The sequence below is a fragment of the Ceratotherium simum genome, chromosome 9 (assembly GCF_057802395.1).
Source record: "Ceratotherium simum simum isolate JZ-2026a chromosome 9, ASM5780239v1, whole genome shotgun sequence".
Classification (NCBI taxonomy): domain Eukaryota; kingdom Metazoa; phylum Chordata; class Mammalia; order Perissodactyla; family Rhinocerotidae; genus Ceratotherium; species Ceratotherium simum.
Window position 1 is genome coordinate 29,532,737 of NC_141908.1, and position 72,089 is coordinate 29,604,825.

The 72,089-nt window shown below is 35.3% G+C and overlaps 1 pseudogene; it reads right to left on the reverse strand.

Moving 5' to 3' along the window:
- Nucleotides 1–1,824: 1,824 nt before the first annotated feature.
- Nucleotides 1,825–47,579, reverse strand: LOC147916255 (protein NipSnap homolog 2-like; annotated as a pseudogene).
- Between the last annotated feature and the right edge of the window lie 24,510 nt (nucleotides 47,580–72,089).

Genomic DNA, 72,089 nt, shown 5'->3' on the forward strand with positions numbered 1-72,089 from the left:
GAGAAAAAAGCAAAAGTACATCCTCACAGTGTCTCTTAAGGTCTTTGCTTGAAAGTAACATATACCACTTCCATGGCCAGTCACTTAGCCAAGCCTGATGGCAACAGAACAGAGATGGAGAACCCAGCAAGAGGGAAAATACCGGATAATATTCGAACCTATCACAGATCATCACACCAAATAGATAACCTGGTATCAAGAGTGACCAGCTCAGGCTTTCTTTCATTATGACAATGCGAAGAACAGCAGTTGAGAATTTGGGTCTTAAGTATCCTCCCTACTGAGAAAAACATTCACCTTCATCAGGTGCAGAGGTACAAATACACCCTAGCAGGAGTGGGTCAGCTCCCTTTGGCTTATTATCTTGGCATCTATTCTAATTACCAGACTATGAAGTACTCTGAAAGTAATTACTATGACATTACTATGAAAGTAATATGTGATCATGAAAAAAATTCTAAAAGAGCAATAGAAAGCAACATGATGAATAGTAAAGACCCACTACATCCCGTAGTCCCACTCTCCAAAGATACTCATTGCAGACAGTTTCTCAAACATCATTCTAGAAATCATTCATGAATATACTCTGAGTTTCCTCACTTGAAAATTGAGAATAATAATATCACCTCAAACGATTGCTGTATCAAATGACTTAAGAGACGTACATTTAGAAGAGTACCTTACACATAGTTAATTGCATATAACTTTTAGCTACTGTTTTTATTTTTGCCAAGTGCCGTTCTCAGTGCTTTGCACATATTAGCCCACACACGCACACTCCGCTACCACCACCATCACACACATATATACTTTAGTTATTACTTAACATTATCTTAGAATAGCTTTCCATGTTAATTCAAATATATCCCACTTGCTTATGAAAGGCTATGAGATACCCCACTGAATGGATTTAACTCGATTTATTTAACCAGAAACCTTTCTTGAGGACTTTTTTACATTTTGCTATTACAAAAAAACACATAAATGAATATGTTTGTGCCATAATAAAAATTCCTAGAAATGGAATCACTAGGTCAAAGCTATACGTTTTTAATTTTGAGTGATTTTTCCCAAGTTGTCCGTGAGATAGTCACTGGGGCTTTTACCAAGACCATAGTTCTGGTTGGATTGTACTTTCCTTCCTCACTGAAATTAGGCATGGCTATGTGATGTACACTGGCCAATAAAATGCTAGCAGAAATAACATATTACATATTTCACTACAACCTGCCCTTCCGCCACTGCAGTGAAAGACCACATTCCAATAGCGGCTGCTCCACTAGCTTGTTCTTTTAGTGAGGACAACATGAAGGAGCTCTTCCCCCGCTGATCTGAGAAGGACATGTAGTGTAATCAAGAAATAAACCTTTCCAATTATCAGCCCCTAAGAATTTGGGATTGTTTGTTTTCACAAATAAGTTTGTCAAAATATCAGTAACTATCACAATGGACTTGCCCTTTATAAAGAAATCACTAATATATATATATATATGTCTTTACAGGTGGATTCTTATTCAGCAAGAATCAAACTGTAACCTGTTACCTGTACTAGGAAGTAAGGGGAGATGCATAGGTATTACAAGGTACATCTGACAAAGGCATGTTCCAAAAATGATAGATTACTTTTACAATTAGTCAAACTATGATAGATTCCATCTCTGTGATTATGTGAATTTTAAAGAAAATGGGTCTCTCAATAAGCTAGAAAGGGCAGTTTTAAAGTGGATTTTTCCTTTTTATGTGACATTCACTGCATATCGTAAAATTGAGACAAATACTTGTCACTTAAATCTATGTAGGTACATAAAAATCAACTATAAAATTTTACTGGCATGCCATGATCTTCAAAGGAATTAAGAGTCTGAACTCCATTTTCTGTATATGTGGGAAAATGTAATATACCAATTCTTCCGATCATGTTTATGACATGCTGCATTCTATATATCTTTCCTAGACAAAAGCTTGTAAACCCTAAGATGATGGACCACGTATAGCAGGCCAAACTGAGAGAAGAATTCTTAAAGTGCTCCATTGTTTTCCCGTCTGAATTGAACTGTCCCCAACCAAACACTATTCCTGATCTGAGTGGAGAAGACTAGAGTGCAAATATACTGGGTGCAGACCAAATCCCAACAGCAGCTGATTCTTCTGGGACAGAAGCATACTGCTTCATGCCTTAGGGAATTCCACAAATTCCTAATTTTTTTCCTGAGCTTATTTATGACCTCCATGAGTGCTAGATAGCCTCCTTCATGTCCCCAGAGGCGGGCAGCTTGATCCTGTTCATGATACTATCTGTTCCAAGTCCCCGCCAAAGGACAAGAGCCATGGTGACCGTCTTGCACGTTTGGCAACATCTCTAAACACTGTTGTGCACTTCTAGGCATTCCAGTTAAACTTTGTAAAACTGCAATTGCCCTGATAGCTCATTTTCATTACAGCTGAGAGATTAGAGGGAACATTTGTTTCTTGGATGAATTTCTTTAACAAATAAGTATTTTGACCAGATACTGCCTTGAAGTCTGATAAAGGAGAATGTCAATCTGCAGGCTGGGCTGAGGTGGGAAGGAAGGCCTACTTTAGGAGTCTCTGCTTATGTCACCATCTTATTCAGCTCCTCAGATTCCGTGCTGGGAAAGAAATGTTTAAATTTTGTTAAAATTCAAATTGGAGCTCAAGGAGAAAAGCCTATGCATTAACATGCATACAGCAAGACAAATATTTCATGAAGTTAAAGGAATTCATAATAAAGTACCTTTCATTTTAGGGTTGAAATGTTCTTCAATTCTTAGTTTCAAATTCTTATATATTTTACTGAATGCCAAAAAGGACAGAGAACACAGATGAATGAGAATTTATTTGTAAATCCTATGTGACTTTATTTTAGAACTACAGCTAGATTTTGCTAGAGAAAATTAAAATGTTATTCCCATACAGTTTTGCTTACAAAAACATAACCATGTAATGTCTTAGAGATTTTAAAAAATTGCTGTAGTAACCGTTTCCCTTTTGCATTTTCTAAGCATTGATTTCTCCAGTAGAGCTCAAACTGAAGTGGGTATATTAGCAATTTCTATAATTTATTTACTTAAACATATCTATGTATCCCAATGTGTAATGGATTGTGTTACTACTATTCCAAAATAAACATTTCTTTGCTAAATTTTGCATCAAGGGCTATAAGAAAAATATAATATATTGGTTTTACATTACCAACTATCAAAAATATCATTCAATTGTTTCTTGGCTTTGTAATGGTATACTTTAATTCAATGAATAAGTCAGAAATTAAAGCTATTTTCTATTGAAATTAAAGTAAGCAAAGGATAATTTGCATATATATATTTGCTTCTTTGCGGGTAAAATTCTTAGTGAAGCTATTTAACATAATGGAGAAAGAAGACTTTTCATCTTCTATTCTGTGTGTGTGTGAACTATAAAGGATTCTTGTACTTTTAATTTGCAAATGTTTTTATCTTATAAAATACAGAATCATCTCAAAATTATTTTATGCTTTATGAAAAAAATCAGAGAATAAGCAATGATTCACAAGTAAATACAGAACAGAGTTTTAAATAGTTCTTGAGAGGTACACTGTGATTTTATTCTCCGTCCTAAGGGATGTGTGGCCTTGCGTATTATTCTGTACTTTCAACATTGAGTTCTTTGAACATTCTCAAGTAGATTCCATATTTCCTTTGTAGAAGATCTATCTACAAAATAAAAGGACAAAAAGCAAACTTACTAATGTTTGAAGAATTGAGAGTCAAAGTAGTAAAGTAACTAAAGTCTCACACTAAATTATATAATTTCTGGCCTTAAGAACAGGTCTATAGGCTTCAAATTTGTGTTCTTTCTTGAAACAAATAGTTTGCTGCCAAAGTAATCTGGAGGCTTCTGTTAAAATAGCATTGGATTAGCAATCCTAGAGATTTGTTCACATAGAACTTATTAAGAGCCAAAGAACAAGAAAAAAATGTAATGATTCCAAAAATTTGCAATCATTATTTTAAAATCAGTATTTGTTTTGCTAATTTCTCCATAGAGTTTATACACACTTAGATTAATCAGTTATCTGCTGCCTTCACTTCTACTATCAGGCTATGAAAAAAAATCACATAACCTCACAAATTCATTCAACTTTAAAACTCATGGCCCGCAACTTCAACCAGACTTTCACATCTGCCTAACAATCGTTCTGGTTTTCTTTATCAACTCTATTTTCCACTTTTCATAAACAATATTTAAAGCTCCCAGCCTATCACCTTTCTCAACATTATCAGAAGAGATCCTCAAAAATTATGGAAGATATTAGGGATATTAGAAAGATTTGGGGTTTCTAGCATGATATGAGGGCTCAAACCATTTTTATTTGAATGTTACAATATAAAATGCCCTCAGAAGTTTGGAGGCCTCTGAGACAGCCTAACAGCTAACAACTGGGTAACACTGACATGTCAGATAGATATATCCCTGTCTCATTCTCCTCCTTATTTTCATCACTGTAAAAAAAGTAAAAATGAAGTTCTTACAATCATTAAAATAAGATCAATTATCTTACAACCTTGGAGGTGGGATTATTACTCAATCCTTCAACAAATATTAAGTGCCTACTACTATGATTCATGTGAAATTTCTCAGTCATAAAGAGTTTTATTTTCACTATAGGAGAAAAAATGGAGTCCTCAGCTTTTATTATATAACTGAAATATTTCTATCCAATATTCTTTTTTTCTTGGTAAGAGAAACGCACAGAGTTAACATCATTGAACTGGGTGGGAGCTCTGTTCCTCTTCTCTGCGTGGCTAGTTTTTCAAGAAAGCATCTCCAACCAATTTTCCCTACTTTAATTACTGTCTCAATGGGTTATATATGTGGTGAAACTAGATACTATCCTAGCTACACAGGGTTAGGCTGGAAACTATTATTAAAGTCATATATAAAAAATTACTACAGCAATTTTTTAAATGTCTAAGACATTACTTAGTTAAATAAACATATATGAATATAGGTCACCTCTGAGATAGTGCTCATAAACTCATCCAACAGAGGTGCCCAGGGTAAGGAGTGTCAAACCAACTTGACTGAATCCTCTTACAAAGCTGAAAGACAGGATGGAGCTCTCAGCTCAACCTGTTTCTCCAAAGAACTGCAAGCAACTCTCCCAATATGTTTATATATAGATGGTTGCACTGCTGGGACTACTATATATTTCTATGTGGTTGGTGGAGCAGATTTTTGTTCTTGCAAAAACTTCTACCAGTATAATAAATAAACACGACTCTCTCTTTTGCCCAGTGTTGAGAAAACTGACCAGCAGTTAGGTCAATTAATTATTAACAAATTAATTATTAATTGACCATATGGTAGATAAATTGATTAATTAGTAATTTCTGTTATACAAAATATATATAATAAAGGCAATTTCTACTTTTTTTAAGCCCTGTCACCTCATACTGATTCAATCCCACCCGTGTACCTTCTAAGCAAAAATGTTAAATGAAGGAAATTTTGATGTGGGATAATCACCTTGACAAAATTCAAAAACCTCAATTATCAAAGTTAGACTTGTTTTCCTCCCATATATTATAAAAATTAAATTACATATTTTACACATTGCATTTGTTTAGATAACTTGTAACTCACGAGAAGATCCCAATCATTGAGCTAATCAGAAGCAAGTTCATGAGGAAAAGAGGGGACTTTAGACCATGTTCATCACTGAGATGGGACTTGCAGAGGTTAGGTAGGTGGGCATTCCTTCCAATGACAGGCTGATTGGTGTTAATGACGACCACAAGGTGGATGAAGCATCAGAAGCCACTCCAAAGACAAGTCATAGGTCTGGATCCCACCAGTGAGACTTGTGCAAAGATGGAGCCAGGCGGGTAGGCAATAGTTGGACTGGGAGCTGCCTACCGAAACAAGTAGACTCCTGAGGAGAATCAGGAGTAGGATACGAATACATGCAGGGGTGAGCTGTGTGGTCAGAAAGGGTAAATCCCCAAGGAAGCAGAAAAGTTTTGGTGATGCCACAGCCACCCTTTTGGGAAGGAATAATAATTACTTTCTTGTGTTTCTTGAGAAAACAGTAATTGTAACAAGATTTACTGATAGAGAGATAAAGTATAGTATGCGTCCTTTACAATGTGACTTTGAAGTTCCTCACATCAAGAGCTAGACTCCATTTTCCCTTCTCCTAAATCTTGGCTGGCCCTGTAACCTGTTTTGGTCAGTAGAATGCAGCAGAAGCGATGATGTGCCAGATCCAAGCTGAGGCCGCAAAGGCTTTGCTCACTTCTGTTCATCGTCATGGAACCCTGAGCAGTCACTGTGAGCACAAGCTCAGGCTATCCTCCTGGCTGATGAGAGAACACATGGAACCAAGATGAGCCGCCCCAGCTGAGGCCATTCTAGACTAACCAGCCCCCAGCTGACCTGGCAGCTGACTGCAGACACAAGCTCAACTGAGCCCAGCCCATATTAATGATGAGCAGGATTATGAGCTAAAAAATAAAAAATGGTTATCATTTTAAGCTACTAAATTTTGTGATTTTTTTTTAACATGGCAAAAGCTAACTGATGGAGAAATAATTGGTTCCTAGAATTGAGGTGCTGCCATGACAAAAATCTAAAATAAGTGTAATTGGCAGTGAGCTCTGAGCAGAGGCTGGAAAAGCGGCAAACAAACTCTTAGCAAATGCTGGGAAAAAATAAAGCAAATTGTTATTGGAGGTTAGAAAAAATGGTGATCTGTGTTTTTTAGAATAATTGGCAAAAGTGTTGCCGACAGGAACTTGAAAGATGGCAAATGTATATAATTAACTTTTGATTTTGGCTAAAGAGATCTCCACAGAATGTTGAAATGTCAGCTGGTTGGTCCTAGCTGCATGTAGGTACAGGAAGAAAGAAATGGACTAAATAAAGAACTGGCCAGTTTGCAAGAATTTTGAGGGAATACAAGAGGGGACAGAATTTTCTGGGATGTAAAGTAAAATTGTTTCTTATTTTCAGTCTTCTCAGCCAGTAAAAATTCCCAAAGTAAAATGAGGTCTGAGGAGAAAGCTCCATCCAAGAATGTAGCTCCACAACGTTTTCTTAAGAAATCTGAAAGAATTAATATTTTGTCAAATAGACTCTCAAATAGACAAAACTGCTCCTCAGATTCTTAAGAGCATGGTCTCACAGAAGCCCACTCCCAAAGTGACAGTAAATAAACCTATACGGAGAGGCATGTCTTGAAAACTATCACAGGTATGGCTTTTCAACAAATGGAGTGGACACGAATCAAATGCACAGTAAGTCCACAGTGATTTGGAGGAAACTGTATGTGTAAAAATGACATCAACCTAGATCAAAAGAGAATGATTTTACTCAAATTGCAAAAAGGCCTCTGGGCTCCCAACTTTCTACAATCAGGAAGCTGGCTTAGAAAAATTTTCAAAGGGCTAGGGAAGAAAACTGAAAAAGAAAGATATCCTAGAGGGCAGAGCCAGAAGCCCAGAGGGTAGAGCCAAGATCCATGAGAAACAAAGTGAGAAACCACTGCCAAGGAGCATAACCTCGCCTTAATCAGAGTATATTTGTTACCCCAAGGTAAGGGAGCCTGACAACATTTTCCCACCTGGATTTTAATATTGCTATGGACCAATTACTGCTATGTACCTACCACTTTTTTCTCTTTTAGAATGGTAGTATTTACTGAAGTTGTCTATCCCTGTATCAACAGTGTATGTTGGATGTTTGTGGAACACATAATTTTTTCATTTCATGAGTCTCTTGATCATTGATCAAGGAAATCCACATATGATGAGCTTCATCTGGACTTGACATAGATAATTACATTCTAGAACTTTAACCCTGATGCCATAGTTCCATGGCATGACTTTTAGGGATCCTTGAATTAGGAAGAGTATATTTTCTGTGGTGAAGAATGTTAAAATTGTAGTCAGAAGGCAGACTGTGGTAGATTCCAAAGTTGGTCATAATCCATCATTCCTCCTTGTATCTATGTTCTTTGTAATGTGACTATGGAGTATTTCTCTTTAAGAGATGGACTCTATTTCCCATTGTCTTGACTCTGGGTTGGCCTTGAGACTTGCTTTGGTCAACAGAAGGAAGTAGAAATGATGATGCACCACTTAAAAGCCTAGGCCTCAGGCAAGCTCAAGTTTTCCACTTGTTCTCTTGGAACCGGCCCAGCCACCAGGTAATTCTTTACCCAGGCCCTTGTTATGGAGGATGAGAGATCACATGGAACAACAATGAACCATCACAGACGAGCCCATTCTAGACTAGGTAGCTCTAGCCAACCAGGCAGCTGACTACAGATACATGCCTGAAGCTGGATGAGTCCAGAAAAACCATCTAGCTAAGCCCATCCCTAATTGTTGACCCATAAAATCATGATCTAAATAAACAACTGTTGTTTTAAGCCACTTGATTTTGAGGTGGTTTGACACACAATGAGACCTAACTTTGTGCATGTTTCTTAACTTTTCTCAGCTTCTCTTGTTCACCCAGAAAATGGTGAGAAAGAGTACCTACCTGCTACGTTAAGCACTTAGGATAATACCATATATACAATAAAAGCTCAAATATCAGCTATTATCTTTATTGTGTTTCTAAGGAGGAAACAATGGGTCTTCATCAATATTATAAATACATCCTTATCATTTGTTGTGCACCTATTATCAGGCCACTGTGCTTGGCACTTCACCAACATTATCTTTAATCCTCACAAAAAAATTCTAAGTAATTATTTTGATTTCCTTTTTACAGATGAGAAAACCAAGTAATGAAGATGCTGAGTAACTACACTCAGATCTATGAACAAGTCAGTCACCAAGCTATGGTTTGAAAGCCATTCTGAATCTTTTTATTATACCATGACCTCTGTGGTAACAGACATGTACTTCCCTAGACTTTGGCATTGGCCATGTGACTTGCTTTGGCCAATGATTAACAGATGTGACATGAGCAGAATCTTAAAATATTATTAGGCACTTATGCTTGTCCTCTTGTGCTTCTGTCATAGCCATGAGAAGAACAAAACCCAGGTAGCTGCTTCCCCTTCAGTTAGGTACTCTAAATGAGACACACTGAGCAGAACTGCCCTTATTCACAGATGCAGAACAATTATAGCCAATTCACAGGTGTATGGGTGAGAAATAAATGCTTAGTGTTGTTTGCCGTAGAGATTTTGTGATTGTATGTTACCTAGCAAAATCTGACTGATACAGCTTTCTGGAGTTTTGAAATGTTGCACAATACAGCAATAATAAAACACTTCATAGCATAAAATGTGCTGTAACCTGGTGGAGGTAGACAGAAGATAAGTGAATTTCAACCAGAAGGGCGAAAAACAGCCTTTCATATGTGAGATAAAATTATAGCTTCAAATTTGATCTATTCTACTTGGGAAATCTATGGATAGGGATCTTGTGTAAAGTTTAGATTTCTAGTTTTGAGTGATAAAATATGCTTATGCAGGGAGGGACTGACTCAACAGGTCTGGGACGTTCAAACCCTGCACATTCCAAAGAAAGGTTTGGTCCTTGACTGGCTCCTGGGAGATAACTTCTAAGCGTTTACAATACTCTGCCTCAAATGAGTGTCTTCATTTATCTGGGGTCTTGGGTCATGACAGATAATTTATGCTAACAATGCAATTTATGGTGGGGACCTTGGGTCACATGGTATTAGTTTGACCTTTGGAGGGGCTGGAGTAACTAAGGTCAACCATATGGGCACTCCATGCCTACATGACCAACCCCAAATAAAATCCTGGCCACCAAGTCTTGGGTGAGCTTCCTTGGTTAACAGTACCCATATGTGTTGTCACATATTGTTGCTGGAAGAATTAGGTGCTGTCTGTGAGACTCCATAAGGAAAGGCCAACTAGAAGCTCACACCTAGTTTGTCTTGGACTCTGCCCTATGTGCCTTTCACTTTGCTAATTTTCACTTGTATCCTTTCACTGTAATAAACCATAACCAGGAGTATAACAGATTTTCTCTGAGTTCCATGAGCTCTTCTAGCAAATCATTGAGCCTGAGGGTGGTCTTTGGGACCCCTGACAACAATGTTATTGGCCTCATAGATTCTTGGAACTCAGATTACTTGCCAGGTAAAAAAAGAGAACAGCAAAATTATTGTGTAGGAATGGTTACTAAATCCCCAGGGATGGGTGCTGCAACATCTCTAGGGAATCCCTCCAAGTATCCAAAACTGTCTTGGTAGACAGGCCTTCCTTTTCTTTTAAAGTATTGGTTCTGAGGAAAGTATACTGCTGGATTAGATAAAGACTGTCCTGGGATTGGACAGCCTCTGGCATGACATTAGAGACATCTGGTTCTCTCTGTGAGTGCTGTGGAATCTGAGCAATCTAAACTTAGCTAACTCATTTCTTTACTCCCCTAAAATCAGAGCAATATTTGAATAGCAAGTGGATTATAAAGCACCTGATGACTCATTACTTTGATAGATAAGACAATTCAATGAAGAGAAAACTGAGTCACAGAGTCACATTATACATTGGGGATGAGGAGTAGGACAGATAACTTTTCTTTCTGGAAAAAATCCAAAGTCTCTGGATCAAAGGTTGGAAGGGCTTGTAAGTTGGAAATGAATAATTGTAGACTCAAAATTTTCTACTCTTCTAGAAAATAGAAGACTGAAAAACAAGGTTCTCAAAATTATAATGACATACTTATTTTCAACATAGATTTATACATATAGCAAAACTATCAAATAGTTGGAAAGAACAACATATGTCAGAAACTACATGTGGTTCTTACAGCCTAAAATATTTACTCTCTGATCTTTTGCAGAAAGTTTGCCAACTCCTATTTTAGAAGAATATTGCTTGCCATGGGTGGGAGGGGCAATGGCTAGAATATAGCATGAGGGGGCTTCTAAGGTTCTAATGTTCTGTTTCTTGATATGAGAGCTAGTTATACTAGTGTGCCTAGTAAAAAATTCATCCAGCTGTACACCTATGTATGTGCTTTTATATATATATATTACATCTCAACAAAAAGTTTGTGTGTGTGTAAATGCATTTGTGTGTGTGTCTATACACACATATATATTTTTTTATACCTCCACCATTATTTTAAACCACCTGCGTCTTTCACTTGGATTATTACAATAACTTTCTGTAGATTCTTGCCTCCCTAGAGTTGATTCTCCACACAGCAGCAAGATAACTCAACAAATCTGTTCAAGAGATTCCTGTGGCCTCTTGTCTCTCTCCAAGTAAATTCTGAAGAGCTTGTTATGATACACAAGGTTCTATATGACTTATGTCCTCTCTCCTTCCCTGACCTCTTCTCCAGTTACTCTTCTTCTTGTTCATTTTAATCCAGTCTGAAGGTCCTCTTTGCTTATCCTTACAAACACCAAGCATAGCGTATTTCCACATTAGAGTCTTCGCATCTACCGCTCTTTCAACCTGGATTTCTCTCTCCCTAGATATTTTCATGGCTCACCCCCCACTCAAATGTCACTTTATCAAAGAGGACAAATAGGAAGAATGCTACTCCCCTGCACAGTTATACTCTTTCCCTTTACCCTGCTTTATTTTTTTAAATAGAATTTACTTCCACCATACATAAAATACATATTATATTTGTGTTAATCATCTGCCCCTCCCATTAGAATGCAAGCAGCATGATATTGGTGACTGTCAGTTTTGGTCACTGCTTACCTCAATACCAAGAATAGTGCCTGAGACATAGTAGGTGATGAATAAATACTTGTTTAATGAAGTATAAATTTGGATGTGATCATGGAATGAGGATCCCTATAAATAATAAGAAAGTTTGGAGGTCTTAATCTTATTTTTACTAGTCAGATATCTTGCCTCTGTAGCACATAGGTCCCTCCTACATGTGGCTTCTGGAGACCAGTGACCCTGTTTCAGACTTTGTTTCTGCCAATTTGTAGCTGAGTGAGCATGGTAAGTCTTAGTTTCCTAGGCTATAAATTGGAGCTATTGTGGCAGCTACATAATGATGTGGTTGGAAAAATCATATGAGCAAATCCATATAAATCACTTGGTTTACACTTGGCACAAGTAAGCACTAAATATATATTAACAGTTTATTATTACCACTATTAGAATTATACTAGTGCCCATAGGGTATGTGTGAATACTTTTACTCACAGCATTTGGGAAGGCCAGTGGAAGTTCTTCATATCCAGGGCTGGATAACTGAAAAATGTTATTGACTAATAAGTAGATTTAAGGTGGAAGATAATGAGGCAGAAAATACTGGCTTACACATTTATGTCCCAGGCTGAAGAGGTCAGGATAAAATAAACCAAGGTCAATTCTGGAGGAGGAGTGGGATTTAAGGGAAATGAAGAATAATAATTAGCAGAGATCAAAGATTTGAGGAGAGGAAGGAAGTAGAGAACAAGTAGGTCAGCCAGGAAAAACAGACCTCAGCTATCAAGAGAGAAGGAATTAATAACAAGATGTTCAGAAAGCTGTCATCAACTACCAGCAGAACCAGACTGGGGTGAAAGGAAGAAGCTGAGCTGGCTAGGCAGAAAAGTTAAAATATTCCTTGGGAGACCAATTGAGTCGATATTTTGTTGATTACTTTTAAAGACAGTTGCTCAATACTTCTTACTTCTTCATCAACTCTGGGTAATGAGAAGGGAGGTAAAAAAAAAAAAAAAAAGAGGGAAGAGGTGAGCTTCTCATACTTGTGACCAAGTTCTCTACTTAGCAGATTTTAGAATGATCTTAGTGTAATCCATTTTCCAAGCAAATTTACTGACAAAAGTTGGATTGAATAAAAATTCCAGTATGGATATAGATATACAAACCACGTATGTAGAATTCATAAATTTATTAATAATTTAACTTAATTGTTTTAGGGAGGTACAAAATTAATACATCTATCAGAGAACACCCAATTTTCTAAAATAATGTTATATTTGCCTAAATATTTCAAAACTTCTATCTTCTTTGAACTTATTAACATTTCAGGATAAAGTCAGTGCTGGAGAAAATTAAAGGGAAAAATCTTACTTTTAATAAAACCAGGAAGAAAGATAAGAGCAATAAAAATTAAAATATTGTGAATTCATAGTGTGTGAGATGCCCTATAAAGTATACTTTAAAAAAATTCTGAGATAAATTTATGTTTCCTGCTGTCGTGTAATAGATTCCACTTACATCGTAAAAAATATACCTCTTTAAATGTAAATATTTTGGGGGCCGGCCTGGTGGTATAGTGGTTAAGTTCACACGCTCTGCTTTGGTGGCCCGAGGTTTGCAGGTTCAGATCCCAGGCGCTGACTTAAACACCACTGATCAAGCCATGCTGTGGCAGCATCCCATATAAAATAGAGGAGGATTGGCAACAGATGTTAGCTTAGGGCCAATCTTCCTCACCAAAAATAAATAAATAAATGTAAATATTTTTATATAAAGAGATATTATTTGAGAATCATAAATTCTGAATTCCCCAACTGTCATTCAGCTTTTGAATAATTTTAAATAAAAGGAGCCAATTATCTAATATGGAACTCACTTTCTTCTCAAAGTAATTTTCCATCCTATTAGTTTCATATCACAAGTGATACAGACATGCTTCAGACACTATATATCATTTCCCAGTGCAGTTTATAAAAACTCTAACAGAAATTATTCAAATCTTGGTTAATTTGTTACTTATTTGAAAGCTGGAATGCATTTTCCAGTTCAACCTCAGACTATGTTCTACACAAACTCCTTTCAAATTTACTTGATTTCACACACACAAAAAAAATTTGCAATTCTCTCTTCTGAAATAAAATGTGAATCTGAAGCTAGTGAATGCATCCATAAAAATTTGAGGATCTGTCCAAACAGATAACATCAAGTACAAAAACTACTGTTTCAGTTTTCCAACTGTGTTAGTGACTAATCTGTAGTGCATGTAACATTACATAAGCAGTAGTGTGATCTGTCCCATGTTTTTCCATATTCTGGAGATGGAATTTGATATTTACTCCATAACTCTTTCTTGAGACTATAACACTCTTTGTGTCTGCCTCTCTTTAATGCACCACACACACAACACACACACACACAGCTGTACGTACACTTAACTAATTATATTAAGGGGTATATCTGGAAAAAGGTCCATATTATACAAAGTTACAGATCAAAACCACCTTGACTGTCAATAACAAAAAAGCTTATATCAGCTTACCTGGATTTATCACCACTGGCTGCTATCACAAAACCCTTTCACAGATAACCGTTTTCTGAACACAAACAGCAGATTCATCAACCAAGACATCATTAGTCCAAAGTACATCTGAATAGATCTTACAAGAAAATCTCCAGCATAGTCAAGGGTTGTGACTCCCATATAGCACAGCAACTGATGATCGTCAGGGTTAGTGAGCAAAAGGTTGAAGTTTCTGCTTTTTTATCAGAAATACATGTACCTATCACACCAATACACTGTGAGGAAAACCAGAAAGAGTTCCACATGAGTTTGCCTTAATGATTTAAAATGCTACATAAAAATATACTTTAGCAAAGAATTTAACACTGTACTGTCTGATCTATTCATGTGAATTTGTACATTCTCAACTGAAGTTAAATCCAGCATTAATTCACTGGACCTGTTTTGTATAAAGATTAAAATTGTTTTTCAATTATATATAACACAACAGTTATTTACTGAGACCTTCAAAGTACATTCCCATTGTGAAGCATTATGGTATTTATAGGTATCATTTAAACATGATCCCTAATTATCTAATTGTTTCTATGAATATTTGGCTGTAAGTATTCATATGGATAAAAAGGAAGAAAATTTATGTATTAGCCTATCTGAATTAGATCAGGCTATAGGGAAATTCAAATGGTATTTATTCGTTGTCAACAACCAATAGAGTAGTTAGTTATTAGGTCTGTTTATATTACACTCTTTGTTATTAAAATTTAGATAGTGCTCTAGTTGCTAACATAGTCTCATTCCAATTGTTAGGCAAATGAGTTTCATGATATTTAACAGAGAAAGAGGATGCCCATTTGTTTTGTTGTTGTTGTTACTGTTCAAGGTGAACTTGACATGATATCTAAATAGGTTTAACTGGATGTGAAGATGATCAAAAATCTCCGATGAAAATGTCATACCTTATCTACATTAGTCATTACATACTCACTGGGGAGAATGGGATAATCCATCACACGTCTGCTAGGGAGTAATGAATGGAAAGAGAACTTCATCTCTACTGCTCATCACTAACCAATCAGGATTTCTCATGCATCCCACCCCATTTGTAAATGTATTATGACCTGTTCTGGGAAATTAAGAACACGTATGAGCAAAAATACCGTTCCTTAACACTACCCTTTACTTCCCACTTGGTCATCTACAGTTTTATTATGTCAAATTCAAAACAAATAGTCATTCTTGCCATTTATCTTTAACGATGTATTCTGCTTTATGAGTTGTGAATTAAAACCTAGAGACCTTTACCTTAAAAAGTGTCACAGACTGCCCAGAAGCCCAAATCTTCACTCTAGACTTGAAGAAAAATGGGTACTTTGTTAGACATAATCCATAGGAAAAAAGAAATGCCTAAGTTTCTGGAATGATTCCAAGATAAAACCAAAAGTGGGAAGAACGGAAACAAATGAGAGAATATGATTTTGCTAGTTCTTAATAACTCTGAGGTTGTTAATTAGACACAATTTCTTTTCAGAGTTGTCAAACTGCTAAACCTAATTCCTGTTTAACATTTGATAAGCTCTCTTTTCTTCTGTGTGCAGTACTGAGTCTATTTGTGCAAAGACAATAGCTGACCCTCATTCTCCCTTGGAATTCTTCACTCTAATCTGGCTAAAATTCAAAGGGGGAAGATAAGATTGCTGGAGACTAACATTATTATTCTCAAATTATTTCCTTTCTGCAGACCCCACTGGCAAAGCCAGTGAACAGAGTCACATTACTAAACCAATAGCAGCTTTTTTCTTCTCAGATTGTATATGTGCAGAAAAAAAAAAAAAGTGTCCTTAACACATGGAATTCTCCCCACCAGCATATAAAAGGTACTAGGTAGCCTTGATACTTTCACATGGAAATATGTTTCAACAGGAACAGAGCCCTGCCAAGTGCCCTTGTGATCAGTCGAGGGTGGAAGTCAGCTATACCCCCAAAAAAGGGAAATAATATGTAAAAATTAAAAATCCAAAGTAATTAGAAAAGGTTTTCCATTAATAATGTACTTATTATTTGTATTCTTCCATTTGACAGTACCATGTTAGATCAATTGCTTAATTTTTTATCACAATATATTCCATGCTACATTTACCTTTCAGAAAAATGACATTGATATACTAGCCTCCTTGAGAATTAAGCTTCTGTAACTTTCATTTAAAGGTGTCTTGAGCTTTTACTTCTTAGTGTTTTATGACATGTCTTTAGTTTTTGTAATTTCACTTTGTCAAAACATTATGTATGTTATTATTCATACTGAAAGACAGGATATTATGAAGATAAAAATCTACCAAGGACTATCTACTAATCACTTTTGATATAGAAGATTTAAGGAATATTTAGACCACAAAGTAAACAAACCTACCTAAGGAATATTTCTATACATCAAAAAATATGGACAGTTTACATTCCTAGAAAATTAAACACAATTTGAGGTGGACTCAGCAGAAATTAATTTAGGGCCATAATAAGGATTTCATATCATAGCCATAATCATAGAAAGTAATAATAGTTGATAACCATGTTCAAGAATAAAAATAGATTCTGTGAATATAGGACTAAAATACTAACAAATAAATAAATAAACTTGAGAAAGATTATCCCTGTAACATCCACCACTGAATTTTTCACCTTACAATTGAGATGACATTTCATTGGGTTTGGAACACTCCACTTCAGTGGCCCAGGTTCGCAGGTTCAGATCCCGGACACAGACATACACCACTTGTCAGCCATGCTATGGCAGCGACCCACATAAAAAATAGACAAAGATTGACACAGATGTTATCTCAGGGCTAATGTTCCTCACGCAAAAAAAGAGGAAGATTGGCAACAGATGTTAGCCCAGGGCGAATCTTCCACAGCAAAAAAAAATCATAGAAGTACTTCGTAATTGAAGAAAATTAAGCAAAAAAAATAAATATTTCAGCAAATTTTATTAAGGATGATTCTGAGAGCATTCTGAAAGTAGTAAATATTTCTTTATAAAAATATGTAAAAATAAAATGTAAATTGATGGTAAAGATGGATTAATACTAAGGAAAGTTTTTCTCTTAAAGCCCTACCAGATAAATTCTTATTTTGAAGTGATACCAAGATAATTTAAGATAGAAGTATTAGCAAATATTCCATAAGTGATTTTCAGGGAGGAAAGCCATCCATTACAGTGTGTTATGTCAATATTCTAACAGAGGAGACGTACATAAAATTTATAGAAGGCTTCTACAGTACCCGAATCACGACAAATGAATTGCTATAACGTATCTGATTTTCAACTCGTCATAACCCCAGCGTTCATTCCTATTTTCTCTCTCAGGCAGGGAGCTGGCTCATAACCCATGCTTTTCACAACCACAAGTTCTTCTTTATCCCTAAATAACCGAATCCTCAAGAGAGCAGCAGACAGCGGGAGAAGACAATTTATTTAGAGAACTATTATGTGAGGAAGAAAACAAGTTGCCATTTCCAATTTGCAACATAATTAGGGAGACAATAGCCTCCTGACTGATGCTCTTTGTTCCCTCTGGATATTCATGTATGACAGTAATTGGAGTGTATTTTCCTGTTTCATTTCACATTGTCTAGAAAAGTGTTTCTCATGCTCCATGACTTTCTAGTCAAATTCAGAAGAAAACATCTTGCAGCTACCGCCCTGTGCCATGGCCACACATCACTGCCTTCTGGACATTGTCAGCTGCTGAAACTTTTCTTTTCAATTCTGCCATACAGCTGAGTTAACAGGATTATTAGAAGGAAAAGGTGGTGACATGGGAATTGGGTGATTGAAGGCTTTCTGTCTACTATTGGGAACACTAGGAAAAAAGCCACTCTATTTTTTTGAAAAATTGACATATATATTCCAAAATTCCATTGAATATAAATGTACATATATAAATATATCAAAGCATTTGGTCAACAATAACATCAAATGAAAGATAGGATTGAGGCATATTATATTTCCAAGGAGATCCTTTCAGGAGTGAAGGGGGACAGCTAACGTCTTTCCCTATAGAAGCAGAGAAAAATCATTTTGCCTCATCCCTTGCCTATGGATTGTCCAGCTACTCATGTAGAAAAAATTTCCATTGACTCTCATCACATTGTCCCAGTGATAAGCTGTGGGGCAAGGGGGACAGATGCACTTATTATTTACTATGAAGTAATTACAGAGAAATCTCACTGATTCAAAGTACCCCAGGTGCATAATACAAGACAAAGTTTTAAAAGATGAATATTAAAAATCCAATGTATATATTGAGCAACTTCTCTGACACAGTGATAAAACCTCACAACAAATTTATGAGATAGCTATTATTAGCCTCAATTTTTATAAACTAACATTGGAATTTAAAACAAGTATTTAGGGCCAGCCCCGTGGCTTAGCGGTTAAGTGCGTGCGCTCTGCTGCTGGCGGCCCGGGGTTCGGATCCCGGGCGCGCGCTGACGCACCGCTTCTCTGGCCATGCTGAGACCGCGTCCCACGTACAGCAACTAGAAGGATGTGAAACTATGATGTACAACTATCTACTGGGGCTTTGGGGGAAAATAAATAAATAAATAAAAATTATAAAAAAAAAAAACAAGTATTTAGGGCCAGCCCTGTGGCTTAGTGGTTAAGTGCGTGCGCTCCACTACTGGTGGCCTGGGTTTGGGTCCCGGCCTTGCACCGATGCACCGCTTCTCGTCCATGCTGAGGCCGCGTCCCACATACAGCAACTAGAAGGATGGGCAACTATGACATACAACTATCTACTGGGGCTTTGGGGAAAAAAAGGAGGAGGATTGGCAATAGATGTTAGCTCAGAGCCGGTCTTCCTCAGCAAAAAGAGGAGGATTAGCATGGATGTTAGGTCAGGGCTGATCTTCCTCACAAAAAAATAAATAAATAAAAAACAAGTATTTAAATCAAGTAACACAGCTATTAAGAACTAGATTGACAGGGACCAGCCCCGTGGCATAGTGGTTAAGTTCAGCGTGCTCCACTTTGGTGGCCCGGGTTCAGTTCCTGGGCACGGACCTACACCACTCGTCAATGGCCACGTTATAGCAGTAACCCGCATACAAAATAGAGTAAGATTGGTACAGATGTTAGCTCAGGGCGAATCTTCCTCAGAAAAAAAAAAAATAACTAGGGCCGGCCCAGTGGCTTAGCGGTTAAGTGCGCGTGCTCCGCTGCTGGCGGCCCAGGTTCGGATCCCGGGCGCGCACCGATGCACCGCTTCTCCGGCCATGCTGAGGCTGCGTCCCACATACGGCAACTAGAACGATGTGCAGCTATGACATACAACTATCTACTGGGGCTTTGGGGGGAAAATAAATAAATAAAATCTTTAAAAAAAAAAAAAAAGAACTAGATTGACCCCTTCCATCATCTCCTCATTTATTTCACTGCAATATACCTCCCCCAGGGAAGTCAGTACCCTAATATTACAACACCCTGCTCTTGAAGAATCAAGAATTCTTTGAATTCTCTACAATGGTACCAGTTTTTCAAGATACAGTTTTTTTGAGAAGTGACTAGATATATCTACAAGCATCTGGAACAGGGCTAGCCTGTGCCTACCATTGGCCGGGTAATCATCCCCGTAAGCCTCAGGAGAGGAAACTGGTGGTCAGCAGCTCCCAGATACTATGTAGACAAGTCATCACCAATGTGATCTGCTGGCCCTCCATGCCCCGTAATCTGAATGTGATGAAACTTTATGGAAAGCTTTATGCTATATAATAACCTTGATATAATCAGTAATATATTAAACTAGTTCAATATCCTGCTATTTTCTAAGCTGTATTAAATGTTAACATTATCTTCTAATAACTTTTGCCTTCTAAGTATTTGACAAGTTTTGGACTTTAAAACTTGATAATGTATTTATTTTAATATTTAATACTGGATACATTATTCAGAATGGGATATGTTAGGCTACAGTAATCAACAACCCCCAAATCTCAGTTGTTTATCACAGTAAAAGTCTGTTTTTCCCACATTTTTTCATTGAAATATATTTGACATATCATTGTGTAAGTTTAAGGTATACAACATGTTGATTTGATACATTTACATATTGCAATATGATTGCCATTGTAGCGTTAGCTAGCCCTTCTATCACTTTACATGGTTGTTTCTTTTTTGAGGTGGGAATCATTAAGATGTAATCTCTTAGCAAGTTTGATGTTTATAATACAATATTGTTGTTTATAATCACTATCCTGTGCATACTGTGTGTTTTTCTACACATTATATGCCCATCAGAGCTTAGGTAGGGGTTCTGCTACTCATCATCCTAATTCTAAGATCCAGGTTCACGGAGCAGCTGGTGTTTGTAAGACTGCCAGTAGCCATGGGAGAGAGAAAGAGAGAGTATGGCAAATCTTGCACTGGCTTTCAGAGCTTGCAAATAGTGTGGCATATATCATCTCTGCTCATATTTCATTGTTCAAAACCAGTCACATGGCCATACCTATTTATAGGCATGGGAAAAATGCAATCCCATCACTTGTTCAGATGGACCAGAAATATTTGATAAAGAGCTCTAATGACTAAAAAGCCTACTTTTTGGTTACCAAGTTTGTGGTTCACTCTCTTTCCTGAATGTGAATACACTGACCCTCCCCAAAGGAAACAACCCATGTAGTCATAGTTTCAAGCTCAAAGTCCACAACGCCTGATGTCTCTTCATCAGGTCCAGTTATAACTCTTCTTGATCAGTATGAAGTAAAGACAAGTCTATTACCCTATTTTCTAACATAAGTTGTGTTCATACTTTGACCCTCTAATTTGTTCTTTAAGTTACGGGACATAAAAGAGGTATTTGACTAGGCTAGGACGGGATGAACATCACCTAGAGATAGAAATGGAGGGAACTTTGTGTCCTCCTTTTTCTGGAGAAGGTGTTAATGGCTTCAGTCATATGAGGGATATGTGTGTCATGTTGACATCATGATTTCTTGTTGGTAGTGGTGGTGGTGATCAGAAACTTAAATGGGGGTAAAAGAATGTCATGGGATGCTGAGATGAGACATGGTTGGACTGTGCTGGATTAACTGTTGTCAAGTCAACATCACTGTCATCCCCTATGATGGTCTTTTCTGCACTGCAGAAGAGACTAGTACCACGTTGCCCAGAATCCTTTCTCCTGTATAGTTTCCTATAGGGTTAGATTCTACCACTGACAGTCGCCTATGTGAGCTCTGGAAAAAGAAAAGGAAGAAATATTATTTCATTGGAGGCAGATGCAGCCAGACACATGAGCAGATATTCAGACATGAAGTTTGTAGGAACTTCAGAGGGAACTTCTACAAAGTATCCACTTAGGTGTTTTAGGCAGCTGAGCTGATGAGGCTTCTTGGGAATTACTTACTTCAGTGCAGTGGCCTGAGATAGTCTTGTGGCACTTCCTGGAGGTACTAGAGTTCTGTAGCAGTTCCAACACAAGCTCTTGAGATCCACCACTTCCATTCTGCAGGCTAAGCCAGTTAGTGACAGCTTCCTGCCCTTCTCTTTCCTGGCGCCCCACTACCGTGGATGCCTCTAATTCTGTGTTTTACCAAAGACACATAGAGCAGCTTCTGTTTTTCTAAACAAACACTGACTGATACCCTGAGTAATACTGAATATGATGGGGAAGATGTTTGACATGTACCACAGATTATATTTTGTTGCTATTCAAGAAATAAATTTAAAAATTTTTATATTTCAATAGCTATAAGAAAACTTGCAAGTATTATAATGATAATGAAAATGAAAATATATATTTTTGTTCATATTATTATTAATTTTTCAAGTTTCAGTTATCAAGAGTATTACATTGTCAGGAAAAATATATATTTTTAAGAAATCAACCTAGAATTTCTCATTCAATCTCTAAGTAAAAGTATAAACCCACAAGAAATAAATGGGAAATATAGTTTTTTATTGCTTTTAATTTTAATTCATTTGAAACTCAGGCATAAATAACATATGTGTTGAATAATAACTACTTAATTGCTGGTATTTTTTGTGTCAATACAAACTAAATAAAATCTGCAAGGAATGACACAAAATTCCACTTATAAGCATAAGGAATCATAGATAAGGGACACATAGCATTTCAAATTACCCAGCATCTTTCACAAATGACATGTCTAGAAATCTAACAACTAGTTCTCACCCCTAAAAGACTATCACGTCCCTATTTAGTTTTTTATTTGTCTCTGTCAGGCTGATCCATGGGTTTAGTCCCCAAGCCATCAAAATGAGACTTGGCATTGATCACTGAAATTTATGATACTTTGAAAGATCGCACCTGACTAATGGCACAGCCACACTTGATGTATTGTCATAGTCACACTCATTCACAGTCAGGGTTGGTAGCAGGTGGAAATTGTGGGAGGACTTTTAGGTAAATTGGAGATTGACAAAAATCCTGGGGTCTCTATCCTTTTACGATTAAAAAGATGCCACATTTCTTCAAGGAGTACCAAAGGTTTGAAGTACAATAAATGGCTTCATTTTAGCCTAATCCTGCAGGGTAAAAGTTGACTTCTGAAATGTTTTAAAATCGTTAGACTCCTAAAAATTTTTAAACTCTGGCACTGTTTCATAGACTAAGTCATATTCACCAATCACATGTTGTTCCCTCTCTTCCTCTTCGAGTTCTATATTAATAGATTTAGCATCCTTGAGCCTCAGTTTCCTTATGTGCAAAAATAGGGGTAATAACAGTGCATCTTTCAGAGGGTTGTCATGAGAGTAAATGACATGGTCATGGAATCTACACAGCCCAGTGCTTGGCATCTAGTACCTATCAATAAATGTGACCTATTAATTTGCTCAAATAGTATCCTATAATATAAACACCAAATGAAGATTAAATAAAATAATTCAAGTAGAGGCATAAAAAGTCATAAAACTGTTTTCTAACTTTCCCTATCTCAATTTCAGATTTTTTTTTAGGTTCTAGTTTAAGAAGCCGTATTACTTCCTCGCTGCCTTGTTGTATCAGTAACTCTGGAGGTAAGTGATCACATGCACAATTCTCCTAGGTGGTCTTTCTGCCCCCCACAAGCTAACTTTGGACTCAACTTCGCTCAGTCTATAACATCTAAGGAGCTCACAATCCAGGGTGGTTTGGCCCTAGGCAAATGAATGCAAAACAAAACATCTAATGAAGAACAAAGTCAAAAATCAATTAAGTGAAGGTGAACAAAATTCTTGGAAGTGATATCCACATTCCTTGAGATTCCTTTTTATCTTATCAATACTGGTTCCCTCATTTACGTGTGTCTAGTTCATGTTTTCCTGCTTTAAATCATCGCTTCCCACAGTAGCATGTAGACCTCCCAGGTACCTCACCTGTGGGGAATTGGAGGTCTGTGCTCACCTGTCTTCTCTGCTACATTCCCCACAATATGAGCTCATCCTCCACAGCTGTCAGGAGCTTTTGAAGTTCTCTCCATGTATCCTGTCATGCTATTAAATCCTTTTTCCATGTTATTTTCCTTATATAAACAATGTTGTTTTGTCTGTAAAATTGCCAAAAACACAAAGGAATGTCTTTAACAAATTTCAAAGATCCTTATTTTTATCATACAGAAACTTCAAATCCTTCTAAAGTTTACAAACTTAAAAATTGAGGTGGGAATCTGCACCTGCTACAGTGTCTAACTTCCACACCTGGAATATTTAAGGCATCTCGTTCTTGTTCATGTCAGAGATTTGTATTTTTCCACAAATAATTTCTGAGCCTGGTCACCTGACTTATTTTTGATGACAGGAAACAGGTTACCAGACTCTGTGGATAAAATATTTTATAGTAAAAAGGGAAACAGATGGTAATTAAAGGTAACATTCACATGGGAAATATGGACAATTAAAAGCAAAATATTTCTGATCCATGATTTATCTTGATCATCTTGACAAAGGACTAAAAAATGCAAATAACTGAACATTAGATATGATATAATAGGTTTTCTATATCTGAGGGCTAGGACAAGGTAAAACCTCATCCTTCTTCTAAAAAGCATATGTGTATCTTATGGGTCCAGCCCGGTGGCGCAGGCCGTTAAATGCGCGCGCTCTGCTCCGCTGGCCCCGGCTTCGCAGGTTAGGACCCTGGGGTGCACCGACGCACCACTTGCCACGCCACGGTGTGGTGGCGTCCCATATAAGGTAGAGGAAGATGGACACGGATGTTAGCCCAGGGCCAGTCTTCCATGGCAAAAAAGAAGAGGATTGGCATAGGATGTTAGCTCGGGGCTGATCTTCCTCATAAAGAAAAAAAAAAAAGTATATGTGTGTTTTAAATAAAGAATATTTTTCTTCAACTCATATAAACAAAGCAGAAGGATTGCTTAAGAAATTTTGTTCTGCCTTTTGTCAATGACTACGTATTCCATCCCTGAAAACAGAGCCTGCCTAATTCAACACTGTTTAGTAGATAGTTTATATCTGGAAATTTTCCAACAGGAGTCATCATGGTAGACAGGAAAACAAAACAAAAAATATAAATTTAGAGTCTAGACAGACTTGGGTTCTTGTTCCATATATTAACCGTCTTATGCTTACCATCTACCAGCATCGTTTTCTTCATCTTAAAAATGAAAATAATCATTACCTTGCAGGGTTAGGGTTCTTAGGACAAAAGAAACTCAGTTAATGTTATTTTCCTTCTATCAGCCTTTCCTAGCTCCTCTCCCGCCACAGCACTCTTCCCCCACTGCTGGTTTGCCTGTTATTCTATTGCCTGACTTCATCATTCAGGTATTTTACAATTATAATCCTCAAAATAGTCCTCTGAAGTAGGTAATTTTATCTCCATTTTCAGCGGAGGAAATGGAAGTGTAAAGAGGTATATCAGTCAGGGTCTAGTCAGGAAAATAAATACCACTCTAGGTATTTCAAACAGAGGGACTTGAAACTTAGGAATTGTTTACACAGGTGATGGAAAAGCAGAACAAGCTCTCAGGGGTAGCTGAGGGAACCCTGAAATCAGCAACAGCGAGAAACACCATTCCTTCCCACCCAGGGCTGGAGGTCTAAAGGAAGGAAACTCAGAACCAGGGCCATCCTGTGGGAGCTTCCCCAGGCAGCTGTTAAGAGGGAACTGAAGCTACTAGAATATGCAGCCACTGCTAAAGGTACTGCTGAAGTCAGAACAGGAGAGGTACAGTTACATTCCTGAGGTCAGATGGCCAGTAAGCAGAAGATTCAGGATTGGAATCCAGATCCTTCTCATTCCTTTCTTATGAAATGAATAAAACGTTATATGTGAAAAAGCTTGTAAATCATAACTTACAATAGATATCTAAGGTATTATAATACTATTTTAGAATGAAGAGAACTTTTGAAACCCCCTTCAAATAAGAAATCAGAAAGAATCCTTGACTCTACAACTTACTCAACACTGTTTCCTTTGGTGATTCCATGTATTCTAATAGCCTTGTGGCAAAAGCAGACCTTCAATAAAGGTTTGTTAGAAGAAAGTGAGCCCAATGGTTTTTTTACCATAGTTTTCCTTACGACATCTTTTCATCCAATGGATTTGACCATGAACTTTCATTTCTAAACAGAAAATCAGAAGACTAGAGGAACTATACAGTAAGATAGTAGTTTGAACAGATCTTTTGTGTTTTTTAGTCTTATTTCTGATTGAATTAAATTTTTGAAAAAACTATATAAAATAGAAGTGTTTGAAGCAATGAATAATAAGATTGGACTTCTGAACTGTGGCTCACACCCACCTCATTTCCTAGCCAAAATCCTGGGATAGTACATAAAGGGATTTGCAATGAAAGATAGTCAATACCGTGTATATCAATTACCCATACATTTCAATTGATAGTGAAACTAGAAAATATATTCAATGAGTGGCCTTTATTCCCATAAAGTAAGAAATGCATAATGGATGGAAAAATGAAGAACTCACTTTTTAATACTCATTTATAACAGCCCAGTATAAGAATGCTTATATGTAGAAAAAGTTTTCGAAGTATTTGTTCCAACTGCTGACCAAACTACCAAACTACATTTGATCTTCTACCAGCTATAAAGGGCTGCGCTTGAACTCCATTTCACAGTTTTTTGGTTTCACAGCCTTCTGGCGAGCACAATTCATACCCGTTATATGCTTGAAAAGATCCGTGTCAGGAACTGTTACACAAAGATGCTAGCACACGTTATCCTAAAATGCTACCATGTTTAACCAAAAAGAAAAAAGAAAGAAAAGAGTTATTTGATTTCTTAAAGTTCTATGTCACACAAACCATTGGGATTTGCATACGGAAATTTTTAAAGCATTAGTATCTACAGGCTTTGAAACCCAATATATGTTAACATTTTCAGATATTTGAAGTTTGACCAATTTCTCTCATTTTTCCAACTAATCTGTGAATAAGAAAAGATATTTCCTTGTAAATGATGAAAGCAACTGAACTTTATATGGAAGGCAAGTAGTTGTTTGAGGTATGAAAAAGGATAGACAAAACTAAGAAAAGTAAATGGTCCATTTTACTTATAAACACAAGTGACCAAGAGCTATAATCATGTGCATTATGACAGCAAAATCTCAATGAAGTAATTACTTTCCATTGGAAATACGGGTATAATTTTATTCATAATAATTTAGCTAAATATTATTCTTGACATTTGGAAACTCTAGATTTAAACATATAGGCAGTTCACCTTGAAGCAACACTTAAGATTTAATTAAGGACGAAATTAGTAGAAAAATCCCTAGTTTCAGATCGGTACAGAGAAGAAAAAATAGATGATTGAGTTCGGCATAATACACAGTAGGGCCTAGAAAATGTTGGATAAGACAAAATTGACTCCTTCCTTGTCAAGAAAGACAATGCCAAAAAGCAAGGAAAACACAAAGAATATAATTATTGCAACATGAATCAACAAGTGCATGACCAGGAGCAACTGTATCATTACATAATATTTCAGGTCAAAACCAGTTGGGCTTAAGTGATGGGAAACAACGGCTCTTTCCAAGTCAGATTGCAGTTCTAAAAGAGTTGAGTGAGATGGTTTTATTTAGATGAGGTTGTTTCCATTAGTGCTTGCCCTGTGGTTTTATGATTGCTTTAGGATTGGAATCGCCTTCCTTCCCTTTTGCATGGCTAACTTGATTCTTATTCAGTAAGATTCACCTTCACTGTCATCTCTACTGGGTAGGTAGTATAACCTGATTCCTCCTCCAGGCTGGGCCCTGTCACCATCTTCTTTCTAAGCATCGTCTGTAATGTATTACTATCCTGGTTACTTGTATGTTTCTATACCTATATAGTAAATTCATGGGAAGCAGGAACCACTTTGATAACCTCAACACCTAATACAGAAATTGGATGGGTAGGTACTGAATAAATATTTGCTAGTTAACCAGGTGAAAACTCTCTTTATAGATATTGAGACTGGTAAAAAAAAATAGACCTTCCCAATTTGCCAAACTCTGTTCTACAACAATCTTTAGTTGTTGAATTTTGTTTCACTTCAGCCCAAATTTTAAATGCTGGTTGTTCATGTTAAGAAAGACCCAGGTTCTCAGTTTTTAAATGAGAAAAGCAAAGCCTAAAGCCATTATCCATGTCAGTAGCTAAATTTTAAATAACTGAGTAGATTACATCAAATTTTAATGGAAAATTATATTTTAAATATTGTTTAAAAAATGTATCATAAAACTAGAATAAATCCACTAAAAATGAAAAACAAAGAAAAAGGGAGAGAGACTGCATTAATAGAAAACAAGCAATTCTAATTCTTTAAATTTTATATTGATTATTTATTTCCAAAATTTGAATTCTAACTTTGAATCTAGAGCATTCTCAGTCTTTGAATGCCGACAAATTAATTGTTTTCTTGAAGAATATTCTTTTGGCTACTCAGGATAATAATGCTTAGTTCGTTTGATTCTTTGTGACCCCATCATCAATAATGCATCATCACAATGTCACCTTGCCTGTCAGGCTCAACGAAGGAGGGACGAGCATGGGCACTTAACTGCTTTCTCCCTTGCTGGAACTGGCAGCTGTTATTAAGAGTTAGTGCACATGGGCATGGTGAGCCTGGGGAGACGTCTTAGCTTCGGTATATATGCCATACCTGAAAAAGTAACTTTGAGCCTCAAATCTGCCAAGCTGATATCTTGCACAGGCATAATGTTCCCTAAAAATTTAAAAACAAAAACAAAACCCTCCCATCTGGGATTACTGTCATATAATTTCTATATATTGCTGGCTTCAAAAAGACTGAATCCTTTGCCATGTTATTTCAATCATTTTAAAAATAAAAGGATGCGGCCTTGGGATGGTTGATCCACATAGAAGCTCAGCGGGACAATGATAATGCTTCTGAGTTTTAACTAGAAAGTATCCATGCTTTGCAAAGCCACAAACTTTCCATTCAGGATATTAGAAAAAAGGAATGCTCTCAATGAGATGTTGTCTCTGAACTAATTATTTAGCTAATTATAGCCTCCTGAGCACTAGAGAGTAGTTTTCACACAGATTTTGTTTCTTTAAGATTTTATTTGAACTTCAGAATTTGTACTCCTAATTCTTATTGTATCATAAATATCTATACTTGCTCACTGAGTTAAAAAGGACATACAGTACAAAAAAAAAGAAAGAAAGAAAAGAAAATTTATCATCACCTCCAAACAACTCCAAGTCCATGTCCTAGTAATGATAGAGGCAGTCATTTCTTCACATTTGTATGATTATATATGTCTATATAGATATGTAAATACCATTAATTAATATATAACCATAATCATTTCATGACTTATCTCTCCCAGGCAATCCTGTAAATGAATGGTTCACATATCAAGAAGGGGAGATGTGGAAGGAAAATGAGGAGGGGGAAATAACACTGGAAAGATCCCAGGACTAACAGTCTGAAGATCATGGGTTCAGTCCCAGGTTGACTAGTAATTAATTGGTTTTTAGTGCTGGATGAAACAACCTTCTAGATCTATTTCCTCGCATGTAAAATGAGGATGATCACTAAAGTTCTGATCTAACATATTATGATTTCCTGCTACTAAGAAGTGTGAGAGAAGTATTTCTCTTTCTTAATTCTAAGATACAGTGCAAGTTAAAGTGGGCAGAAGCACTCTGGAGTTAATACACTTGCCTAAGCATAAACTCCGGACCTGTCACTTTCTCACTGGATACGTTGGTCACTTAGAACTCTATGCATCAGCAAAATAGGTATAATAACAATTCTATTTCATAGGGTTGTTTCCTAAGTTTAAATGAGAGAATGCACATAAAAGAATACAGCATGGTGGCCGAGTAATAGGAAGAGTCCAATAAATCTTAGTTATGGTAATAATAATGGTAGACAGGCTTCATTGTAGCAGCAGCAGTACTTCAGAGTCAATCACATTAAGGAGAAAGAATGCCTTCAAGGTTAACAAAACTTAGCCAGAACCTGACTGAAGATAGGAACATAATTCAAAAAGGCAGATATCAATCCAAAGCAAGATATTTAGCAATACAAGCATAGGCACAGAAGAGCCACTGAGAAAACATAGGCTCTGACCATGTAAGCACTTTCAGTGTGGAGAGGTTGTGTCAGAAGCATGCGAGTATAGGTCCGCCAGATAGGTACATTCCTACTAAAGGAATTGACATATCAGATTATGAAGCCCTAATAATATTAAAACTCAAAAAATTGTTAAACAACATCCCTTCTTGTTGTGATTCCAGCCAAATGAGTATCTGTTAATTTTTCTTTTCATGTATTTATCTACATAGAGAAAATGTAATGATCAGGCTAACAAGAGAATTCACTCATTCTGCCTGACACATTACTCATTGTGAATCAACAATCTAATGTTCTGGATTTCTATCTACTTTAGTCTCTGTGAACTATGACAGCAAGAGTTGGCACCAGAGTCCAATCAACTTCAAAAAGGTAGACTTAGTTTATGAACCATAAAGTTTATGAACCAATAATGAATTCATTTAAACACTGTTTTAAAAATGTTCTTAGCATTTGACCTCTTTTTCTTGACAAGCAAACCTCTTTAAATGCTATTCTTTTGATTTTCTAATACAATTCAAATATTAGGCAATTCATTAGCCTATGAGCAAATCATCACTGTCATATATACATATGTAAACAAATATATAGTAAATCTGTGTCCTACATTACTTCCTAATTTAGAAAAAAATCAATATATTACACAATGCTAAATGCTAGTGATAAAACAACAAGCCTATATTCTTCAGACAATGACAGTGAAAATCTAAAATACAAATACTTCTGAAAAAAAATTTTTTCATTTGTAGCAAGAACCTTATTAATAGGAAAAGGCAGTAACAATTTATAGTCTATGTAGTAAATCTATAATGAGCAAAAAATTAAATTAATAAAACCTGCATATAAAAATTGACTGAATTCAAGTCTCACAACATGGTGGATTGAAATACAGACTTCCACCTTTTTCCAAACACTTAAAAATGCTAAGTAAAATATAACAATTAAACAAAAGAAAAAACAAAGCTGACCTTGAAAGAAAGACAGAAAAATGTCTAGGTGTCAATAACTTGAAGTCAGAAAAGCAAATCCCATGAGGTAACACTTTAATGTGTGTTTATTTAACTCTAAAATATGAGATGAGGGAAATAGGAGATCTACAAAGAGCCCAACATCCAAAGGGCAGGACACTATTACACAGACAGGACCAGGGCCATGGTCTTGGTTCCAGAATAGCCACACAATTGGAACTGTAGTCTCTGAATGAGACTTGGACTCTGGGAAATCTTCTCTCTTAATGAAAATGGAATTAGAGAAATTAAACCCTTGGGCCCAGAAAAGTCATAAGTAAGTTTTTGTGTCTGACTAGGATTCTACATATTTTTTAAAGTATCTGCTTAGAAATTGAAATCTCCACTGCACCCTGCATGTATAAATTTCAAATTTACAGAGGTGCAGAAATCCCCACAAAATTTACATAAAAATTCATACTTGATCATTTAAATTTCTGAGGGCACTGGCAGATGTAAACTAAAAATCACTCTGAAAACTTGCTTCCACAATTTAGGAGAACACACATGTGTGCTCATAGAACACACATAAGGAAAAAAGGGAAAGAAGGAGCAGAAACTCCTCAAAAAGATTTCCACCATGAGGCAGAGAGGAGATACAATAAATGAGAGAACTTGTGAAATAAAGCAATCTGAAGTATCCACAAAATAAGTATTTTAAAAATGACTTAAAGTACAAAGGAAGGAATAGAATCCTATAGCAAAGAGACACAAGAAAAAGAATACGAGGGTTTCAAAGAGAAATCAAGTAAATTTAAAGAAATTAGAAACATGATTATTAATACTTACAGCTTGTTGACACAGTTTAACATCAAATAAAGCTCAACTCAAAAAGAATACATTAACTGGAAGCTAGATATGACTACATTATCTGGGAAGCAAAAGAGAAAGATGAAGGTAAACAATACAAAAGAAGAATTATGGAGGCTAAAAGAAAGAACCCAACGTATGTTGCATAAAAGTTTCAATAGAAGAGAATTGAGTTAATTGAGATAGGCAAATTTCAAAGAAACAATGGCTGAAAAATCTCCAGAATTGATGAAAGACATGACCCAGGATTTAATAAGCAAAATGAGCCTTGATTCCAATAAAAAAATATAAATCCAAACATAGATACATTATGGTGAAAATGCAGGATATAAAAAAAAAGATAGATAAAAATTTTAAAGAAGATAAAGTTTCAAAGAAAAAAAGACTCATTACTTACAAAAGAATTAAACTTTTATAACAGCTTACTTCTCAGCAAAAATGTAAGAAGACAATGGAATAATATCTTCAAAAAACTGAGAAAGAATAACATTCTAAAATTCCAGAGTTCCAATGAAAAATTTCAAATGCTAATGCAAAATTAAGGCATTTAAGGGAGAAAGTGAGATAATTTACCACACATAGATTCTGATTGAAAGGTCAATTAATGATTACTTTAATAAAAAATAAATTAAATCTAGAAGGAAGGAGAAAGATACAAGAAGTAATGATAAGCGAAGAAATCGCTTATAAATTTCTGGACAAATTGTTTAGAATTTTAGATGAATTTAAACTTCAAAATAAATTGTCTTTTAGATCAAGTTAGACTTTCAGATAAATTTTATAAATTAAAAATCAGAATTACTAATTTAGTGGGGAGTTGATAAAATTAGAATAAAACTTCTAGACAATTTGAAATTGATTGATTGGAGCAAAAATTTCTAAGGTCCTTTGAATTCTTTAGAGCAAGTGGAGATAAACTGATTAAATTAGACATTATTAAGACAATTGGTCATGTTAAAATTGTAAGACCAATCACTAAAATAATGAAAATTGAATAAATAATTTCTAAACAAGTAGAATGTGGAAAGGTAAAAATAAATTAATCATTAACAATCCAATGAAAGGCAGAAAGGTGGAAAAAATAAGCAAGGAAAACATAAGGTAAAAAGAACAAAATAATATAGAAATATGTCCAAATATACTAGCAATCACAGCAAATTTTTATTAAATTTGATCCAATGATTGGAGTACAGATTCTCAGATTAAAAACAACTATAGAAATTCAACTGTAATCTGGCTATAAAATTAGAATAGACAAGGCTATGCTGTGATAACAAATTAACTCCATAATCTCAGTGGTTTAAGGAAATGAGTAGATATTTCTTCCATGAATTTGAAATCCATTGGCTAGATATCCTCTATCTATGAAACACAACCACCTCACCAGAAGACACTATTGCTCAGGTCTAGTCACAACCGAAATGAAGCGGGGAAAAATAGAGATGACATCCATAATTTGGTGAACACTATCTCTTTCACACACATTTAAATATAACTCAGAAATAGAAAATAAAGGGATAGAACAAGATGCAACTGGCAAATATTAACCAAAAGAAAGCCAATGTAGTCATTTAGAAACTATGAAATTGACTTTGTTAGAAGAAATCACTCTTAGAAAAAAAGAACAATTTACTAGGAAGATATAATATCTCTTAATTTGTATGTACTTAACAAGACAGTCTCAAAATATATAAAGAAAACATTACAGAAATAGAAGGAAAACCCAGTAAATCCACTATCATAGAGATTAAATACATATCTCTCAGAAATTCACTAGTAACTATATACACCTGCAATATACTTGGCTATGTGTATTGTATATATAATAAAAGTGTTTTAATTATTTGAAAGACCTAAAGCACACAAATCACATAAATGACACAATAAAAAATGTTGGGGGCCTACTTGGTGGCATAGTGGTTGAGTTCACACACTCCACTTCAGCGGCCCAGGGTTCGCAGGTTTGGATCCCAGGCATGGGCCTACACACCACTTATCAAGCCGTGCTGTGGTAGGTGTCCCACATACAAAATAGAGGAAGATGGGCACAGATGTTAGCCCAGGGCCAATCTTCCTCAGCAAAAAGAGGAGGAGTGGCAACAGACATTAGCTCAGGGCCAATCTTCCTCACCAAAAAAAAAAAAAAGTGATCTAATAAATGTGCATTTATATATACTAGACCCCATTTATAGAAGGTACACTTTTTCTAAACACAAATAAAATTTATAAAAATTGACTATGTACTATCTATGAAACAAGTCTAAATAAGCCCAAATCAATGATCAAGACCAAATCCTCTTCCAAAATGCAATAGAATTAGAATTAAAAAGTGTATGATGCACCATAAATTTGAAAATTTAAACTATGTTTGTGATATTTCTTTGGCCAAAGAATGCATCTCAATGGAAATAGTAAAATATATAGAATTGAACAATAATTAAACCACAAAGCATCAAAACTTGTGGAATATGGCTAACATAGAATTTAAAGTTTTCAAAAGACATATTTATAACCTAAAATTGATTTAAAAAATCGACACACTCTCAAAAATGAAGAAAGCGAGGCCAAAGACAGTAGAAGAGAGAGTGTGATGATACGAGCAGAAAATTGAGGAAGAGAAAGTAAAGAATTAGTAGAAAGTATTAGTGAAACCAAAAGAAGTCTTTCAAAAATACAAATAAAAAATTGATTGAGAAACATGAATGGTTAAGAAATAAAGCAAAGATATAACCAAAAATTATTAGGGATTGTAAAGATAGATGGAAATACCATGAAGAACTGTATGAAAATGTAGATTAATTGCATATTCTTTCATAAAGATATAAATTACAAAAATTCACTCACATTGATATAGAAAGATGGAGAAGACAAATAACTATGAAGAAAATGAAATTATGAGTCAAAAATCTACTCATAGACAAGCACTCTCAATTAAAAAAATAATTAATTTATCGCGCAAATTGTTCCAGATTATGGGGGAAAAAGTAAAAGTACTCCCAACTCATTTTATGATACTAGAAAAACCTTGGTATTAAAACTGGGCAATGACAGAATAATAAAGGAAAATTATAGGCTAAGTAAATTTATGAGCACATATAAAAAAATCCTAATTAAATGATTGGTAAATCAAGTTATGAAACATCTTTTATGATGAGAAGGGTTTACGCAGTAATGAAAGGATGTTTTAATTTTAGAAAATCTATTAATGTGATTTTCCACTTAAAGCTGTCATATGATCGCATAGTTATCGCAATAGATAGAAAAAAAGCATTTAGTAAAATTCAACTCCTGATTTTGGTTCAAAACTGATACCAAACTAGTAACACTAGGAAGTTTTCCTAGGTATTTGACCAAAAATTCATAATAAATTGTGAAATTTTAGATTTCTTTCTTTTAAATCAGGAACAAAACAATGGTGCTTATTACCACCTCTACTACCATATTGTATTGACTATATTAAAGAACCAATTTACACAAAAATAAGATTGAGGATTTTTAAAAATGAAAATAGTAAGGGGAAGTTGCCATCATTAACAGATAATATGAAAGTGAACTTAGAAAATTCAAGAGAATCTCCAAACAAAATTTACATCTAATGAGAGATTTCTGTAAGTTTTCTAGACACAAAATAAACACATGAAAACTTTGTTTATTCATCAGAAAATGTATTATTAAAAGGAATTCTATTCATTAAAATAAAAAATATATAAAGTATCTAAGAGTATATTAAACAAAGTAATTTTTGGCAAAAATAATTATTTTTTTATTAAAAGACAAAAAAAGAATATCTGGATAAATGTAGAGAAATACCATGTTCATGAATGGGAAGATTCAGTATTGTAAAATGGTAATTCTCCCTATATGAACCTGTAATTAATTGAATACCAATTGATACTCCACAGAAACTTTTGAAGAATTTAAGAAGCCGATTCTAAAATTAGGATGAAGAACAAGGTTAAGCAGAAGCCAAGATGAGTTTAAAGAATAAGAGAGGAACACATTCTATAAAATATTAAGCATTTTTATACAGCTAATCTAAAATATGTATATGTGAATATATTTATAGAATATAGTATATTTATATATTTATATATGTATATAACATGTAATATATGTTAATTATATATTAAATATATTTTATTTACATAAAATGTTTGTATTTTTATATAAAATATTTTATATTTATGTAAAATATATCTATAGTATTTTAAAATTTATAATATATAGTTTGTATATATAAACCATAGTGAACGTAACTGAATTTTTTAGTAACAGAATGGTTGAAAAGTTTTAGTAACAGAATGGTTTAAAAAAATGAGTAGTAATTGAATGATTAAGAATTGGCACATTAAAAAATCCACAAAAGGCAAGTTATCAAAAAAACTACCCCATGAATATAACAGTTAATATATGACAGATAAATCATTACAAATCAATTGGAAAATGAATGATATGTGTATTAGTCTAGATCTAATCAGGAGCCAGAAAGTACACAGAAATTTAACCATAGGAAGTTGATATACTTTTATGATAAAATAGTAACTACGAAAGTGTAACAAGATCTCTGAAGACTACCTTAGAGCTGAGGGAGGGGAGCCCAGGAAGGGCAAACGTGGAATGAGGGTCCCCCTCCCACAGGCAGGGGTCCAGAAGGTGTGCTGGAAGCCTTCCCCTGTCAGACAAGTCCCTGGATTGCCTGGCCCAGAGTAGGCCTGGAGCATGTAGTGTCTGCCTGTGAAGGTCTAGAAAGATGGTCACTGGACACAGGCCAGGCTGGAGCAGTTGCCAAGGGCTTGAGCACTCCTGGCACACAGCTGAGCGCCCGCAAATTTGCTCCACAACCACACCGCTGAGCAGCCATGCAGCAGGGAGCAAAAAGCAGCAGAAGGAAACACACCAGAGCCAGGAAGAGAAGTCCTCTTCCCATTGGAACGTCCTTCAAGGGCCCTCTCCTGACATGCTTACCGTCATGCCCATTGTGAAAGAGAAATGTTAATGATTCTAAGTCTATTACGACAGAACAGAATACAGGCAAATATTAAATCCTCACAACTTGAAAAAAATATATGCAATAGTCAATGTTTGAATACTAAATTCAATATTCAGAAATTGACAATTCAAATAAAAAACGATAGATCATAAACAATTTGAAAATTAATTCCAGTTGGATTAAACACCTAAAATTTAGACAAACATTTTAAAATATTAGAAGAAACTATAAAATTTTAATTTAATCTAGGGAAAAAAATGTTCACTTAAAAAAATACATATATATCAAAAGTAGAAATTGTGATAAATTAGACTATGTTTAGCTTAAAATTTTCTGTACAACAAAGGACACATTAAATAAAATTTGAAACAAGCTACCAATTGAGAAAAGATATTATAATTCACGTAACTGACACAGCTTTAGTTTCAAGAAATAAATTCTATGAATAAATAAGAAAAAGGTTACTAATAGAATATAATATAAACAGATAATTTAAAGAAAAGAAATACCAAAGGGGCAATAAATACATGAAACATGTTCAATCTTACCACTGTAGGGACTGCTAATTAAAATACCAATGAAGTACAATCTCACATTCATAAGTAAAAATGTGAAAGGCTGAAAACACAAATTTTTGATAAGAGTAGGAAAAGAGATCTCTCACAGAATGGGATTATAAATTGTTATATTCACAACTAAGAGCAATTGGCAAGACTAAGAAAGTTGGTATATGTGTATCTCATGTCTCAATAAGTCTAGGTACATATGCTAGAAAAACTTTCATGCATATGTAAAAGAAAACACCTCAACAATATCTATAACAATGAAAAATTAGAAAACAACCTACATATATATCTACTAATAAACAAATTATATGTATTTATACAATGAGATGTTATGTATCCATTAGAATAACGTACCAGATCTGTATGCACCACCAGGGAACTATCTAGAAAAGAAAATCAGTGAAAAGGAAACATCAAGTTTCAAAAGAACAGCAGTATAGTAACATTAGAAGTCTTATTTGTGGGTACACATGTGTGTATAAGATAGTAAAAATGAGGTATTTAACACTGACATATGCAGACTTTGGTTTTGTTTATGGTATGAGGAAGACATCCTATTATGTGTATGTATGTACATAGGTAGGTAGACAAACAGATAAATAGAAAGAACATGGGCAATCAATTATACAACACTGTGTATTGACTAGTTTATTCCTTTCTCTCCTATTTTAATTACTATTTTTGTGATTATTAAATTCCAATAAATGTGTGATACATTTCTGGGCTTTCCATCTCTTTTCATTCATCTGTTTTTCAAACCCTGCAGTAATATTGCACAATTTTAAATATGATAGCTTAATAGCAAAGCTCAATTTTAGAATACAGTTGAAAAAGTTACACTAATACTTTATAACATTATGTGCTCAATTTTGTGGTATACGCTCTAAGGAAGAAAATTGTTGTAGAAAGCTTAATAGAAAAAATATATAATTGGAGTTCAATTTCATGACTTAGATTGAGGCAAGAATTGGACTTTCCAAATAAAGAAAACACCTTGAGTGATGATACATGGGCAAGAATAAAGTGACATACTTAGATGCCTAATGTGTATAGATATCCACATATATAGATATATACAGTTGCACAGGTTGGGTAATGGACAATACAAGGGGGTGATTAACATTGTAGTCTATATGAACTGTGCAGTGCACAGAGTGCAGTAATATCTGACCAACCGACTTAATTACTTGAAAAATAGTAATGATATTAATCTCATTTAATTAGTTAAATAGCTGGCCAATATCAAAGAACTATAAATCTTAAAACTGGAAGAGATATAGGTAAATAAGATGCTGCTGACATTTCCCCTTTACACATTGGATAATCATCTGCCCACAGCCATAGAAATAGTAAATGGTAGAAATGCTGATGTTAACTCAGGGCCAATCTTCCTCAGCAAAAAGAGGAGGATTGGCAACAGATGTCAGCTCAGGGCTAATCTTTCTCACCAAAAAAAAAAAAAAGAGAGAGAGAGAGAGAGTGATTGCCTTGCTCATTATTTCTCTGAAGGAAATGGCCTTTGTTAGTTAGTGGCCACTATTTAATCATGTGATCTTTCTACCACTTACCAGTCATTCACTATTAGACTAAATACAGCTGACCCATGGGTTGGCAAGCATCAAACTACTAGACATAGAAAGATAAGCTGAGATAATCAAATGCTCACCAGGAAATTGAGTTACCAAGAACTACCTACGCTTTTTTCCTCTCCCTTTTTACTTCTATTCAGTTTTTAAACACTTTACACACATATACATATACAAGTACACATATTATAAGTGTGTGTGTGTGTGTGTGTGTATATATATATATATACATTTTTTTAATTAGACAAAATAAGTCTACTGTTGGGTAACCAGAAAATCCTGAATTCTCAGTGGTTTGATATATAAAGGTTATTTCCTATCTGTGCAAAGTCCATTACGTGTCAGTGGTTCTCTAGGGCAGATCCCTCTAACCAGTGATTTAGGGACCCAGGCTAATTTGATTCTGAGATGCTGCTGTCTCAACAGGTAGATTCCAAGTTCACTTGATAAAGGAAATGAGAGGTATTGAATTCATACCTGTTATTAAGGGCCTAGATCTGCTCACAGCTCACTAGTCAGAAAGTCACACTGGCATGCCTAGTTGTAAGTGGGCTGAGAGGACTTCCCACCCACTAGGAAGGGGAAGAGAACCAGATATGGTGAGTACTAGTCACGTATGTAGCCTCTACACTATACATACCACAAACATGTATACAGAGTTAATAGTTATAAACAGAACACTCGAGAACCAACAGAGACAAGTAGAACACTGCCCAGAACTCAGCACGCCCTTCCCAATCACAAGACTCTCCCTCCTCCCTGGAGGTGACCACTGTCCTGATGAGTAATCATAAAATGTGGCCATAGTGACAAATTGACTTCAATGTTATGAGCCAAAGAGAACATAACAGAATGTTAAATTCAATTAAATTTTAACTTAACCAAGTTATTTCCTGAACTGATGTAAAAATTTCAGTTTATTTTTTTAACTTACTGAACAAATTTTCTGTCATAAAAAATTCCTTACTAGATTTAATATACTATTATATTGTTATATAAAACCACATTTTAAATTTATTATTGAAAGATATTAAAATATTATAGCTTAAAACATAAATCTTATTGAATTATATCATAAAATTTTGACACTAACTTGGTTATTTTAGCATTTTGTTTTGATTAATTGGAAGAGAAATATGTATAAGATCTAGAAGAGAAATATGTGTAAAATTGGGTAAAATTTACATGGGAATTATTTACAGATTATATAAATATCACTTTTTTCTTTCTTTTTTTTTTGCCACTTGCTGAAATAACTTGGATTTAGATTTACAGTGTGTTAAAATGAGCTTCCTGTTAATATTATCTAAAGACAGTACCCCAAAGTATCTAACTACTCTCAGAGAAGCACTGGGGAAGGCGCTAAGTATTTAGATAGAATTGTATTTGCATAATAAATAAGAAAAAGTACAGATAAAAATAAATTGAGACATGGTTTAAAGTTTCTCCTTTAATACTTGATTTTTATGAACAAAGACCAGCCTTACTTATCTACTGCTGGTTGATACCCAGCAGCTATATTAGCCCTCTCTGGAAATCGTCCTTGCCTAGACAAAACCGTCTTGCCCAAGTCATGCACTCTTCATAGGGTCAGCCATCATCCAGCGACTTGCTCAAGTGAGAGTACAAAGGCCCAGCCCCTTGGCTCTGACTGAGGACAACTCTGAAGGGCCATCTCAGCCTCAGTCTCCACTGCAGCTCCCACTCTGCCAATCTTGTTCCCTCCTCCTCCCTTCCACAGGTATTGATCTCATGGGCACTCCCTAAAAAACGGCCTGCATGCCAATCTTTCAGACTCTGCTTCCCAGGGGATTCAACCTATAATATCCACCTCAAAATTAGCAACATTAATAGACACACACAAAAAATAACGTGTGAATGAAGATCCTATAAAAAGTCTGTTAGGAAAAATATTTAATGCTTACCCTGAAAAAAAAATCTGAGTTAATAAAATGGCCAATTTAACACACATAGGTTGGGAAGAAAGCTAAGCTACGGCTAGATAATTGAAAATAGCTGGTGTGTATGTTAACATTTTTCCAACCTAATGTTTTGTGTATTTAGATATACTCATTAATAGAATTTGGCAAGATAAAAGAGATTAAAAACACAATCGGCCTAGGGAACAAAAGAATAAAGTAAACACGTTAAACAAGACCGCTTTGCCATATTAATTAAGAAAGAACTCATTAATTAAAATAACTACTTTTATTGAGAAATTTAATTGGTTAATTAATTTTCTATAGTATAGAATGCATGCCTGTTCTGTGTATTCCTTTTTTGTTTTTCCCTGCCTGTTAAAATACATAATGTCTTTGTGAGAGAGTATTAAAGGAGTATACCTAGAAATTATTCTAAAATATATTTGATCCATCCCTTTGCTCAAATATAACTAAATCATCTTTGCAGATGAGGAAAAAAAAAGCCTGTAAAAGTCTACAATGGCGTAGGTCTTCATATGAAATCTAATTCCATGTCATTTCCCAAGATGCATAGTACATAAATTGATAGCATTAACAGCTGAATTTCTCTCTACGGAAGTCTTCCTTGAATTTTGGAAGAACAGGAATAACTTGAAAAGTTTTCTCTCTCTGCTTTAGTCTGGCTGGGTTGTGGGGACTAGGAGTTGGCAGGAGGTGAGAGCATTCTATAGAGGTTTGGAGCAATCACAGTAAAACAGCCCGGGGATGGTCTCCTGTAACTGAGCAGAAAGCAGACAACCTGGAGTCACTCAAATATTCATCTCTCTGACTGACTGGAGATAAAATGTCAAAGCTCATGAAGGAAAAAGGTGGATGAGTAAACGACTACTGTCTTGGCCAGCTAGAATTAATATGCTTTTATGTGATGACTTTTGATTACAGGTCAGCGGTGGAAAAATACGTATGTCTCCATTTCTCACTGTAGCCAGCTTGATGGCATAGCGGGCAGCGAGGAAGGCTTATCTACAAATCTGACTAGATTACAAATCGGTGTTACAGGGAGTTCAGCTCTGCCTCTGTGTCGTGCTGGCAATCTCTCTTCGCTGGACCTCCCCCCGTGCTTGCAGGAAAACCATGTGGGGGCCAGAGAAGTCACGCGCTGAGCTCTGCATGCTGTTCAGCAGCGGCTTTCAATGGCGCAGAGGAGTGGCAGAGAGCACCCATGAGAAAGGAAATGAATAGGACTGTTTTACCCGCAGAAAAGAGTCACCTTTTTGTGTCCTCTTGAGCTGACACTTAGCCCTTCTCTTGCTGCTCCACCATCGTTTTCTCTTTACATAGTAGTCCTTCTTGTTGCAGTTAATATTAGAATTTTATTTGCACTTAAAAGGTCTTAATAGCTCTTGAGAAATAAAACTTATGAATATCAAACCTACAAAAATTTCATAGTCATTCCCTAGCCTCTTACTCTTCTTGCTTGTATTACCATTACACAATTTACTCCAACTCATGGTTTAAATCAGTAAAGAATCTATGATGGTTAATTTTTTGTGTCAATTTGGCTGGGCCACTGTGCCCAGATATTTGGTCAAACATTGTACTGAATCTTTCTGTGAAAGTGGTTTTTGGATCAGATTAACATTTAAACCAATGGATTTTGAGTAGAGCAGATTATCCTCCATAACTTGAAGAGTAACTTTGAGTAGAGCAGACTACCCTGCATAATTTGGATGGTAATCTGCTCTACTCAAACTGGCCTTGCCCAATTAGTTGAAGGCCTTAATAGAACAGACTGACTTCCCCCAAGCAAGAAGGAATTCTGCCAGCGGACTGCCTTTGGATTCAGACTGCAATGCTTCCCTGGATCTCCAGCCTGCTGGTCTGCCCTGTGGATTTTTGAACTTCCACAACTGTGTGAACAAATTTCTATAAATAAATCTCTCTCCCTCTCTCTCTATATCTACACACACACATCCTGTTGGTTCTGTTTCTCAGGAACACTCTCATAAATACAGAATTCAACCTCAGTTTCCTTGAAACCAAATGTTTTTATCACCAACATTCTCTTCCATGGGATAAGTACATGTATATGACAAGAGCTGTATATAGAAATCCTGACTCTGGACTGGCACCTCTGCAACGTGGAAGCAGATAGAACAGAAACAAAGGTAAGCATCACTTGATATCTTTAAAACAAGTATGTTGATGCTTTTAAAAAACTTTTTTTTCAGTTAAAATAATAGTTCAAAAGGGAGTTAATAAAAATATCATTATTAAACTCTTTCATTTGTTATTTTAAGCTCCTTTTCCTTTCAAATTTTTTGTCTAGTTATATTTAATATGACAAAACTATTTTTTATTAATATCAATAACTTTAAATAGCTCTAAATCAACATTTCGTCTACATTTAGGCAGTTTCTATTTATCAATATGATAGGTGGTCCGTTTGCAAATCATCTGGTTTCTCCATAGTTGTCATAATACAATAAAATTAATGTTGTACCTCCTATTCTCAAGTAACCTGGCTGATTAATTCAAGGTGATTCCAGACTCCCAAAATAATTAATCAACACAGTGATTTACGTCCATGTCCTTCTACATGGATTAATGTCTGTGCAATGAAGTAGTTATGGGAGTAACCATTACTAAGAAATTATGTATAATAAATATCAAAATATCAATTTTTTTCCCAATTTTCAATTATCAAAACCTTTGAGTCCTTTCATTCTATTTAAATGCCAGCCTGTTTTAATATAAGCTTTAGCATTAATTATTGATAATTCTCAAGATAGTTCTCCTAAAAAAAAGAAAATCCTCTCTGCCCCCAACTAAAGAAACAAGAATATTGCTCTTGGCCCTGGGCATTGTGATGGTCAATTTTATGTGTCAACTTGGCTAGGCTCTATGGTGCCCCGTTGTTTGGTCAAACACTAGCCTAGATGTTGCAGTGAAGGTATTTGTGGATGTGATTAACATTTACAATCAGTAGACTTGAAGTAAAGCAGATTACTCTCCATAATGTACGTGGGCCTTGTCCAATCAGTTGAAAGCCTTAAAAGCAAAGACTGAGGTTTCCCAGAGAAGAGATTTCTTCTCAAGACTGCAACATACAAATCTTGCCTGAGTTTACAGCCTGCCCTACGAATTTAGACATGCCAGCCCCCACAATTGCATCACATCATAAGCCAATTCTTTAAAATAAGTCTCGCTCTCTCTCTCTGTATATATATATCATTGGTTCAGTTTCTCTGGAGAACCTTGACCTTGACTAATACAGGTATATACAATATAATGTACATTATAAAATCTAATATCTGCCTTTTACATCAGTTTTAAATTTGGAAAACCCATGTAAGATTTCATTTGCTTTATTTTTTTGACCAATAACTTTGGAGTATATACTCCTTTACTTACACTTATGACTGACACAGGCCTGAAATATAGTAGACACTCTATTTTTTGCCATTCTTTTAGCAAATCGTTCCCTATTATTGGGTGAGCACAGTATTTTTGATTTTCTTTATACCAAAAGAAGAGTAGTTCTGATTTACAGTTAGCTTAAATTGCTCTTTGGAGGTATTTGAAGGGCAAATACCTGGACTCAAGGTCATTCTGTAGAATAAAAGCAAGGCCTAAGTGTTAAAGATCCAATCATAATCTGTCTTTCACACTTAGACTGAAAAAGATCCAAGCTGCAAACCTGATAGTAATGAGTTAGAAAAGAATTTCCTCACAACTCAAAATGTCTTTCCATCTATATTTTATCTATTTCAAATGGCTAAAAGCTGGATTACTTATTAAATTCAAATATTTATAATTTTCACTCTAACATTCTGTGTTAGGCAACATAACTCCCTCCCCTAAAGATGTCTACATCCTAATCCCCCAAACCTGTGAAGAGTTACCTTACATGGCAAAAAGGTACTTGACAGATGTGATTAAGTTAAAGATCTTGAGATGGGAAGGGTATCCTGGATTTCCCACACGGGCTCAGCGTAATCCCAGAGGTCCTTATAGGTGAAAGAGGGAGGCAAAAGATTTAGAAGCAAAGAAGGAGATGTAACAATGGAAGCAGAGTTCAAAGTGACGTGGCCACAAGCCAAGGATTGTGAGAAGCCTCTAGAAGCTGGAAAAGACAAGGAATGGAATCTCCCCTAGAGCATCCAGAAGGAATGCAGCACTGCTAACACCTTGATTTTAGAAATGTCATACCCATTTTGGATTTCTGACACCTTGAACTGTAGGATAATAAATATTTGATGTCTTAAGCCACTAAGTTTATGATAATTTGTTAAGCAATAGAAAATTTATACACCTTCTTTCCCTAGACAGGTCAGAGTTTCCACATCTGTCTTAAACCTTACAAAGAATGTCTATGACTCCAAATTCATATACTTTCCTCAGGATAATCTTATAAAAGATAATCTAACTGTACATTAGCTGCTTTGCTATAAGTTCCCACAGCAGAAATTCTGCCTCTGAAGATCTAGTCCCCAACAGATTAGTTGCCTATTGTTTGCTTATCTTTTCACAACTGCATTTGTGAGTACAGGGACCATGTTTCTCTTGTTCGCATCTGTAGCCTTAGCACAAGTTCATTGCCTGACATAAAATAGATGCTAAGTACATTTTTTTAAAAGTGTGAAGTCCTATTGCTTCACCCTTAAAGAACATGAAGGGATCTGGAACACATATTTACTTTAAAAGTGAATGATGATCTGGGGAAAGAAAGGCTGAGTAACAATCCTGTCAGTGTTCCCAAGGGCCTTCTCTTATGTGAATAATTTTTGCTAACCTAACTCAGTAGTTATTCCTCTCACGCTATTATATTAGAATTCAACCTTTGGCAAGTTAGTTAACTTTTCTGAAACTGTCTGCTTATCTGTAAAATGAGGATAAATGAGACAAGAGCATGATTCTAGACTTCCTAAAATCTCGGTTATAGGAGAAGGGAAGGAACTTGAGAAAGTTTTAATTTAAGGAAAAAAAAGCAACACGATAATAATTGCACCTGGATGGTTATGCAACCATCATACTTATCAAACGTAAAGAACTTAGCACAGTTCCTCATAAACTGCAAGCACCATATATATATATTTATGTATATATGTATGTGTGTATATATGTATATGTGTATATATATGTATTTATATGTGTATATATGTATTTATATGTGTGTGTATATATATATATAATAACCATTATCTCCATCATCATCAATATTTTTATTATCAATTGTTTATTATTTTTCAGGAACCTCAATACTAATAGCTCAACTATACCCTGGCAATAACAGTAATTTTAGGGACCTTTCAGAGATTTTTCTCGTATTCCTCTTGATTTACCTAGAAAATCAAAATTAGTCATTGCTACATCATTATTCCGTTGGCACTCTGACCATTCTCATCTTCCTCAGTAGCTTGCAACGTAGACAACACTCATTGCCATCCATGTACAACTGCCATCATTCAGTTACCTAGATGAGTGTATTACAGCTGCAGATTTCGCCTCATATACATTCACCCAGCCCTTACCAGCTGCACATAAGAACACAAATGGAAATCACGTTCCCGGAATAGCCCCACATAGCTTATGTGCCAGATAGGCCTAGAGTAATCAAGTCTCACAAACAAGCAATCCGGCACACACCAACATTTCCACAGTATTCGTCTCTCAAACTATTTGAGGCATCAGTGGTTTGATAGATACGCTTATTGATAGAAATAACCTATACACATATATCACATTGAACTCTTAGTAATATAAACGATAACGCCTTCTAGAAAAATGACATTTCAGAACTTTCGGGTTGTAGAATCTAAATAAAAACCCATTTTTCCCTTCTTTTGACACCTCATTTAATATAGTAAAAGAAGTTAATTGCTTCCCCACTACTCAACAATTGCTATGAAGAAGGACACTAAGAGATAATATATTTAGTTATTATAAAATGACTCTGTTTAGATTTTTTTTTAAAAAATCATTGGACATCATGGGATCCTCGACCTTAATCATGGGATTGGCTTTCCTAAGAACTTAGGAAAATTACCTGAGCAGATGAAAAACAACTCCTCTAGCAACAATGTCGTTAATCTTCCAAACCACAAGCTTATAACCAGAAAAATCATAACCAGATTTTATCATAACCAGAAAAATATTTACCCTCCAATGACTTCATTCACACTCTGAATTCATTAATAAAAAGTCATGTCAAATTTCTAATTTTGCTTCCTTTATTAAAGGTTTTTCCTGATGTATGAAAGGCAATTTCAGTTAATATTAAAATGAATTACATACCTAATACATATAATACTCACCAAAAGCACACTGCTTCTCCAGAAAGATTTGTTTTTATTTTTAATCTTTATTGTTTTTCTTTTTTCTCATAATTTTTAAAATTATGGAAAATGAAATATTCAATATGATGGGGACTTAGTACCCTCTCCCATCTTGAACCCTTCCAGTTTGAAATATTCAGAAATATTTGTATTTATTATAGCTCTCTTTCCCTAGACTTAGATTTTATTTTGCAGGGAAGAGAGGGAAACTATCATTTTCTTCATACTTAATGTATGTCTGATGTGTTCACCCATATTCTCTTATTTCGTCCTGTCAAAGACCCTTTTTTAGGAGCACCTGAGACGTAAAGTAACTAACTCACTTAGCTAGTGAAGTACTATGCCAAGAGTCACGCAAACATAATATACTGTCCCCAGGGCCCCAGAGAGACTACTAGGCCAAGATGAAAATAAGCAGAAAAGACATAGAGTAGCCAAGTCTGACTTGTCTATTCATCCCCCACGGAGCTCTACATCAAGGTTTGTACACCAGCACTGACCTTCTGGGAAAGCAGCCGGCCGTTCTGAGAAAGGACTGTACACAGCAGATGGAGTTCTCTGATGAGCAGCTACCCCACAGTGGCAGTGTACAGCCATCACCCTGGACAGCTCAGATCACTCATCTGTCGACACCCTGGGTCACAGTTAGATGAACGAGGACTAAAGAAGGAAGAAAGTACCTGGGGATGGTAACTAAAGGAAGACAGGTCTCTAAGGAAAAATGGGGCTCAGGCCCCATGAAGACATATTCATTAGCAGAAGGGAGCCCCAGTTTCCTTCCTGCAGAGGGAGTGCAAACTCAGATACTTATAGATTTTAATTTTCTCAAGTTTCTTGAGTCTACAGAACCACTTTGATGTGTCTTTCTGCCACATTTACAGCATAGAACAGGTTGACTGTCGTCTGTTCTTTGATTTCTTTTCCTACTTGGCAGTTCCATTTCCTCCTGACTCAAATGTGCTTCCTCTCTTTGGGAAAGCACAGGATGCCACTGACTCAACCCCAGAAGAATGTGTGCTTTGGGTTGTTTTACCAGCAGTGGGCATGGGCAGAGTGAAGGAGGGAAGTAGAGGAAGAGGCGGGGCACCCACTGCTGGCTCAAGCTTCTCTCCTTCACTTACAATCTACATGACCTTGGGCAAACCATGCTGGTCTCTCATATTCCACATTTGTAGAAAATGAGAGGGGAGGATGTGATAACGTCATACCTGAAAAGCAGAGGTGGTTAATACAATGGGCTTTTGCAAGTCTCTTCCAAGTTAAAGTCCAAAATTATAAAAATAGTAATAGCTAATACTATTAACTATCCACTGTGTTCCAAGATCCTTGTTGACCATCTTATATATAGCATCTCTATTCCTCACAAAATCCTGCATGGTAGGTATCGCTAGCCAGAGTAAACAGAGAAAAACTCTCAGAAGAAGGCTGTGTAAATGGTAGTGGGGAGCTAAAGTTTTTAGTCCTTTGTCCATATGATACCCAACCTTGTGTTCTTTCCTTTGTGCTCTGCTACTCAGAGGTCTATGATTTATACTATGTGTGATCAATGTTCCTTATAATTCTTTCAGGTTGAAAGCAGTCAACCATGTTTCATGAGCAATAGTCTCTGACAGCCGAGTATGCACAAGAGGAATTTTGTGTTGCAATTAAAATTACAACAAAGTTAATCAGACACATATTTAATGATATGTATAACAGCTATTGTGCCACACATCATTAGGCATAAATGGTAAGCTGTTCATATGAATGAAAATAATTATTTTTACACTGCTGAAGCAAGCATGGCTATACTCAGATAGGAATTGAGACGGGATAAGAAAAAATGGAATAAAAATAATTGTTTCCATTTATTCATTTATTACTAATATCTAAGCATTGTGCTAGGTGCTTTATGTGCATTATCTCATTTAATCCTATTAACAATATGAAACAATATTATTAGTAACATCTTTTTTACATATGGGGAAACTTAGGCTTAGAGAGGTTAAGAAAATTGACCAAGGTTGTCTACCTAGTAGAGGTTGGGGGGATATACAAATCCAGGAGGAGTCATTTAAAGTCCTTCCTCTTCTACACTGGTGCCCCACAGCCAAATCTAAATGGAAGAACCACTCCTTCTTCCTCATTTCACCAGCTTTGCTCTTAATGAGAAGTGCTGTTTTGCCGTCAAATAATTTGGCCTTAGAACACCAGTGTACATTCTGCCTAAATTACTAATTGTAATATATGAGCAACTCTTCAACCTCCTGTTTCAAAAGCAAAAGTCCATGGGACTTTTTATCAGGAGGGAAAACAGTGAGAAATGTATCAGTTAGGACAAGCTAGCTTGTGCTTAGGATTTAGTAATAAATCAAACCAAATTGTCAGTGACTTAAGAGTTACGGATTACGTTACGTGTCCATCACAGGATGGAGGCTAAGAGGGCAGTCTCTAAATAGAATAGTGCTGACCATCTTGGCAGAAGAAAGAGAGGACTGCAGACCTTAGCTCTTTCCTTGTCAATGTTACATGCCAGAAAAAGTGAGGTTTGGGTCAGCCAGAAGCCATTTTGGTGTCAGATCTCCAGGACATCAGCAGATAAGATGTTTCCTTATTGATTAAAATAGAGATCATAAAAAGAAAATTCAAAGAAAAACTTCACTAGCTTTGAAATTTTGATTTGAAATCTACCTTCTCTGACATGAAAGGTCAATTCAGGTATCACCTAACTTTGGCCCATTCCCTTTCCCATCTTCCTCTTTCTTCACCTCCACTGCCTAGAATCCAGAGACTAAGCAGGCAGGGAATGTTGAGATATTCTGGCGATTGATATTGATGTGCTTTGGGTGTGTTCTTGGATATTAAAAGCATTTATTTGCAAAGCTTATTATTCCTTTAGTGGTGGAAAATATGTACTGATTTGTGAAAACCATTTGTGCCCCAGCCTGTGCCCAATCACAATGTCTGGCTTGAGTCAAATGTAGTAAGACAGAGAGCTAAGTGGTCCACGATAGGAATAAACATTGACCTGGTTAGTTTAGTGCATGCATTGATACAAATAACTAAGTACCCAGGCGTCACGGATTTATACAGCAATAAATTATTGGAGTAAAAGAATACTTATTAAACTTAACACCATGAAGAATAAGCAGCAGCAACCAATTTCCTTTCTGGTCAATCAATTAGCTGTATTATTGAGAAAATGTGTGCACATTTTCACAGTACAGAGGGAGTGATTCAGAATCAGAAATTTGAGGACTCAGTCTTCTACCTCCATTAGGTGATGTGACATTTCTGGACCTAAATTTCTTAAACAATAAGAATAAATGTGATATATATGAGGTCCTCAGGAACCAAAACCCAGCACTGTCTCCTCTTCAGGTTTCAGTTACATTGCAAAAGTGTCCCTTAGTTTTGGCAGGTGAAAACCTCTAGGAAGAGGGTAAGGAAGGAGCGAGGAAGAAACACCCATGCTCCCACACTGATATAGGATTTCAGGTCTGAATGAGAAAATAATGAAGATGGTTTTGCCTCACAAAAATCTAATTGACTCAGAATACATGCAGTATAAAGGCAGCACTGATGAGTTAAGATGCTTTAAATTTCCCTATAAGAGTTGGGTCAGATGGATGAGTTTGGCCTCAACTTCCTTGAAAGTGTTTCTCTTTGTCCAGGGGGGATGAATTAAGACTGTGGTTAGAGACTGAGGCAGAGTCACTGAGAGCTACTGGGAACAGGCTCCCCTGGCATTAGGAAGGTCTGGCAACCTCTAGTCCTGAGATATGGAGGATTTCCTGCTTGAGCTGAGGTTCTTGATACCGGTTGGCCTCTCTCTCTTCACTTTTCCCCTCCTTTAATTATAAGTTCACTCCTTTTCTTATATCTGTCTCCAAATTTCCAATATAAAGCTCTTTCTGATAATTATGTTTCCACTCCTCTGTCTCACCATTCTGACCACTGTAGTGAAATGTGACCATACTGATTTCCTGACGGCCAACTCAAAATATCCATTCTGCTGAGTCAGTTTTCCCTGCACTAAAACCTTCCATGCTCAGAAGACCTGAAACCATGTTGGGAAGTGAGACTGGGAGCAATTGGGCAAGCTGTTCAAGGACAAATCGTGCTTGTGCATGGAGGAAAACAGATGGAAGGAGAGAGAGTCCTGAAAAGCATATGGTTGATGGGGCAAGGAACAAGTCTCCGGAAATGAGTAGCAGATTTGGAGATGGGGGACATGGTTCCACTGTCTTCCGTGGAATAACTTGCTTAGCTTACGCAAGATGTTTGAGATCTGAATTTCACTTAATCATCAGCAAAATGAAGATTTAAAAAACCTACTTCTTAGAGTTAAGAAGATTAAAATATATTATCAATTTGAAACTATTATCTAAATGTTAATTATTACTATAATTACTATTATTGAATATTATTCTATCGTCTAACACATTAAAATGAAAAGAACAGAATATTGTTGGAGTCATAGATAATTTTGAAAGTCTGACTTTGCAAAGAAAAAAAATAGCAAGAAACTTTCCAAAGAAAAATGCACGGGGCCGGCTCCGTGGCTTAGCGGTTAGGTGTGCGCGCTCTGATGCTGGCGGCCCGGGTTCGGATCCCGGGAGCGCCCCGAGGCACCACTTCTCCATCCAACGTGAGGCCGAGTCCCACGTGCAGCAACTGGAGGGATGTGAACCTATGACATACGACTATCTACTGGGGCTTTGGGGGGAAAATACTGAATAAATAAAATCTTTAAAAAAAAAAAAAAAAAAAGAAAAATGCACGTATACAAGATGTAGCACATGATTTCAGGAGGCCCATAAACGCTTTGAAGTCCAGCTGTGGATTTCTGAAATGAAATAAAACAAAGCAAAATGCTCAAACATATGAAAAGCTTAACTTTAAGTAGGAGTTTCCTGGAAACTTCTCTTCTTTTAAATTACTATGTCTTTATTGTACGATTTGTTCCATAAGCTATCGACTCATTGCTCATTCATAATTATTAAAATTTAGAAATTCTCAGCAAAGTAAATAACTCAACAGGTAACTGAGTAAGAGTGTGGCTGAAGGAAGAATAAGATTTGTTGTGATTATTTCATTTGTTTCTTTGGAACCTGTTTGGAAAGCCATGTTGGCAAATGCATGATATTTTTGCAAAAACTCCTGTCAACTAAGAATGTGTGTGTGTAGAAAAAGAAAGATCATTAAGTTATATATTATACATACATATACATGAACATATGTGCATACATATAGATATATGAAATGTCTAAAACTAAAATGAAAGTATCTTAGTAAAAGGCTGAATCTAGAATTCACAAGGAAACTTAGAATCACCACTTCCCTATTTCTTTCCTCCAGATATTAAGGAAGCATTACCAGAGAGCCAGCAATCCTGTGACCATCTTTTTTCATTTTCTAGGGATAGCTTGTTTTATGAGTTTTCCACTCTGCTGTAAGCATTGTGATACTGGAAAGAATTTATTTAATTAAATAGATATTCTATGATCATATACTATGCTAGAGATAGATTAATAGGGACAGAGTCAGCATGGGACATAGACATGTGAAGGAATGAATTACACTTGGAATGTACCATATAAGAAGAGTAGTACAAAATCTCATTGTACAGAAGAGGAGGTAATTAACACTACCTTAGAAGGATCAAGGGATGCTTTCCCAGAAGGTGACCTGGAACATAGACATCTGTCCTCCAGAAAAAGAGAAGAAACGAGGAAGGATAAGGTCTTTCAAAAGGGAAGATTAGGTGATAAACAACGGAGTTTGGGAGACACTGGGTGAAAAAGGGAACACAAGGAAGCTTAGAGTTCTTTCATCTCCCAAAAAGAGAATTAGATTACTAGGTATCTGTCTTGATGTGTAGCCACAGAAAGAACAGTTGCATTTTCTTTTAGTACCTCACCTTGCTTCTTTATTCTATTCTAAATAGAGTGAGGACCTCTTTTCTAATGTATTTGCTTTTGGTTCATTTATCTGTTTGTTTCTGTAAGGGACCTTTGTGCTAAGACTGGTAATAAACATCCAGTGATAGTCTCCCAATTCATTCATTCAACAAATATTTATTGAACACCTACATTATGCTGGTTTATATCTATAAAGGTAATCTTTCCAAAGACTTGTTTTCTTCAAATTACTACACTTCTTTGGAATGCCAGTTCCTCCATATTCTGGGGAAAAAAAATCTCCAAACATTTCTTTACTTCTCCAATGAATATACCCCTCCAGCTAAAATTGGTTACTTTCTGTCTCTCAGTTTCTTCAGCTCTACATCAATAATCCTATCAAGAATGTCTCTCCCTCATCACAACTACCTGTGCCAAGCTTTGCCTTCATCAAATCTCACTTTGTCTTCCACCAAGAAGATTTTCCAGAACAATGTAACCAAAAATAATTTTCCCTATCAAATATACTGCCTTGAATGTTAGTTACTGCTCAAATATTTTCTCCTTATCTTTCCTACTAGATCTTAATCATCTTTAGAATTAGAACCACATCTCACACTTCTTGTTATCCTTATAGCAGTCAGCATAGTGCCTATTTCATATTTAATAAATGCTCGGTTTGAAATTTAGATTGAATCTCCACATTCAATTCTAGCAAAGATGTTTTAATGGCATGGACAAACATTGAAATATCTTTAGATTAGATTAAAAGGATATAAAAAGTCAATGCTTAGACCCAGCACTGCTTGATCATTCTTAGAATCACTTTCTTTTCAATTATAAGAATTTCAAAATGAGATCCAAGGTTCAAGCATGAAACCATCTGAATTTCATTTCTTCTGCATAAATTTAACTTTGCCAGAATCCTGTTATTTCCCATTTCTAGACTTCAGCACGTTACTACTAACATCAAGCAGACTATATCTCCAGATTACACTGTTCTTCCCTGCCCTTCCTGGCAGTGTTATAGTTGAGCTATATGAAAATCAGCAAAGAAGTTCTTAGTGTTGTTATGTTCTTCTATCTGCTGTGGTAAGAATTGGCACCTAAGGCTATGTCTATATTATTTATATCACTTTGATAGATTAAATCTTAACTGTACCATAGAGCTTTTAAAGACATGTCTGTAAAGGTTTCAAGATTCCACAGGTGTTCATCCTGACTGTAAACAAAGACTCCTTTTTGTAGTTGAAAAACAAAATTAAAATGTAAGTGTCCTGCAAGCTATGGTTTTTGCTTAAAACAGATCCTTGACTGGACATGTCAGATAGATTTATTGCTCTTGACACATTTTTGGAGTTCAACAAAGTAATCTACATCAAGGGAAACATTTCTGTGATCCTGTACTTCTAAAACTAATCTCTCTGATGGTGACATTTCATAAAGGAACTATAATGTTGGTATTCTACCAATGTGACAATATTCTAAAGGACTTTCATCCTGAAATGTCCCCAAGCTCTAAAGTATTCTTAAAACTATTTCATTCTTTTCTCTGCATTGTTACCAACTGTATGCTACAATTTTGATGTGTTACTAAAAGAGCTTTATTTATGAAAAGTATTGTTGACAGAGCCGCTGAGGATTTTTTTTTTTTTTCTGTTTATAACTAGAAGATCTGCTGCTATTCTCTGAAACTCAGAACTTGCTAGAGTTCCTTTTCAAGCAGATGGTAATTTCATGAGTTTTCTTTGAAAAGAATTATAATCACCTTTGATTCAGTTAAAAATAAACATATTCTCAACTATCGAAGGTCCACATCAGTGCATATCATTGATTTACTCAAAAGTACAGGAGCTGTGATATGTCATTAAAATGTTTAACAAAGAATGAGAAAAAGCATGATAATAATTATGTTATAAGGATTGTAATCATTTTCCTCAATAAGATAATTGAATTCCACTTGGATTTTAATTTTAATTTTTCAAACATCATAGTTTCCAAGTACAAACCCAGTTATTTATTGGATTCAACCTTTCATTCTTCTCTAACCCTCCTTTGTTTTTTTACTCTTCCATTTTTTCTCTAGGATATTACTACAGAAATTTCCCACCCTGGAGTAGTGAGAAACAAGATATTTCGTATAAATGCTGATGTGAAAAGTCACATACACATGGTGAGAATGTTTGAAAATATTTGTCAGTGGTCATTCTTGGGCCATATTAGATTTTCTTCACATTCCTCCATTTCTCAAAGTGCCATACTTAAGCTTTCTTTTTTTTTTTTTTTTTTTAAGATTTTATTTATTTATTTCCACCACCACCCCAAGCCCCAGTAGATAGTTGTATGTCATAGTTGCACATCCTTCTAGTTGCTGTATGTGGGACACGGCCTCAGCATGGCCGGAGAAGCAGTGCGTCGGTGCACGCCCGGGATCCGAACCCGAGCCGCCAGCAGCGGAGCGCATGCACTTAACCACTAAGCCACGGGGCCGGCCCCTTAAGCTTTCTAAATCAGGTAATCAGAGCTGTCTAACACAATGGATATTATCTTTCTACATCATCAGTGATCTCAAGATCATCAATTCCGTAGGCGGGAGAATAGTCAAGGCTCACCAGGAATCTATCAATTCTCATTCCGACTCCAAATTTAAGACTCCTATCTGTGCCCTAGAGGATACCATGCATTCTTTTTCTTTTTCATCTAGTAATGTACTCTTCAGTATGTCAATGTAGAAATAGATTGTTGGAAGCCCTATCTATGCTATCCAATACAGAAGACAATAGCTGCATGTGACTATATTTATATTTAAATTAATTAAATTATAGAATAAAATTAAAAAGTCAGTTCTTCAATTGCACTAGCCATGTATCAAGTGTTCAACAGCCATAAATGACTACCAACAACTGTATTGGATATCTCATGGTTGGAACATTTCCATCTTCACAGAAAGTCGAAATTAAAGCTGGGAATTAAGTAACAAACTTTTAAATTTCTATTTGTCTAAGAATAGTCACATTGATGGTTAGAAAATATTTTAAAATATACGAAAATTAAGCATCACATGTGACATATAAAAACTTATGGATAGAGTTAAGCAAACGGAAACATATAGTCTTAAATGAAAGTACTAGAGAGGAATAAAAATGAATAGAATCCAGAAAAATAACAGTAAATTAAACACAAAGAAAAAGGAAGCAAAATAATAAATATAAAATCGGAAATTAACAAATAGAAAATAAATCCATAATAGAAATGATCAACAAAGCCAAAGATTGTTTTTTCAAAAATATTAATAAAATTGATAATCAACTAGCATTAATAAAAAAGAAAAAAGGGTGACAACACAAATTAACAATATCATGAATGAAAAAGAGGACATCACTAGAAATCCTACATTTTTTAAAAAAAGATATGCTAAAATTTGTGCAAAAAAATTAATTTCAATGAGCTGTAAAAATTCCTTTATAAGCACAATTTACCAAAATTGACAGGTAGAAAAACTATAAATCTGAATATTTTTATGTCTAACAAAGAAATTGAGCCAATTATTAAAAATTTCCCTACAAATAAAACTCCTAGACCAAATTGCTTCAACAGTGAACTCTTCTTTAAAGAAATAAACCTAATATTACTTTACCTCTTTTGAAAACAGAAAAAAAGAAAACCCCTCTCCCAATTTTTATAAGGTCAGCATAACTTTGATACCAAAATCTGACAAGGACATTAGAGGGAAGAAAGATTAGAGACCAATCTTTCTCAAGAACATAGAGATGAATATCCTTAATAAAATATTAACAAACGTAATCCAGATGTATATATAAAGGATAATTCATCATCTCAAAGTAATTTCAATCTATTAATTCTAGGTTGGCTTAACATTTCAAAACTCAATCCGTATGAGTCAACACAGAAATAGAAAATAAGGTGAAAAATCATATGGTTATCTCAATGTATGAATTCCTTTGATAAAATTCAACTCTCATGATACAAATATTATTCAACATTTCTTGGGGGTCCTAGCAACTGCAATAAGGCAAGAAACAAAAAGACATAATAATATGAAAGGAAGAAATAAAAATGATACTATTTCTGATAAACTGGAATACTCATTCGCTTCTGGCAAGAATGAAAGTTGGTACAACCCCTTTGGAAAACTCTTTGGAAATATCCGCCAATGCTGAATATATGGATACCATGCAACTCAACAATTTTACTCCTCCTAGGTATGTACCCAATGGGAATCTGTATATAGATTCTCCAAATGATATTTACAAGAATGTTTACAGAGCACACTTTTAATAATAAAACCTGGAAAATTGCTCAGTTGCTTATGAATGGATAAATAAATTGTAATATATCCACATAATGGAACACTATATAGTCCTGACAATAAACAAATGGCAATTGCATAGCAATTTGAATGAATCTCATAAACATAAAAATACATACAAGTAGAGTATATACTGTATGATTCCAGATACATAAAGATCAAAATTTGCAAAACTAATCTATGACGTTAGAAGACGGTGTATTACCATTGGAGTGGTAGTGAATGGATAATTACAAAGGTTAAAGCAGTAACTTCATTAAAGAGAAACCTCTCAGACACCACCTTAACCAAATGATCAAAGTTAATATAACCATAATTGAGACAAAACAATGTCAAGTTGCCTCTTCATAGGATTCATTAAGGACACATCACTCCTGTGGTTTTTCATCAAAAATATACAGCCTGAAGCTAATCCTAAGGAAACATCAGGCAAACTCTAAGGGACATTCTACAAAATGTCTGCTGGAAAAATGTCAAACTCAAAAAAGACAAAGATTGGGTGAGGAACTGTTAGATACAACAAAATAAAGAAAGATATGACTATCAAATGCAATGTATTCTTATGGATTTGACACTAGACTAAAGGATGGGGGAAGGGGCTATAAAGAACATTTGGGGAACAATTAACAATTTGAACATGGACCATGGATTAGATAGATAATAATATTATATCAAATTAAAATATTAATTTTTCTGATTTTTTATAATATGTAGTTATATGAGAGAATGCCCATTTTCCTAAGATATACATACTGAAATATTTAGAGGAAAGGGAACATGATGTGTCCAATACATCATTAGAAAAAATATTCCTGTACACACACATGTGCATATATATGCACATATATGTACACAGAGAAACTGATAGAGAAAATGGGGAAAAACATAAACAATCCCTAAATCTGGGTACAGAATATAACAGGAGTTCCTTGGATTCTTCTCTCAACTCTCCTGTGAGTTTTAAGTTATATCAAATAACGAGTTAAAAGAAAAGATTGAGAGGTGTAGGGTTTTAGTCATCTGCACATCTCTGTGGATGGGGAAATATACGTTTCAGAGAAGTCTTTGAGGACCAGAAAGTTGACCATTCAGAGATCCAATTATGATAATGTTCAAGGAGGCCAACTCATGTTAACCAAGCTCATAAGAAACTGATACATCAAGTGGAATACCAGTTTATTAATTTAACAATAATACAAAGATGATATTGCTTAATGGGATGTAAGACTTGAGTGAGCAAGGCTGTTACATTTTTCTTATTGGCAGATGTAGATGGAAAATCACTTAACTATCAGAGGAGTGTTGTGTGAGCAGGGTTCAGAGCACGCAGAGTTGGATGAGTGAATCAGATGCTTAATATTCAGGGACTGAAAGTCTAATATATCTATTTTCATAAACATTCTTACCAAAGAGACATTTTACTTCTAAACTGCTTTTTTGCCTAGAGTTAATTATGTACATTATGCTTGATTTTACAATTAAACTTAATGTTAGGAGGGTCTTGCTTAGATCCAGCCTATACGTATTTTAGGCTCCTGTTCAGTCTGGAAAATCAGAACTTATTTTCAGGATTGCTAAGAACGTCATTATATTTCTTATTAACATAAGTAAAAGAAACAAAGTCAAATGTGAAAGCTTGAAATGATGAGTTTATTGGCAAAACATTTTCACTAAATATGGAATTCTGGGCTGACATATTTTCTTTTCAAACTTCAAAAATTTAGTTGTCTTCTGATCTCCACTGTTTCTGAAGAGCTGTCAGTTACCATTTGTATTGCTTTTCCCCTGTATATAAAGATTGTTCTCTGGCTGCTTTTGAGATAATCTCTTTATTTAAATCACATTCAGTAATACGTAAAGTAAATTGTTCTTGCAACTTGTGGTAAATATATTAAATAGGGAATATTTCTAAAAATTTCATTAATGTGATATCCTTTTTTGTATTAGATTCATATTTCAAAAGTAATTCTAATGATATTTCAAGTCATTTATATATGGAAGTCACAGAGCATTTAATACGTGCTCTATATCTAAATAGTCAACATGGTAACAATATACTTTTTGTACAATTGTCTGAATTGTTGGCTGTACAAATCTTAGATATTTACCACTTTCATTTGAAACACTGATGCCCATCAGCAGCATAAAATTGAATTACAGACTCTATGTCTAGCTGGAATTGTAATAAATTCAAATATATTAAGTGATGGGGGGGATACTACAATTCCTAACATAGTGTTATGTTTAGCATACATTAACACACATGTGCTGTTGCCAGACTGATATTTAAGGTATTGCACAGAAAATGTACTATCTGCTGTTTCTGTCTGTAACTTAGACTCCAATTAGATAACTCTTCCTGTCCAAAGGGGTCTGTTTCTGGATTCTCTATTCTACTCCACTGAATTTTACACCACTACCACAATCATTCCACTAATGTAATTTTATAGTAAATCTTGAAACCAGGTAGTGTTAAGTCCTCCAACTTTCTGAGTCTTCCAGTCCGTGAACATGGTATATCGCTCCATTTATTTAGATTTTATTTCATTTCTGTTAGCATTGTCTAATCATTTTTACTCTACACCTCTTTTAAATTGCCAACACAGAATTCTATATTTACTAAAAATATTTTTCCAAAAACCTCATCATTTCAAGCTTTCATATTTGACCTTGTAAAATAATGTTTCCCTAAGTCTTTCATGATTTCCAATGCTATTGTAAATTTATCATTTGTTAAATTTTGCATTTTCAAGTGTTTGTGTCTAGTATATGGAAGAGAAATTTTAAAACTAGATCCTTATATCCTATCACCTTCACTTAAGTAATTTTAGTAGCTTTTTTGTAGATTAGCCAGGATTTTCTTCGTACCTGAATATGTTGTCTGGAAATAAAGACAATTTACTTTTTTCTTTCCAATCTCTGTATAATCTCTCTCTCTCTCTCTCTCTCTCACACATGGCACTACTTAGTTTAGGGACTGGCAAACTTGTTCTTAAAGGATTACATAGTAAATATTTTAAATTAACAAATTATATTTTGTCTGTCACAGACACTAACCTCTACAATTGTAGCATAAAAGCAGTCATAAACAATATGTAAATAAACTGGTGTTGCTGTGTTTCAATAAAATTTTATTTACAAAAACAAGTGACTGGCCTGCAGGCTGGAGTTTACTGACCCGTGACCTAGAACTTCCAGAAAATGCTGAATAGAAGTGGTAGTGTAGACCCTCTTACCTTGTTTGCAATCTTAAGGAGAAAGTGTTTAGTCTTTCACTAACTATGATGTTAGCTGTAGTTTCATTTTGATAGATAATTTCCTTTATCAAGTTTTCCAATCTCTAAAAGATGAATCTCTTCATTTAGATTTCCTTCACTTTAGGTTCAACAAAGTCCCTTCTATTCATAAAATGCTGAGAATTTTCCATAAATGGATGTTGAATGTTGTCAAATATTGCTTCTGCATTTGTTGAGATAATCTTCTGTTTTTTCTACTTTATTCTACTAATATGGTAAATTACATTACTAGATCTTCAAAGGTTAAACCAGCTTTGCATTACTAGGATAATAAATCATGCCATCTGGGATTTACCTTTTCAATATATTGCTGAATTTTATCTCCTAATATTTAGTTTAAGATTTTAACATTTAAGTTCACAGGGATATCAGACTCTAATTTTCTTTTCTTGTAATGTCTTTGCCTAGCTTTGGTATCAGGATGATAATACATTCATAAAATGACCTGGGAGTATTCACTTCTATTCTGTTTTTGAAAAAAGGCATGTGTAGCATTGGTATTATTTCTTCCTTAAATTTGAGATAGAATTCATCAGTGACGCTATCTAAGTCTGGAATTTTCCTCATAGGAACATTTTTAAATGCAAATTCAATTCCATTATTGGATATAAAGCTATTCATTTAAAAAAATTTTTTCTTGAGTCACTTTTGGTTATGTGTTACTTTTAAGGAATTTTTCCATTTCATCTAAGCGTTTTTCACATATTGGCATAAAAATGTCATATTTACTTACTAAAATATTAATGGCTGTAGGCTCTGTATTGATGCCTTTCTGATTCCTGCTATTGGCAACTGTATTTTTTTTCTTGATCACTCTAGCTAGAAATTTATCAAATTTATTGATTTTTTTCAGAGCCAAATTTTGTTTTCACAGATTTTCTATTTTTGTCCATTTTATATTTTCTTTATGCCCAGTTTCACCCATACTATATCCTCCGTTCTATTTATTTTGAGTTTAACTCATATTTTTTTCTAACTTCTTTAGGAAGATGCTTAGATTATTGATTTTAGACTTTTCTTTTCTTCTGATAAAGCATTTACTTCTATAATTTTTCTTCTAAGCAACTTCTTCAGTTGAATCATAAATTTATTATGTTGTGTTTTCATTTTCATGAAGTTCAAATATTTTCTATTCTTTGACCTAAGGCATTTATAAAGAATGTTTTAATTTTCCCATATTTTGGAGTGATCTAAATAATTTTATTATTGACTTCTAATTTAATCTAGTTTTGATCAGGGAACATACTCTGAGATCATAATACTTTAAATTTACTGAAACTTGCCTTGTGGCCCAGAATATTGTCAATTTTTGTGACTGTTCCATGTGCACCTAACATATATTCTGCTGCCTTGGAGTAGTCTATAAAAATAAAGGCAAGCTGGCTGAGGCTGGCTCAGTGGCGTAGTGGTTAAGTTCACATGCTCTGCTTCAGTGGCCTGGGGTTTTCGGGTTCGGATCCCAGGCACGGACCTACACACCGCTCATCAATCCACACTGTGGCGGCATCCCATATACAAAATAGAGGAAGGTTGGCATGGATGTTAGCTCAGTGACAATCTTCCTCACCTAAATAAATAAATAAATACATAAATAAAAAGTAAATACATAAAAATAAAAGAAAGTCGGTTTTCAGTGCTGTTTTAGTTTTCTATGTCTGACTTTGTGGTCTACTTGTTCTATCAATTACGAGGAGCAGTGTGTTTAAATCTCCAACTAAAATTTGTGTATTTCTCCTATTCTATCAGTTTCTGCTTCACGTATTTTGAAGCCTTGTAATTACATGCATATACATTTGGGATGGCTGTCTTGATGTACTGATTCTTTATGATTATAAATGTTCCTTTTCTTTCTAGTAGTATTCTTTGTCTTGAAGACTGCCTTTCTGGTATCAATTTAACCATTTCTGTTTCCTTATGATTAGTGTTTTCTTGGTATCTTGCTATTTGTTTTATCTCTTATTTGTTTCTTTCTTCTTTTTTCCAGCCTTCTTTAGGGGATGAAAATATATTTGTATTTCGTTTTATCTCAGCTGTTTGATTATTAGCTATACATCAGTATTTTCTTTTTAGAAGTTTGTCTAGAGTTTACATTAAGCTTCTTTAACTTGTCAGATTCTACCTTCAAAAAAGATTATACTATGTCATGTATAATGTAAGATCTTTACATCAGTACATTTATATTTCTAATTTTACCTTTTTTTCCATATATATGTTTAAACCACAAATTTAATTTTTATTATTTTGCTTAAATGGTCTATTATCTTTTAAAGAAATTAAAATAAAAACAGGAAAAATATTTTATTAGTACCAATACATGCACCAATTCTGTTGTTCTCCATTCCTTTATTTAGCTTCAGATTCAGTGTGGTATTACACGCTTTCAGTTTCAAGAATCACATTTAGCATTTCTTCTCTCTTTCTCATTGTCTGGAAAAATTTTCATCTTATCTTCCTTTGGAAGGACATTTTTGCTGATTACAGAAATCTATGTTGAGTTTTTCCTTTAGCACTTTGAAGGTACTATTCCACTGTCTTCTGTTTGCACTGTTTTCAATGCAAAGTCTGCATGCATTCTTATTTTTGTTCAACAGTATATAATGTGTGTCCTTTATCTTGCTGCTTAAGAATTTTTTTAAAATCACTTGTTCAGCAATTTGATTATGATATTCTCAGTGTGGTTTTCATTGTATATTTTCTGCTTGGAGTCATCATTTTCTTGGATTTGTGAATTCATTCCTTTCATCAAATTTGGAAAATATTGGCCATTATTTCTTTAAATATTTTTCTCTAACTCTCTCTCCCTGCCTCCTGGGACTCCAATTATGTGTATGTTAGATCAACTGGCATTGTACCATCCTGAGATTCCATTCAGTTCTCACTTTCTTTGCTGCAGTTTCTATTGCTACGTTCTCAGTTCATGGATCTTTTTTTCTGTAGTGTCTATCCTATGGTTAGCCCATCTAGTAAATTTTTCATTTTAGATATTCTATTTTCCAGCTCTAGAGTTTTAATTTTTAATTTTTCTCATTACGGCCATGTTTCATTTAATTGTTGAGTGTATTTCTAATAATTTTTTTTGAAGTTTTTGTTTCCAAATTCTTCATCTATCTTATCTCTTGCTATATTTCTACTAACTGATATTTTTCCTGTTCATGCATCACATTTTTATGCCTCTTTGTTTGCCTACTAATTGTTAAGTGCAGGAGAGACATTATGAATACTATGTTATTGAATATCTAGATTTTATAGTATTTCTTTGGAAAGTTTTAAATTTTATTGTGAGAAGAAGTTAAATTACTCACAGGTCAGTCTGATATATTCATCTCATGTTTTTAAGATTTCTTTGGGCTTGTTTAGAGTAGTCTTTACTCAAGTGTAGTTTGGACCCACTTTCTGGTGTCCTACCGAATGCCTGAGTCGTCCAAACAGATCTCTCCATTCTGCATCATGGAAGCCCCCAACTTTGTGTAAGCTCTGGGAATTGTTTGACTTACAGCTCATTGATAGTTGTTGTCTCATGAAGTTTCACCCTGAACACACATACGTTATTAGTCAGCAACATATTTAAGGCTATGCATATTTCAAGAACTCTTTTTTCTTCATAGTTTCTAACTCTTTGGTACTCTATTCTACAAATTCAAGCTGCCTCAGCCTCCCCAAATTCTTATCTCTACCTCCTGAACTGCCCCTGTGCTATGATTTAGAAAGTGATTCCACGTAGAAAGCCAGGGATATCATAGAGCACCCCTCACTTGTTTCCTTCTCTTAGAGTCCATATAGAACAAAGTCTGTTGTCCAATATCTGAAATCAGTTCTTATATATTTGGTATAATTTTCTAGCTGTTTACAGTAGTAGGGCAGGACTAATATCAGTTACACCATCATGACAGAAGTAGAAGAATTCTATAAATTTTAATGTGCATAATAATGTTAATTCTACATATACAGGGATCTTTCAATTCCAGGGAGATTATACATCTTTTCTCGATTACTCAGCCCTGTCCAAGAAATCACAAATATGGTTAGGCCTTCTCAATATTTAAGACTTTTTCCCTCATTACCACTTACACCTGATGTACTTGATTTTCCTGGCTTATTTTTCCTCGATGATGTCTTTCAAACCTACTCATTTCCTTTTCCACTCCCACTTCAAGTATACTCATCTTGGGCAAGTGCCAAAATCTCATAACTGTTGTTCTTGACTCATATCCCTTTCTTTTTCACCCATATCACAAGTAATTTCAAAATTGTAATTTTTCAACACCATTTACAGCATGGCACTGGCATATTCAATCTGATCATAAATCTAGAGTAGCTTTGTGGCCTACCTACTACTTCAAATATCACCTGCCTAGCCCTTCACAGAAGGCGTACATGTAGAGCGTAAACTATCAAGCAGGACTAGTAGCCATTCATTCATTCATCTGACACTTTCAATATACCAAGTACTTTGTTATGCACTGGAGATTCAAAAGTAACACAATCAGGCAGGGGACCCAAACAAATAAATATTATAAATATTGTGATAGTACAATGATAAAAATATACAGAATAAGTTTTACCATCCTACACTGGGCATTAGTGAAGCTTCATAGCATTAAGGGCTATGCTTAATCTTAAAATATGAGTAACAGTGGATAGGGCATTCCAGGTAGAGAAAAGAGTATGAGAACAGGGACACAGAAGGGAGAGATACAGCATGATATACATGGGAACTACAGCCAGTTTATATGTTGCACGAGCATAAAGTCAAAGGCAGAGGGTAACAGAGTTGGCCAGAGTGTAAGCAGGGGAAGGTTCAGGAACTAATTGTTTACCACACTTCAGAGCTTGGATTTTAATAAGCTACTGAAGGATTTTTAATCAAGGGAGTGATATGTTCAGATTTTTGTTTTAGAAAAACAGCATTCTGGATATGTTATTGAAGATAAATTTTAGTGGGACAAGACTGTAGCAGGAAAGTTGTTAAGGGAGAATTTAAGCAAGTAATGAGAAGTCTGAACTACTTGTAATGAAGATAGAGAGGAGGGAACGATGGGAAACTTCACATTATGTAGTAATGTATAGGTCATGAGGGGTGAAGGTGTAACTGAAGTATCAAGGGTAACTCTTACTTTTCTAGATTTGGTAGTAAGTGAGTGGATAATTGTGTGCTCTACCTGAGATAGAGAACATAAAAGGAAGAGCAAATTGAAGGGTGGTTTAAAAAATTGTTAGTGCAGGTTTGTTTACCTGAGGTACCCACGAGACCATCAGTTGAAAAGATCACATATGTCATTAGATATGAGTCCAGAGTATATTTATAAAAACCGGAAAGCTATCTTCCCCTAGCAGGTAACTGAAACTATGAGAGAGGGTAAAATACCCAAGAGACAACGTATGAAGTGAAAGAGAAGCTCGTCAGCATTTAAAAGTCAGGCAAGGGCATAGAAGCACAGTGTTTCCGCTGAAGTAAAAATAACTTGGCTATAAAACATCACTCATATTTTTATTCCACGTTCTCCTGAGGTAAGGGATATAAAATACATAATTAATTCAGGTGGCCCTTTTTTGGCTTTATCCTGTGATATGGTTGACAGCTGATCCACGAATGCCCTTGCAAATGCAAGGAATTGAGGTGCACCTCATTTCAATTTTCCAGGCAGTGCACTCTGTACCCATCCCTAAAACTGCAAAGTCCATGTCTCAAATTCTTATTGGTCTCTTTAAAGCTCCCTCTCTTGATTTGAGGTGGAGTGAGAGGATCCTACACTCCTTCCCCGTGGGAGAAGTTGTGACTCAAAGCATATTAACCACTCTCTCCAAACTTTTTCTCAATCTCCCTTACACTAACATTCTTTTAATTCCCTTAACATGGTGAGGGCTTTAAGAGTCATCTAACTGACACTTGTCCTCCTTTGGAACTGATTCTGTTATCTTCTTTATTATGTGATACAGTGTCTCTTGGTGCCTCTGTCTAATTTCTACTGTAACATCAAAGTACATGGCTATCTCTTCCCCAGGAGCATGAGCTCCTAAATGAGAAGGGTGGTATCTTTTCTACCTTTGTGTCCCCAGTCTTTAGCACAAGGCAAAAACTGAGAAAACAGTGATGTAGAAATGAACATCTAGGAGGGAAGGAATGACACTCTAGATTACTATCTTAGGTGCCCTGTTAGGTGTATTCAAAGTCACCATTAGTGGAAAGCATTTAATTACTTGGGGCAGAGAGAGACAGTGTCTCTCAAATTCGGAGAAAAATTAAGTTGTGTTAATAGAGATATATCTTTTAATTCAATGATTTGAAGCTAATGATGGACCTCTACTGAAAACCTCATATTGCAGAGATTAATGAATAGACATTACAAAAAGGGATGTGGGCTCAGAGTTGAAACGGGTAACTGTAATAATTATACTAAAATGAAGGCAACTCATTGATTTTCAAGGAATTTCATAACTCATTGATTTTCAAGGAATTTCATAACTCACTCTTGAATATAGGTTTTCTTTTAACACAAAAGGAGATTTTTACAGATTCTTAAAAAGTAAAATTTTTTTCAAACAAAACTTATATCTATATATCTAAAATCTGTATAACTTTAAATAAATGCTTTGAAATATTGGCCCATGTCTAAAAAGTATTAGATGGTAGGCATTATTTGAATAACAAGTAAACAAATGTTAGTCCTGAAATCAATTCCCTTCCAAATTTCTTTAGTACCAGGCACAAGAATGCAGACTGCTTTCACAACTAAAATCTGAAATAATGATATCTTATTCAAGAGACCAACATAGTTCATTTTTCATTCTGATGGATATCTCATTTATTAGGCACAGAATTCACTGTGCTCAGTGCCAAGAATTACTAAGCAACAGAACATATGTAGGCGGATGTGATGTTTGCATATTCACACAATATGACATTTACACCAAGATCAGAAGTATATTATTGCTGAAAGAGACGAACAGTAACAGAACGAAAGGTAGTAATATTCTTTTATTTTATAAGGTACCATTCACAAAAGTATCTCCATGATCTTAACTAATAACCCCCTTCTACAGAGAACAAGCAAATCCAGAGGGACATTTACAACTCCCCATTTAGTTCCTCCTAAATGCCGGAAAGAAAAACATACTGCTTGAAGCAGTTTTTTGTGCCTTCTATAGTATAACACCTAGTATGGCATGAATACAGGAATTGCCTATCAGTCTGAGCAGAATACTAACTGTTTTACAGCATCAAAATTAGGAAATATTCTGGAGTGTTCTACTCAAGACATTTTCCTTGGGACTCTGAAACTTGGCAACTTTCTCTGATAGGCAGCCACTTCTGTTCCCATACTGTCTCTCTGCTAAATACGGGAACCAAAGATGAGGACAAAGTTGAATCCCTGAATAAATGTGACTCTTCCCTCACAGGAAAAAAAACAAAACAAAACAAGTCCCCAATGCCAAACAATACATAAGCCAACTCGGTTCAAACTGATGTGGGGTTTAAGGCAGTGACCTCAACGCTGTGTCCCTTTGCAGCCCACTGTTCATACGCCCATTTCAATTGCACAGTGTCAACTTTTAACACAATTCAAATAGAGATGAAGTGAAAGATGTAACGTTTTCAAAGGAAAACCTCGGAATATCTCACCAAACAAGATGGGCCATTCTGTAGGCATTACCAATAATCCTGAGTGAAACATAATATTTTACATAGGTTAAAATTCTGAGTTTAACAGTAGGTATACATATCTTTAAAACATCAAATATTCCTTCTTATGCTTGTCTCAATGTCCTTAGCTGATACTGTTCATGGTGTCTTTGATAGACACCATCAGGTTTCTAGATAGAAGAGTTTCCTCTGGCAGTATTCTGCTACAATGATTTATTCACTAAAGTTGTTTTTAAAAGAGCAAAAGGTTCGTTAGGAACTGGACCCCTCCCTCCCTCCCAGCGAATAGATTTTATTAATGGCTGTCATAATTTGCTTGAAGATTTAAATGTGCCAGCTGCATCTCCTAGAGACTTACTCCCTATTCATAACCGTGAGAGCAATTCCACCAAACTATTTTTTGAGGGCAGCTGGGAAAGCGATCTTTTTCCCTGGGCAGGAAGATCTGAAGTTCTTTGTAAGCATGCTACTATCCTGTATTACAGTGGATCCTAAACTGGGGTTTACAAAAGGAACAAGAAAATAAAAAGAAAGCTTGCAACAACCGCTGGTAATTTTTTTAGAAGTGCTATATGTTTTCAAATCACAATAGTCAGTTGACAACACCCCTATCTATAGAGATTTCCATCAATATGGCAGGAATATGGTTGCTATCATCACATGGAAAGCTGAACAGTCACTGGAATTTGTTAGAATGAAGCTCTGTGCACTCTTCCCACAGGCTCTTTGTCATTTGAATTGATTTCCACAACTGGGAAGAGCAGACTTATAAAAGGATATCTCACCTCTCCTGAATTTAGATGGACCCAACAGTTACATCATATAAAAGATCTCCAATATAGAAGAATTTGATCTTCAGATTATTAAGTAGTAAACCGAACAATTTTCAAATAAAGACCCCAGTAGTTAGAAGGGATAGAGGTCACTCAGTGAACAAAGCAAAAGTATACTTAAACTACTCTCAGAAAGAAAAACATTTCTATTTTACTCTTAAAACTCCAGAAATGTTTAATAATAAAATAATAATAATAAAGGCCATCAGTTTCCCTGAATAGAGTTCCACCAAACAAACCAACAAATAAATAAATTAGCAATTGCAGCAAACTCACCCGGATGGCCTATTTCAGGGCTTCATCGGGGATTTCCTGACTAGAGATTACAAAGGTGACACTTAGATGTCTGCATTTTTAACAAGCGTCTATTGCCACTTTGCTGCACCCTAAGTTTTGGAAAACATTAGATAAAAATTTGAAATTACAGAAATTACAATACTATCAGTTAAAATATTCTAATGTTAATCACATGATTTTAAATTCACTCGTACTTGTCATTATAGCTGCCCTTCTATTTTTTTACCCCTAGTGTGGCCTTCCTGTTGCCCAGGTCTCCCACTTGGGGAAGCAAGGTTAGAGAAGTAGGTCTCCAACAGTTGTTTACACTGAAATCACGTGAAAGGCGTTTTTTTTTTTTGTTTCTGTTTTTGTTTTGACCTTAAAATAATTTAATTTATGTGACTGGGGAGCTCCCCATGAGATTATGCCTCCCGGGTACTCAAGTCTAATATGTAATCAGGTTTAGTACCACTAGCCTTGGTCAGTGGGTCTCAAACTTTAGCCTACATCAGAATCACCTGGAGGGATTGTTACAACACAGATTGCTGGGCCCACCCTGAGACATTCTGAGTCAATAGGTCTAGGATGGGTCTAATTTGCATTTCTAAAAATTTTGTTGCTGCTGGTTCTGGGAATCACAGTAGTAACCCCTACTATCAATTCAGTTCGCCTAAAGCAGAGCAAGAGGTAGTAAATCAGTGGCCAGAGGATTTGAAATGTAGCCGGGTAATATTTAAGTTCATGCATTTGTGAGTTCTCTCATTCGCTCCTGTAGCAAATACTGTTACACATGCTTCACTACCTCCTCTGTCTCTTTTTTTTACTCTTTCTATGAACCAGACTTTTTATGAACACAGCAAACCTTGACAGCAAAAGGAAATTCAATTTAATATTATAACACCTCACTTTTTCCAAGGTGATTTATCTAACACTTTCATTTTTAAAAACAAAAGAGGTCTCTGGAAAGCAAAACAGATCATACAAGTACAAAGTCTATGCAGTCAAGAGGATTTGCTTTACTCAGAGGAGAGCACTCCAGGTGCTTACTTTGAGTCAAATTACTCCTAATTTATTTCAAATTCTAATTGGGTTGATAATCTGATTTCTTGGTTTGCTGCAGATTAAAATTAGAAAATTGCAGGGTGAGCAATTGATAAAGGAATCAATAAATGAAGCTAATAGTTTAAAAGTAGAGACAAAAAAATAATAAAAAGCAAACAAAAGAATTTAAAACGTGACAAACTTGAAGACACTTACATCTGAATGCCTCCTAAAAGTAACACTGAATTCCTAATAAAAACGGGTGCATCAAGGCAAAGTTAAAGAGCAGGATGGAAACGCATGAAGATGGGAGCGCTCAAGGGCGAGGAGAATAACCACAAATCATCAGATGCATTTACTATTGGTCAGGCACCATTCTGGTGCTTTTCCATGAACTAACTTAATCTAATTCTCATATCACTCCTGTGGAAAAGTCACAATTATCTTTATGCTCACTTTATAGATAGAGAAAACAAAGCATGGAGAGATGAAGTAATTTGCCCAAATTCACAGGACTGGAAGTGCAAAGAGGATATTTGAGCCTCTGAGAGCTGTGCCCCACAGTCAGGGTACTGGACCAACCCTCCACACCTGTCCTATCACAGCATCTGTGCTATTAACCACTCTCATCATCCTGAGTAAGGCAGTAACCATGGAGTGTGGTGAGTGTGTGCTGGCAGGGGCAGGAGGATGCTGGTTAATGTTTTCTATTTTTTTTTTTAAAGTAATATATTAAATAAGACAATGATTGCTTCAAGAGAGGACCTTAAATGCAACTGCAACAACACTTGGACAATGTGACACTCTTTATCTGTCAATCAGTCTTTATCTTATGATTTGAGCAGTTCTATGCTAAAAAATGTGTCCCAGAAAAACAATCATTTCCAGAAACTTTGTCAAGATATTTAAATATATATTTTCAGAACTATTGCAAAAACAAATTAAAAGGTGGCTTCTTTTCTTTTTTTTTTTTTTTTTTTGCAGTAGAGCCATCTAGAGCCAAATAGATACATAGCCATTGTGATTGTCAGCCAACAGCATGCAGACTCTATGGGAAATAAAATAACCATCCAAAGAACACAGGCTTCTGTTTGTTGAATTAAAAGAACAGTTCTATCAGCTCCACGGCAGAGAGAATTAATAAACATTTGGTCCTGCTCTAACATTCAGCCAGTGGAAAGCCACTTCACAAAGCTTGCAGCATCTCTAACAATATATTTTTAAACTTCTGTTTGGCAAATTAAATGTGAACATTCCAATTACCAGGACAAAATATTTCAGTTACTTTAAAAAATAAAAAAAAGTACAAATAATTAGTAAGTTAAGAATTCTGCTGATGATTCCTTAAATTTCCTGGAACACTCTCCAAGACTGGATGATTTTCAATGCATATGGGAGAGAAAAGTCATTTGTGAGGAAGCTGCTCTTATTTGGAGAATGTGGGATTCTTAAGGGATTAAAAAGAGAAACAAGGGTTGGATTGGCTTCGTTTAACCTATGATTCAGATTTCTCTGAAAGTCCCATATCTATCCATGTTTGTTTATTTATCTCACTGTCCCAAGTGAATAAAACTAATCTTTTGATAATGATAGCCTTAAATAATTGCTTTATTTAATTTGACATAAATTAACTTATTTATGTAAAATAAACCCTTGATTTTTCTATTGAGTAGGGGGTGACTGCTGGGAAAATTATTCTGGTCAAAGTTTTGTATGCCGTACTCCATGGTTAAAGCACTTTCTCCAGTGTTGTAGAAAATCGAAAGATGCTTTCCTGTGGAAAGTTCGTGCTGTCCCTACAGTT